This window comes from Struthio camelus, chromosome 3 (assembly GCF_040807025.1).
Source record: "Struthio camelus isolate bStrCam1 chromosome 3, bStrCam1.hap1, whole genome shotgun sequence".
Lineage (NCBI taxonomy): Eukaryota > Metazoa > Chordata > Aves > Struthioniformes > Struthionidae > Struthio > Struthio camelus.
In genome coordinates, this window is record NC_090944.1 from 3,689,718 (window position 1) to 3,760,361 (window position 70,644).

Below are 70,644 nucleotides of genomic sequence, written 5' to 3' on the forward strand. Positions count from 1 at the left end.
CCCCAACGCAATGCCCAGATCCCCTCAGCACCCCTACCACAAGCCCAGCACCCCCAACACAATGCCCCGATCCCCTCAGCAACCCCAAAACAAGGCCCAGATCCCCTCAGCACCCCCAAAACAAGGCCCAGCAGCTCCAACACAACGCCCAGCTCCCCTCTGCACTTCTACAAAAAGCCCAGCAGCCTGCATGACAAGCCCAGCACCTCGAAAACAAGCCCCAGATCCCCTCAGCAGCCCCACCACAACGCCCAGATCCCATGAGCAACCCCCAACACACAGCCCAGATCCTCTAGGCACCCCCACCACAAGTCCAGCACCCCAAACACAATGCCCAGATCCCGTTCAGTACCCTCATGACAAGAATAGCACCCCCAACACAACACTCAGCTCCACTGAGCAGCCCGAAAACAAGCCCAGCACCCCCAACACAACACCCAGATCTCCTCTACACCATGGAAAAAAAGGCCCAGCACCTCGAAAACATGCCCAGATCCCCTCAGCACCCCCACCACAAGGCCCTGATCCCCTCTGCACTCCCAAAACACATGCAGCACCTCAAAAACAAGCCCCTGATCCCCTCAGTACCCCCAATACAAGGCCCCGATCTCCTCAGCACCCCCACCACAACGCCCAGATCTCCTCTACACCACGGAAAAAAGGCCCAGCACCTCGAAAACATGGCCAGATCCCCTCAGCACCCCCACTACAAGCCCCGCACCTCCAAAACAATGCCCCAGATCACCTCAGCAGCCCCACCACAACGCCCAGATCCCCTCTGCACCCCCAATGCAATGCCCAGATCCCCTCAGCACCACTATGACAAGTCCAGCACCCCCAACACAAGGCCCAGATCCCCTAAGCACCCCCACAACAAAGCCCAGCACCCCAAACACAACGCCCAGATCCCCTCAGCACCCCCACCACAAGCCCAGCACCCCCAACACAACGCCCAGATCCCGTTCAGTACCCTCATGACAAGACTAGCACCCCCAACACAACACTCAGCTCCACTGAGCAGCCCGAAAACAAGCTTAGCACCCCCAACACAACACCCAGATCCCCCGACACAAGGCCCAGCACCTCCAACACAATGCCCAGCTCCCCTCTGCACCCCCAAAACAAGCCCAGCACCCGCAACACAAGCCCAACACCTCAAAAACAAGCCCATGATCCCCTCAGCACTCCCACAAGCTCAACACAACAAACACACAGCCCAGATCCACACAGCAACCCCACAACAAGCCCAGCACCCGCAATACAAGGCCCTGACCACTCAGTACACCCAGGACAAGCCCAAGACCTCCAAAACAATGCCCAGATCCCCTCAGCACCCCCACTAAAAAAAGACCCAGCACCCGAAATACAAGCCCAGATCCCCTCTGCACCCCCATGACAGCTCCAGATCGCTGCTGCAAGCAGAACACAAGGCCCACCATCCCCAACACAATGCCCAGATCTCCTCTGCGCCATGGAAAAAAGGCCCAGCACGTCGAAAACAAGGCCAGATCCCCTCAGCACCCCCACTACAAGCCCAGCACCTCGAAAACAACGTCCCGATCCCCTCAGCAACCCCACCACAAGCCCTGCACCCCCAACGCAATGCCCAGATCCCCTCAGCACCCCTACCACAAGCCCAGCACCCCCAACACAATGCCCCGATCCCCTCAGCAACCCCAAAACAAGGCCCAGATCCCCTCAGCACCCCCAAAACAAGGCCCAGCAGCTCCAACACAACGCCCAGCTCCCCTCTGCACTTCTACAAAAAGCCCAGCAGCCTGCATGACAAGCCCAGCACCTCGAAAACAAGCCCCAGATCCCCTCAGCAGCCCCACCACAACGCCCAGATCCCATGAGCAACCCCCAACACACAGCCCAGATCCCCTAGGCACTCCCACCACAAGGCCAGCACCTCCAAAACAATGCCCAGATCCCCTCAGCACCCCCACCACAAGTCCAGCACCCCAAACACAATGCCCAGATCCCGTTCAGTACCCTCATGACAAGAATAGCACCCCCAACACAACACTCAGCTCCACTGAGCAGCCCGAAAACAAGCCCAGCACCCCCAACACAACACCCAGATCTCCTCTACACCACGGAAAAAAAGGCCCAGCACCTCGAAAACATGGCCAGATCCCCTCAGCACCCCCACTACAAGCCCCGCACCTCCAAAACAATGCCCCAGATCACCTCAGCAGCCCCACCACAACGCCCAGATCCCCTCTGCACCCCCAATGCAATGCCCAGATCCCCTCAGCACCACTATGACAAGTCCAGCACCCCCAACACAAGGCCCAGATCCCCTAAGCACCCCCACAACAAAGCCCAGCACCCCAAACACAACGCCCAGATCCCCTCAGCACCCCCACCACAAGCCCAGCACCCCCAACACAACGCCCAGATCCCGTTCAGTACCCTCATGACAAGACTAGCACCCCCAACACAACACTCAGCTCCACTGAGCAGCCCGAAAACAAGCCTAGCACCCCCAACACAACACCCAGATCCCCCGACACAAGGCCCAGCACCTCCAACACAATGCCCAGCTCCCCTCTGCACCCCCACCACAAGCCCAGCACCCGCAACACAAGCCCAACACCTCAAAAACAAGCCCATGATCCCCTCAACACTCCCACAAGCTCAACACAACAAACACACAGCCCAGATCCACACAGCAACCCCACAACAAGCCCAGCACCCGCAATACAAGGCCCTGACCACTCAGTACACCCAGGACAAGCCCAAGACCTCCAAAACAATGCCCAGATCCCCTCAGCACCCCCACTAAAAAAAGACCCAGCACCCGAAATACAAGCCCAGATCCCCTCTGCACCCCCATGACAGCTCCAGATCGCTGCTGCAAGCAGAACACAAGGCCCACCACCCCCAACACAATGCCCAGATCTCCTCTGCGCCACGGAAAAAAGGCCCAGCACGTCGAAAACAAGGCCAGATCCCCTCAGCACCCCCACTACAAGCCCAGCACCTCGAAAACAACGTCCCGATCCCCTCAGCAACCCCACCACAAGCCCTGCACCCCCAACGCAATACCCAGATCCCCTCAGCACCCCTACCACAAGCCCAGCACCCCCAACACAATGCCCCGATCCCCTCAGCACCCCCAAAACAAGTCCCAGCAGCTCCAACACAACGCCCAGCTCCCCTCTGCACTTCTACAAAAAGCCCAGCAGCCTGCATGACAAGCCCCGCACCTCCAAAACAAGCCCCAGATCCCCTCAGCAGCCCCACCACAACGCCCAGATCCCATGAGCAACCCCCAACACACAGCCCAGATCCCCTAGGCACTCCCACCACAAGGCCAGCACCTCCAAAACAATGCCCAGATCCCCTCAGCACCCCCACCACAAGTCCAGCACCCCAAACACAATGCCCAGATCCCGTTCAGTACCCTCATGACAAGAATAGCACCCCCAACACAACACTCAGCTCCACTGAGCAGCCCGAAAACAAGCCCAGCACCCCCAACACAACACCCAGATCTCCTCTGCACCACGGAAAAAAAGGCCCAGCACCTCGAAAACATGCCCAGATCCCCTCAGCACCCCCACTACAAGCCCCGCACCTCCAAAACAATGCCCCAGATCACCTCAGCAGCCCCACCACAACGCCCAGATCCCCTCTGCACCCCCAATGCAATGCCCAGATCCCCTCAGCACCACTATGACAAGTCCAGCACCCCCAACACAAGGCCCAGATCCCCTAAGCACCCCCACAACAAAGCCCAGCACCCCAAACACAACGCCCAGATCCCCTCAGCACCCCCACCACAAGCCCAGCACCCCCAACACAACGCCCAGATCCCGTTCAGTACCCTCATGACAAGACTAGCACCCCCAACACAACACTCAGCTCCACTGAGCAGCCCGAAAACAAGCCTAGCACCCCCAACACAACACCCAGATCCCCCGACACAAGGCCCAGCACCTCCAACACAATGCCCAGCTCCCCTCTGCACCCCCAAAACAAGCCCAGCACCCGCAACACAAGCCCAACACCTCAAAAACAAGCCCATGATCCCCTCAGCACTCCCACAAGCTCAACACAACAAACACACAGCCCAGATCCACACAGCAACCCCACAACAAGCCCAGCACCCGCAATACAAGGCCCTGACCACTCAGTACACCCAGGACAAGCCCAAGACCTCCAAAACAATGCCCAGATCCCCTCAGCACCCCCACTAAAAAAAGACCCAGCACCCGAAATACAAGCCCAGATCCCCTCTGCACCCCCATGACAGCTCCAGATCGCTGCTGCAAGCAGAACACAAGGCCCACCATCCCCAACACAATGCCCAGATCTCCTCTGCGCCATGGAAAAAAGGCCCAGCACGTCGAAAACAAGGCCAGATCCCCTCAGCACCCCCACTACAAGCCCAGCACCTCGAAAACAACGTCCCGATCCCCTCAGCAACCCCACCACAAGCCCTGCACCCCCAACGCAATGCCCAGATCCCCTCAGCACCCCTACCACAAGCCCAGCACCCCCAACACAATGCCCCGATCCCCTCAGCAACCCCAAAACAAGGCCCAGATCCCCTCAGCACCCCCAAAACAAGGCCCAGCAGCTCCAACACAACGCCCAGCTCCCCTCTGCACTTCTACAAAAAGCCCAGCAGCCTGCATGACAAGCCCAGCACCTCGAAAACAAGCCCCAGATCCCCTCAGCAGCCCCACCACAACGCCCAGATCCCATGAGCAACCCCCAACACACAGCCCAGATCCCCTAGGCACTCCCACCACAAGGCCAGCACCTCCAAAACAATGCCCAGATCCCCTCAGCACCCCCACCACAAGTCCAGCACCCCAAACACAATGCCCAGATCCCGTTCAGTACCCTCATGACAAGAATAGCACCCCCAACACAACACTCAGCTCCACTGAGCAGCCCGAAAACAAGCCCAGCACCCCCAACACAACACCCAGATCTCCTCTACACCACGGAAAAAAAGGCCCAGCACCTCGAAAACATGGCCAGATCCCCTCAGCACCCCCACTACAAGCCCCGCACCTCCAAAACAATGCCCCAGATCACCTCAGCAGCCCCACCACAACGCCCAGATCCCCTCTGCACCCCCAATGCAATGCCCAGATCCCCTCAGCACCACTATGACAAGTCCAGCACCCCCAACACAAGGCCCAGATCCCCTAAGCACCCCCACAACAAAGCCCAGCACCCCAAACACAACGCCCAGATCCCCTCAGCACCCCCACCACAAGCCCAGCACCCCCAACACAACGCCCAGATCCCGTTCAGTACCCTCATGACAAGACTAGCACCCCCAACACAACACTCAGCTCCACTGAGCAGCCCGAAAACAAGCCTAGCACCCCCAACACAACACCCAGATCCCCCGACACAAGGCCCAGCACCTCCAACACAATGCCCAGCTCCCCTCTGCACCCCCACCACAAGCCCAGCACCCGCAACACAAGCCCAACACCTCAAAAACAAGCCCATGATCCCCTCAGCACTCCCACAAGCTCAACACAACAAACACACAGCCCAGATCCACACAGCAACCCCACAACAAGCCCAGCACCCGCAATACAAGGCCCTGACCACTCAGTACACCCAGGACAAGCCCAAGACCTCCAAAACAATGCCCAGATCCCCTCAGCACCCCCACTAAAAAAAGACCCAGCACCCAAAATACAAGCCCAGATCCCCTCTGCACCCCCATGACAGCTCCAGATCGCTGCTGCAAGCAGAACACAAGGCCCACCACCCCCAACACAATGCCCAGATCTCCTCTGCGCCACGGAAAAAAGGCCCAGCACGTCGAAAACAAGGCCAGATCCCCTCAGCACCCCCACTACAAGCCCAGCACCTCGAAAACAACGTCCCGATCCCCTCAGCAACCCCACCACAAGCCCTGCACCCCCAACGCAATACCCAGATCCCCTCAGCACCCCTACCACAAGCCCAGCACCCCCAACACAATGCCCCGATCCCCTCAGCACCCCCAAAACAAGTCCCAGCAGCTCCAACACAACGCCCAGCTCCCCTCTGCACTTCTACAAAAAGCCCAGCAGCCTGCATGACAAGCCCAGCACCTCGAAAACAAGCCCCAGATCCCCTCAGCAGCCCCACCACAACGCCCAGATCCCATGAGCAACCCCCAACACACAGCCCAGATCCCCTAGGCACTCCCACCACAAGGCCAGCACCTCCAAAACAATGCCCAGATCCCCTCAGCACCCCCACCACAAGTCCAGCACCCCAAACACAATGCCCAGATCCCGTTCAGTACCCTCATGACAAGAATAGCACCCCCAACACAACACTCAGCTCCACTGAGCAGCCCGAAAACAAGCCCAGCACCCCCAACACAACACCCAGATCTCCTCTACACCACGGAAAAAAAGGCCCAGCACCTCGAAAACATGGCCAGATCCCCTCAGCACCCCCACTACAAGCCCCGCACCTCCAAAACAATGCCCCAGATCACCTCAGCAGCCCCACCACAACGCCCAGATCCCCTCTGCACCCCCAACGCAATGCCCAGATCCCCTCAGCACCACTATGACAAGTCCAGCACCCCCAACACAAGGCCCAGATCCCCTAAGCACCCCCACAACAAAGCCCAGCACCCCCAACACAACGCCCAGATCCCGTTCAGTACCCTCATGACAAGACCAGCACCCCCAACACAACACTCAGCTCCACTGAGCAGCCCGAAAACAAGCCTAGCACCCCCAACACAACACCCAGATCCCCCGACACAAGGCCCAGCACCTCCAACACAATGCCCAGCTCCCCTCTGCACCCCCAAAACAAGGCTAGCACCCTGCATGACAAGCCCAGCACCTCGAAAACAAGCCCATGATCCCCTCAGCACCCCCACCACAAGCCCCAGACCCCCTCGGCACTCCCCCAAGCCCAACACAACAAACACACCACCCAGATCCCCTCCGCACCCCCAAAACAAGGCCCTGATCCCATCTGCACTCCCAAAACAAGGCCCAGCACTCCCACAACAAGCCCAGCACCCCCAGTGCAAGACCTAGCTCTCCTCAGCACCCCCACCACAAGCCCAGCACCCCCAACACAACGCCCAGATCCCCTCAGCACCCCCACCACAAGGCCCTGATCCCCTCTGCACTCCCAAAACACATCCAGCACCTCAAAAACAAGCCCCTGATCCCCTCAGTACCCCCAATACAAGGCCCCGATCTCCTCAGCACCCCCACCACAACGCCCAGATCCCCTCTGCACCCCCACCACAAGCCCAGCACCCCCAACACAACGCCCAGATCTCCTCTACACCACGGAAAAAAGGCCCAGCACCTCGAAAACATGGCCAGATCCCCTCAGCACCCCCACTACAAGCCCCGCACCTCCAAAACAATGCCCCAGATCACCTCAGCAGCCCCACCACAACGCCCAGATCCCCTCTGCACCCCCAATGCAATGCCCAGATCCCCTCAGCACCACTATGACAAGTCCAGCACCCCCAACACAAGGCCCAGATCCCCTAAGCACCCCCACAACAAAGCCCAGCACCCCAAACACAACGCCCAGATCCCCTCAGCACCCCCACCACAAGCCCAGCACCCCCAACACAACGCCCAGATCCCGTTCAGTACCCTCATGACAAGACTAGCACCCCCAACACAACACCCAGATCCCCCGACACAAGGCCCAGCACCTCCAACACAATGCCCAGCTCCCCTCTGCACCCCCAAAACAAGCCCAGCACCCGCAACACAAGCCCAACACCTCAAAAACAAGCCCATGATCCCCTCAACACTCCCACAAGCTCAACACAACAAACACACAGCCCAGATCCACACAGCAACCCCACAACAAGCCCAGCACCCGCAATACAAGGCCCTGACCACTCAGTACACCCAGGACAAGCCCAAGACCTCCAAAACAATGCCCAGATCCCCTCAGCACCCCCACTAAAAAAAGACCCAGCACCCGAAATACAAGCCCAGATCCCCTCTGCACCCCCATGACAGCTCCAGATCGCTGCTGCAAGCAGAACACAAGGCCCACCACCCCCAACACAATGCCCAGATCTCCTCTGCGCCACGGAAAAAAGGCCCAGCACGTCGAAAACAAGGCCAGATCCCCTCAGCACCCCCACTACAAGCCCAGCACCTCGAAAACAACGTCCCGATCCCCTCAGCAACCCCACCACAAGCCCTGCACCCCCAACGCAATGCCCAGATCCCCTCAGCACCCCTACCACAAGCCCAGCACCCCCAACACAATGCCCCGATCCCCTCAGCAACCCCAAAACAAGGCCCAGATCCCCTCAGCACCCCCAAAACAAGGCCCAGCAGCTCCAACACAACGCCCAGCTCCCCTCTGCACTTCTACAAAAAGCCCAGCAGCCTGCATGACAAGCCCAGCACCTCGAAAACAAGCCCCAGATCCCCTCAGCAGCCCCACCACAACGCCCAGATCCCATGAGCAACCCCCAACACACAGCCCAGATCCCCTAGGCACCCCCACCACAAGTCCAGCACCCCAAACACAATGCCCAGATCCCGTTCAGTACCCTCATGACAAGAATAGCACCCCCAACACAACACTCAGCTCCACTGAGCAGCCCGAAAACAAACCCAGCACCCCCAACACAACACCCAGATCTCCTCTACACCTTGAAAAAAAGGCCCAGCACCTCGAAAACATGCCCAGATCCCCTCAGCACCCCCACCACAAGGCCCTGATCCCCTCTGCACCCCCACCACAAGCCCAGCACCCCCAACACAACGCCCAGATCTCCTCTGCACCACGGAAAAAAAGGCCCAGCACCTCGAAAACATGGCCAGATCCCCTCAGCACCCCCACTACAAGCCCTGCACCTCCAAAACAATGCCCCAGATCACCTCAGCAGCCCCACCACAACGCCCAGATCCCCTCTGCACCCCCAACGCAAGGCCCAGATCCCCTCAGCACCACTATGACAAGTCCAGCACCCCCAACACAAGGCCCAGATCCCCTAAGCACCCCCACAACAAAGCCCAGCACCCCAAACACAACGCCCAGATCCCCTCAGCACCCCCACCACAAGCCCAGCACCCCCAACACAACGCCCAGATCCCGTTCAGTACCCTCATGACAAGACTAGCACCCCCAACACAACACTCAGCTCCACTGAGCAGCCCGAAAACAAGCCTAGCACCCCCAACACAACACCCAGATCTGCAAAAACAAGGCCCAGCACCTCCAACACAATGCCCAGCTCCCCTCTGCACCCCCAAAACAAGCCCAGCACCCGCAACACAAGCCCAACACCTCAAAAACAAGCCCATGATCCCCTCAACACTCCCACAAGCTCAACACAACAAACACACCACCCAGATCCACACAGCAACCCCACAACAAGCCCAGCACCCGCAATACAAGGCCCTGACCACTCAGTACACCCAGGACAAGCCCAAGACCTCCAAAACAATGCCCAGATCCCCTCAGCACCCCCACTAAAAAAAGACCCAGCACCCAAAATACAAGCCCAGATCCCCTCTGCACCCCCATGACAGCTCCAGATCGCTGCTGCAAGCAGAACACAAGGCCCACCACCCCCAACACAATGCCCAGATCTCCTCTGCGCCACGGAAAAAAGGCCCAGCACGTCGAAAACAAGGCCAGATCCCCTCAGCACCCCCACTACAAGCCCAGCACCTCGAAAACAACGTCCCGATCCCCTCAGCAACCCCACCACAAGCCCTGCACCCCCAACGCAATGCCCAGATCCCCTCAGCACCCCTACCACAAGCCCAGCACCCCCAACACAATGCCCCGATCCCCTCAGCAACCCCAAAACAAGGCCCAGATCCCCTCAGCACCCCCAAAACAAGGCCCAGCAGCTCCAACACAACGCCCAGCTCCCCTCTGCACTTCTACAAAAAGCCCAGCAGCCTGCATGACAAGCCCAGCACCTCGAAAACAAGCCCCAGATCCCCTCAGCAGCCCCACCACAACGCCCAGATCCCATGAGCAACCCCCAACACACAGCCCAGATCCCCTAGGCACTCCCACCACAAGGCCAGCACCTCCAAAACAATGCCCAGATCCCCTCAGCACCCCCACCACAAGTCCAGCACCCCAAACACAACGCCCAGATCCCGTTCAGTACCCTCATGACAAGACCAGCACCCCCAACACAACACTCAGCTCCACTGAGCAGCCCGAAAACAAGCCCAGCACCCCCAACACAACACCCAGATCTCCTCTACACCACGGAAAAAAATGCCCAGCACCTCGAAAACATGCCCAGATCCCCTCAGCACCCCCACTACAAGCCCCGCACCTCCAAAACAATGCCCCAGATCACCTCAGCAGCCCCACCACAACGCCCAGATCCCCTCTGCACCCCCAATGCAATGCCCAGATCCCCTCAGCACCACTATGACAAGTCCAGCACCCCCAACACAAGGCCCAGATCCCCTAAGCACCCCCACAACAAAGCCCAGCACCCCAAACACAACGCCCAGATCCCCTCAGCACCCCCACCACAAGCCCAGCACCCCCAACACAACGCCCAGATCCCGTTCAGTACCCTCATGACAAGACCAGCACCCCCAACACAACACTCAGCTCCACTGAGCAGCCCGAAAACAAGCCTAGCACCCCCAACACAACACCCAGATCCCCTGACACAAGGCCCAGCACCTCCAACACAATGCCCAGCTCCCCTCCGCACCCCCAAAACAAGGCTAGCACCCTGCATGACAAGCCCAGCACCTCGAAAACAAGCCCATGATCCCCTCAGCACCCCCACCCCAAGCCCAGCACTCCCAACACAAGCCCCAGACCCCCTTGGCACTCCCCCAAGCCCAACACAACAAACACACCACCCAGATCCCCTCCGCACCCCCAAAACAAGGCCCTGATCCCATCTGCACTCCCAAAACAAGGCCCAGCACTCCCACAACAAGCCCAGCACCCCCAGTGCAAGACCTAGCTCTCCTCAGCACCCCCACCACAAGCCCAGCACCCCCAACACAACGCCCAGATCCCCTCAGCACCCCCACCACAAGGCCCTGATCCCCTCTGCACTCCCAAAACACATCCAGCACCTCAAAAACAAGCCCCTGATCCCCTCAGTACCCCCAATACAAGGCCCCGATCTCCTCAGCACCCCCACCACAATGCCCAGATCCCCTCTGCACCCCCACCACAAGCCCAGCACCCCCAACACAACGCCCAGATCTCCTCTACACCACGGAAAAAAGGCCCAGCACCTCGAAAACATGGCCAGATCCCCTCAGCACCCCCACTACAAGCCCCGCACCTCCAAAACAATGCCCCAGATCACCTCAGCAGCCCCACCACAACGCCCAGATCCCCTCTGCACCCCCAATGCAATGCCCAGATCCCCTCAGCACCACTATGACAAGTCCAGCACCCCCAACACAAGGCCCAGATCCCCTAAGCACCCCAACAACAAAGCCCAGCACCCCAAACACAACGCCCAGATCCCCTCAGCACCCCCACCACAAGCCCAGCACCCCCAACACAACGCCCAGATCCCGTTCAGTACCCTCATGACAAGAATAGCACCCCCAACACAACACCCAGCTCCACTGAGCAGCCCGAAAACAAGCCTAGCACCCCCAACACAGCACCCAGATCCCCCGACACAAGGCCCAGCACCTCCAACACAATGCCCAGCTCCCCTCTGCACCCCACAAAAAAAGCCCAGCCCCCGCAACACAAGCCCATCACCTCAAAAACAAGCCCAGATCCCCTCAACACTCCCACAAGCTCAACACAACAAACACACAGCCCAGATCCCCTCAGCAGCCCCATAACAAACCCAACACCTCCAATACAAGCCCCAGATCCCCTCCTCACTCACACAACACGCCCAGCACCCCCAACACAAGCCCAGATCCCCTCAGCACCACTATGACAAGTCCAGCACCTCGAAAACAAGCCCCAGATCCCCTCTGCACCCCCACCACAAGCCCAGCATCTCCAATAGAAGCCCCAGATCCCCACCGCACTCGCACAGAATGCCCAGCACCCCCAACACAAGGCCCCGATCCCCTCAGCACTCCCACAAGCCCAAAACAACAAACACACAGCCCAGATCCCCTCTGCACACCCACCACAAGCCCAGCACCTCGAAAACAATGTCCAAATACCCTCAGCACCCCCACAACAAGCCCAGCACCCCCAACACCACACCCAGATCCCAGTCAGTACCCTTATGACAAGACCAGCACCCCCAACACAACACCCAGATCCCCTCTGCACCCCCAAAACAAGGCCAGCCCCCGCAACACAAGCCCAGCACCTCGAAAACAAGCCCAGATCCCCTTAGCAACCCCACAACAAGGCCCAGCAACTCCAACACAATGCCCAGCTCCGCTCTGCACCCCCACAGAAAGCCCAGCACCCACAACACAAGCCCAACACCTCCAGAACAAGCCCCAGATGCCCTCAGCACTCCCACAAGCCCAACACCACAAACACACGACCCAGCTCCCCTCCGCACCCCCAACACAAGGCCCAGCACCCCCAACACAAGGCCCAGATCCCCTCAGCACTCCCAAAGGAAGGCCCAACACTCTGAAAACAAGACCTAGCTTTCATCAGAGCCCCCACGCCAAGCCCAGCTCTCCCCAATACAAGGCCCAGATCCCCTCAGCACCCTGCATGACTAGCCCAGCACTCCCAACACAACGCCCAGATCCCCTCTGCACCCCCACAGCAAGCCCCAGATGCCCTCAGCACTCCCACAAGCTCAACACAACAAACACACAGCCCAGATCCCCTCAGCACCCCCAACACATGGCCCAGCACCCCCAAGACAAGGCCCAGATCCCCTCAGTACCCCTATGACAAGCCCAACACTTCCAACACAACGCCCAGATCCCCTCAGCAACCCTATGACAAGCCCCAGATCCCCTCAGCAATCCCACAAGCTCAACACAAAACAAACACGCAGCCCAAATCCACTCAGCACCCCAAGACAAGGCCCAGACCCCTCAGTATCCCTATGACAAACCCGACACCTCCAACACAAGGCCCAGATCCCCTCTGCGCTCCCACAAGCTCAACACAACAAACACACAGCCCACCCAGATCCCCTCAGCACCCCCACCACAAGCCCAGCACCTCCAAAACAACACCCAGATCCCCTCAGTACCCCCACAACAAGCCGAGCTCCCCCAACACAACGCACAGATCCCCTCAGCACCCCCACGACAAGCCCAGCACCTCCAAAACAACGCCCAGATCCCCTCAGCAATCCCACCACAAGCCCCGCACCCGTAACACAATGCCCAGTTCCAATCAGCAGCCCCAGCACAAGCCCAGCACCTGTAACACTACGCCCAGATCCCCTCAGCACCCCCACAACAAGCCCAGCACCCACAACAGAACGCCCAGATCCCTTCAGCACCCCCATAAGCCGAGCACCCACAACACAAGCCCAAGATCCCCTCCGCACCCCCATAAGCCCAGCCCCCCAATACAAGGCCCAGATCCCCTCTGCACCCGCACTACAAGCCCCGCACCACCTACACAATGCCCAGATCCCCTCAGCACCCCCACGACAAGCCCAGCACCTCCAAAACAATGTCCAGATCCCCTCCGCACCCTACCAAGCCCAGCAAACCCAAAACAAGACCCTGATCCCTTTCAGTACCCTGACAAACCCAGAAACCCCAACACAAGGGCCAGACCCCTCAGCACCCCCATAAGCCCAGCACCACCAACACAACGCCCAGATCCCCTCAGCACCCACAATACTAGGACCAGGTCCCCTCAGCACCTGCAAAACAAGGTCTAGATCCCCTCAGCACTCCCAGAACAAGCCCAGAACGCTCAACACAAGGCCCACATCCCCTCAGCACCCCCATGACAAGTTCAGCACTCCCAAAAAGAGATCCAGATCCCCTCAGCAACCTCTCACGTCAAGCCCAGTGCCCCCAACACAACGCCCAAATCTCCTCAGCAACCCCAAAACATGGCCCAGCACCCCCAACACAAGGCCCACATCCCTTCAAGATCCGCACAAGAAAGGTCGAGATCCCCTCAGCACCCCCACAACAATCCCAGCACTCCCAATACAAGGCTCAGCACCTCCAAAACAAGGCTCAGCTCCACTGAGCAGCCCGAAAACAAGCCTAGCACCCCAAACACAACGCCCTGATCCTCTCAGCTGACCCACAACAAGCCCAGCACCCTCAACACAAGGCCCACATCCCCTCAGTACTCTCAACACAAGGCCCAGATCTCCTCAGCACCCCCACAACAACCCCACCACTCCCAACACAAGCCTCAGTGACCCTCAGCACCCCCGCAACAAGCCCAGAACCCCCAACACAACGCCGAGATCCTCTCAGCACTCCCACCACAAGCCCAGCACCCCCAACACAAGGCCCAGATCCCCCAAAACAAGCCCAGCAGCCCCATAAGAAAGGTCCAGATCCCCTCTGCACCCCCACGACAAGCCTAGCACTCGCAACAAAAGGCTCAGCACCTCCTGCACAACGCCCAGATCCCCTAAGCACCACCATGACAACCCCAGCACCCCCAACACAAGGCTCAGCTCCACTGAGCAGCCCGAAAACAAACCTAGCACCCCCAACACAACAAGCAGATCCACTCAGCACTCCCAACACAAAGTTCAGTGACCCTCAGCACCCCCACAACAAGCCCAGAACCCCCAACACAAGGCCCAGATCCCCTGAGCAAACCTATGACAAGACCAGCTCCCCCAAAGGGCACGGAGGAGCTGCCCTCCCTCACTCTCTGTGTGGCTCTTGTTGCCGCAGCCTCCTTGCTTCCCCCCGGCAGACAGGGAGCTTTGGGCAGAGAGGCAGGAGGCAGGGTTAAGGGGAGGCCTTGGCTGCAGAGGTCTGCCCCTGTGGCAGGTGCTGGAATGGGGAGGGCACTAGTGTGTGCCTGTGGCCTGGGCAGATGCCCCAGGAGCAGGGGGAGGCGCAGGCCGGGGCAGAGCAGGATGCAGCCCAGAGGCAGAGAGGTGGGCATAGCTGTGCTGAGCTGTCGAGGCCAAGAAAGGATTGTGGTGGTGGTGGGGGGGTGCTGAAAAGAGGGCAACAGCAACATCTGCACTGCACAGGCAGAGCCGGATGGCTCTGTTTTGGTGAAAACGCACCTGTTCTTGTCATGGTGCAGTGATGAGCTGCAGAGCACAGCAAACAGACGCAGCAGTTTGCGCAGCAGTGTCTGGGCTCTGCCTGGGCCTTTTGTGGGCCTTGTTGGAAGTTGGGGAGGCTTTCTGGGGACCCCCGAGGAACTAGACAGTGCTTGCTGCTAGCAGGAAGGGAGAGCTAGGCAAGGACTACTGCAGGGGGCCTTGACTTAACTTCTCCTGGGAAGTCCTAGCTAGGTGGGGCTGCTGCTAAGGAGCTCTCTGGGCTGGCCTGGTCAGAGGGAGTTGGGGCTTTTGTTTCAGGTGGCTCCTGATTGGGTGGGTCAAGCACCCTTGTGAGTCACTGCTGGGCAGAGGCCTATATAAGAGCCAGGCCTGGAGCCCAGCTCCCAGAGTGGGGCCAGCAGAGGCAGCAGTTTGGGCAGCAGGCAAAGAAGGTGCCTCTCCCTTTTCTGCAGTGGTGTGTCCTTCCCTGGGGCATGGTCATGACATGCTGCAGAGCACATTCCCCAGTGGCTGTTGGAGGTGCTGCCTCAGCTGTGTGTGAGGCTTCAACCCAGACAGACCCTCAGACAGCAGATGCAGTCCTGCAGGTGTCAGGCTGCAGGCAGTGCCTGGGGCCTTTCTGTGAGGCCTGGGCTGACAGTCAGCTCTCCTGTGCAAGGTGTGCTGTGGTTGACCCTTTGTATTGCCAGATAAAGGAGCTGGGGGAGGAAGTGAGCAGGAAGTTAGCAGTCCCTCTTCTAACCTCAACCATTCTGTGATTCTGTGAAACCTCCTGTTGTCCCCTGTGTCACAGAGAACACCACTAAAAGTACAGGATACAATGAGTTCTTTCCCATGTCTTCTTCCGGAGCTGGGAAAGGAGGTTTTTTTCAGCCATGAAGCTTGGCAAGACGCATCCACCAAAGGATGATCATCGGAAGCAAGGTAGGTGCTGGGAGGAGGTTGTTCCCTGATCCAGTACTGCTGTTCCAGGAAAGCCCCTGCTCCCATCCACTTAACGGATGAGACCGACCCCGACCCCCCTCCCCCCCTGGCCCCGTAAGTGGCACACATCAACGCTGTTGGTAACTCAGGGATTAGACAGGGAGCATTTGGTGGACAGGGTGAAGGCTGGAGAGAGGGTCTCCATGGGGGAATCTGGGAAGCAGGGATAGATGGAGAGAGCCTTACACTGAAGGCTTTGCCAGATCTCACCCGCTTTGTGAGATCATGGTGAAACCTGGAAGTCAGGTGGGCAGTTTCTGGCTTATTTTAAGGATTACTTGCAAGTGTAAGAGCAAAAAGCGTGATTTAGCCCTTTCACTGCTTCTCTGTGATGCATGGAGACCCGCATGAATAGCGTTGCAGCAGCACAGTGAGAGGTAGGGCTCTGTTGCCTCAAGGTTGTCCGTTCCAAGATCTCGATACCTGCTACAGTGCTGAAATGGGACACCTTTCTGGAAAGGCAGAAGGTGGTTAGCGATCGGAAATTTGTTGTTGTTTCCATTCGGCTCAAATTATGATGTTTCAGTGACAAAGAAATTGAGGAATGCCTTTTTGTGGAGGAAGACCAAATGTTGCTTTAGATATTCTTCATGGGCAAATCTTTGTTGTTCAGCCAGCTTTTAAGACAAGAAAGGAGGGATTTGGCCTGAGACACTATAGAGGTAGAGGCCTTGGCAGACTGTAGAGGCATAATACTGAAACCTTGGTGATCTTCCTGCTCTCCCCAGTGAAAGGGTGTTCTTCTTGTGGTGGAGACTTCACCTAAGGTGATGAGGAAAGCCATCTGGGATGCAAAGGCATGAAAAGGCTGTACTTCCAGATTGTGGAGTACATTCACATGTAGATTTACCAGTGGTGGGGGAACAGTTGCAACAACTGTTCATGTGGTCATTGCCTCACAGCTGTGTGTATCCTTCCTCCCCCTTTGCCCTCCACAGGGCGTGGTCCTCCCAGCATCCCTCCTGAGTGGTGGTCTGCTTCTTTCTGCCATCCCAGGCAGATTGCCAGTTCTGCTCGGGTCAAACAAACCCACTGAATCACTGCAAGCAGAGCTGGGAAGGTGCTGGTCTGTCCCTCCACCCACACGTGGCAGGATGGAATCTGCTTAGGTCCCTCAGTGGAAATGAGGACACTCTTTTCACACACAACTTGCTGCAGTGCCTCTCTCCACCTAGGAAAGCTTTTCCTAACATCCAGCCTAGATCCCCCTCACTTCAGCTGAAGCCCAAGGTTATTTCTGTATTATCTCACAGAACCGGGCCAGACTATGGTGAAGCAACTGATCCAAGTCTTGGATTAGCCATGAGGTAGGAAACCTGTTTCCCAAAAGCGATGTCTGTGCTCTATGCGTGGTTTTGGTAGTATTTCCCCCTGTGCCAACGAAACAAACCAGTGACCCTAAAGCAGCTCCCCACCTCCCTTCATCCTCAGCAGTGCATCACCTTATGGCAGTTAGAGCTGCAGCACATGTTCACATGCTCTTTTACCTCGTGAAGTCTGCATTGCTCATTTGTCAGATTTCAGTTTTCCAAAGCTTATTGCCTTCATGAAACTGTGCTGGCACACAGCACAGGTGGAATAATGTGTCACGCTACGCAAACCTCTTTTAAAATCCATTTTAAACCAGGTTGTCTGTGACCTGACCAGGTGACCACTGTTCTTTGTATTACCAGGAGAGGTTGATAGGATGTATTGGTTACCTTTCTCGGAGTCTTTAATTATCCACCGAGTGGAAACAACAAGAGACATTCTTTTGTCTGTGTGCCTTTATGCAGAGGAACCTGCTGTTTTGGAAGCAGAAGACCTGGACCGAAAAGCCATGAGACTAGGAGGTGGACTGGACCCAGACACAGTCTCCTTGGCTTCCGTCACGGCTGTAACCACCAGTGTCTCCAACAAGAGGTGAAGGCCAGATGTGAGCTTGTGCAAGCCAGGAGGTGATGGCAAACTCTCAGACGTGCCTGCTCCCCAGAGCCATGTGTTCCCTGAGCTGAGATATGCTGGAAATCACGTTGCCCCATGCAACCGTTTTCAGAAACGCTTGAACAAAGAATGTTCAGTGGCATTTCACAGCCCCTGGAGTTTATATTCCTCTCATGCCAAGAGAGCTGCACTGTGAGGAGTAACGCTGGGAAATGCTCTGTCACAGTCTGCAGTGAGTTCATCTGTTGTTTGACGGAGGTCTTTTTTCCTGCCCTTTGGAAGGTCCAAGCCTGATATCAAAATGGAGCCGAGTGCTGGGAGGCCGATGGATTATCAGGTAGGTGACAACGCTGTGCCCCCAACTTCAGCTCGGGGGGTTCAGAGCCCAGAGAGAGACCATTTCACAGGGAGCGTTTAAGGGGAGGAAGAGGCGAGTTGAGAACTTTTCTTTCACACTTTCTTGGACCACAACTATCAGCAGAGTAGTTCCTTGAGGAGCTGAATCTCTTAGTTGAAGCCTTTGTCCCCGATGGCCTGTGGGACAGCTCTGGGACCAGGAGGAAGGACTGACAGTCACTTGAGCAGGCCTAGGCTTGCTGGAGTCCCACCGAGGCTGTGCCTCCTCCCCGTGCAGCAGGTTATGGACCTTGGCATGGCATTGTTGGGAGCGAGTCCAGCGCGGGTTTCAATGTACTGCGCTCACAAAAGCAACTGACAATTTGTTTGTTAAGTCTGAAGGCTGGCTCACGTGTGAACGACTGTTTCAGGTATTGTTCCTGTGGGAGGATGACTTTCAAAAAGCTGGTGTTTAAATGCTAGAGTGATAAGCTATATCTCAAGTAGTTAACTGGATTTGCTGTCCATTGTGACAAGCCCAGAAAGCCCAGCTTAATCAGGGTTTGAAGCAGGCAATCTCCAACACAGTTCTCTTAATTTCCAAAGGCTTTCAGTACCTGTTTTAGCGTTCCCAATTGACGAGGCCTGGCTGGCAGTACTCCTTGGATTTCCTCTGGTAGGTTGGTGCCTGGTTGCTGTTATCTTGTTCCTCTTCTCGCTTTCCCTGAGTCATGCTGATTCGGCAGCCGTTTACTTTTCTGTCCTTGCGTGTTAGTGCAGTAGCACATTCCTAGGGATGTCTGGGACCAATGCAAATAATGATTTGTTGTTAAAGGTTTATTGTAGACCACTTATGGCGTCCACTTCTAAATCCCACGAGAGACCAGTTGCCATCAGAAGATGCAGTAGAGCAGTATGTGGAAGAGGTTTAATTATACGCATAAAAAGCCTAAAGCAAGTTGCGAGGACGACGAGGACTGAGTGTCCCTGGTTCGGGAATAGTATAATCAGAATGTAAAGAGAAGGAGGAAGGTGCAAGACAAATTACGTGCAAGACAGAGCAAGAGGTTCAGTTAATTGGCCAGAGAGTATTCGCACCTACCTTGCTGCGCTTTAAACGAGGAAGGGATTTGAGCTGGGTTTGTTAAGCTGGTGTAGCTTTGTGTGAGGGGTAGGAGGTTGCATTTGCAGCTCAGCTCCTCTGCAGTAAGTCAGTTTGTGCAGCAATCAATGCCAGGCAGTCTTGTCCTCTTCTTTAGAGAGCTCAGCTGTCTTTTATCAGCTTCCTTTTATGAGCGGTTTACCCCTTGTATTTTTTAGCAGAAGCAAGTTAAGCCAGTTAGGGCATCAGTAGCAGAGTGTCTGTTCCCGCAGCTTAGCTAAATCCGTTCAACTTTGTGCCTTACGTGCTCTTGGAGCAGAAGAGCCATCTGAACGGACAGGGCTGCTCTGATACTCCTACCTCCCATGCCATGCTGCAGCTCTCTCAGGCTTGTAGGAGCAGCCCTGTCCCTTTTGTGTGATGAAGAGAGACTACCCAGCTGCCACCCCGGCACTGAAAGCACCTTGGAGAGGAGAGCCAGGTGGAGACACAGTTTAGGGCAGCCGAGGTGGAGGTCCATGAATCTCTCTCCCCAGGTCAGCATCACAGTCATTGAGGCACGGCAGCTGGTTGGGCTCAACATGGACCCCGTGGCCCGTGTGGAGGTTGGAGATGAAAAGAAATGCACGTCCATGAAGGACTCGACTAATTGCCCTTACTACAATGAGGTGAGCTGGATTTATCCTGAGGTGCTGCTCCAGGCTCGTTGCTCCTCAAGGCCTACACTGCAGTTTGACAGCAAATGACATTTATTTGACTTTGGTGGTTTTTCTTTTTCTTCTGTTACCTCTTGCTGGAGTAAGATGAAATCAGAAACCATGCAGAAGGAGGGATGAAACCTTGGCCCTCTGGTATTTTACAAAATGGTGACAAAGAACCAAAGCAAGACAAAACCCCTCACTTGATCAGTTTCAAATTAAATGAGCCTGTGCCCACTTTCTCAGTTTTTCCAAGAAGTTAATGCTTTATTTTAGTTTCTCAGATCACTGATGCTGTCAGTTGTTGGGCTGACGTGGGTCCCTCTGCAGCTGTGACGTGAACTGCAGGCTGTTCCTCTGCCCAGACATGTCTCTGTTGGTGGGATAGGGACCATAATGTTGTCCTTCAATTCAGAAGGAGCCCATGCCTGCTTCCCTGCTTTCATGCATGCTCCTTCTCTTTCAGTGCTTTGTCTTTGATTTCCATGTTCTCCCAGATGTCGTGTTCAATAAGATCATCAAGCTGTCCGTAAGTGAGCATGGTTGTGTTGCCCTTTTCAGTGGGCTTTGGTGGAAACCAACCCATTTTACTTACTTGTTGGGATGGATTTAGACCCTTGATGATGCGAGACCTCTGGCAGGAGCGGAGGTGTTCAGTCCCTCTCTCTGAGCCCTCATGTCCTACGAGCCTCACCTCCTTTGCAGACCCCCTCCAGTCCCTCTGTCAGTGTCCTTATTGCTGCAGCCACACACCCCTCCACTCGTGTTCCCTCTGTTGCTCTGTGGCTGCTCTCTGGTATTTCCTAGCTAGGCAAAACTAAGCCTGTCTCAGGATGTCTCTTTAGGCTTGGGGAGAAGCAAGAGCTTCCTGAGGCTGCCAGTGGATTCCCTGAAGCATGAGGGTGGGTACAGCTCTTGAGGAAATTCAGAGTTGTAAATAATGAGAGCAAAACAGGCTCCAGCTCTCCCCAGAGCCGCAAAGGAAGACTAGGAAGGAGATTCATAGATTCACAGATCAAAGCAGGCTGGCTAGGAGCATCCACATCTATCCCATGCATAGTCTGGCTGTGTAATTTCTCCCAGGAAGGGAATTAAAGCATAGATTTCAAGCATCTTTGAGACACTTCCTTGAGGAGAATGTCTCAGTGTTTGGTGCCATAGTGGCTGGAACACTGCATCTTGTTTCAGAGATGGTTTTTTTTTTTTACTTTTTTTTCCTATTGAATCCAAGTGTACACTTGCTTGCAAGACTGCTAAACAAGAGCTGCCAACCACACTGTGCTTCACACAGCACAGTGAGTGATTATATCTCCTGCCCAAACTAAGCAAGATGCATCAAATCCTTTAATGTTTGACACTGAACCGTTCTAGAAACAGCCCTACCCCTCCCAGCATGGCTGGGCACAGAAAAAGCTCTGACTTGTTGTTCTCCCTCGCTGTTCAGGTGATCCACTCAAAAAATCTCTTGCGCAGTGGGACTTTGGTAGGCTCCTTCAAGGTGGATGTTGGAACTGTTTACACCCAGCCTGGTATGTCACCACAATTTGCAAGGGGTCATATAGATGCCTACCTTCACCATCAAACAAATGTCTTGGCAAGGTAGCCAGGCAGTCACTAGTTTCCTTTGGCAACACTTAGTCAACTTAATTTTAGTATCCCAGGTGCAAGCATGTCATCTAGGCTCCTTCTGCAGTCCGAAAAGAGCCCTCAGCATCTCCAGAAGATGGTATATCCCATTCTAGGATAAGGCATAATGCACACAGGTAGAATTGTCCTCAGATGTGCCATTCTCTCTCCACTGACCTCCTAAGAAGCTTAGATTAGCTTGCTTAGGCAAGATGTTGACCTTTCCGAGAGCTGAAGGTCTAGCCCTGTGTGGCTGGCCTTTAGACCAAGACAGGAAGATGCCCAGTGTGCAAAGAAAGAGAGGTTAATTAGAGCTTCTGTGAGAATGTCATGTTGCTCACTGATTTTGTAACCTAAGGGTGATTCCAGTTGCAGCAGGATCTGCAGTGGCTTTATCCAGGGTGAATCCTGGCTCACAGTGGATGCTCAGGCTGCCTTGGGCAAACCAGAAGCATGAACCTGTTCTGCAGGGCATGCCTGTGATCCTGGCTCTTCCCCCCCTTTTCTGTGCCATGACTATTGTCTCTCCATGCCACGTCCATCCCACAGACGAATGGAAATCTGGCAGCTCTGCAAACAGCAGAGACCTCTGCCTGTTGTGAAGGCCAGGGGGGTCTATAAGAAATGCTCGCTGGCTTTCAGAATAGGGTGTTAGTGCTTTGGTTTCACTTGTGCTCGCTCATGGTGTCTGCCTGCATGCGCTGTCACACTGGAGCACCTGGCCAATGCATGCAGCCCCAACCCTCCCTGGGCAGAGGCAGGGGTTAACCCAGGCAGGGCATGCCTGGGGGCAGTTTGGGTGGGCCTTGGCTGGGAGGGGAAAGTTTCCCCCAGGCATGGCTGGCCCAGCTGTGGGCTTGGGTGGGGACTGGTCTGGTGCTAGGAATCACAGAATGGTTGTGGTTGGAAGGGACCTCTGGAGATCATCTAGTCCGACCCCCACTGCTCAACCAGGGTCACCTACAACGTTTTTCCCAGGACTGTGTCCAGATGCTTTTGAATATCTCCAAGGAAGGAGACTCTGCAGTCTGTCTGGGCAACCTGTTCCCGTGCTCTGTCACCCTCACAGTCAACAAGTTTTTCTTCCTATTCATATGGAACTTCCTGTGCTTCAGTTTGTGCCCGTTGCCTCTCGTCCTGTCGCTGGGCACCACGCAGAAGAGTCTGGCCTCCTCCTCTTGACGCCCTCCCTTCAGATACTTGTCCACATTGATGAGATTCCCCCTCAATTTTTTCTTCTGCAGGCTGAAGAGTCCCAGCTCCCTCAGCCTTTCCTCCTAGGGGAGATGCTCCAGTCCCTTCATCATCGTAGTGGCCCTTTGCTGGACTCACTCCAGGAGCTCCATGTCTCTCTTGTATTGGGGAGCCCAGACGTGGACACAGTACTCCAGATGCGGAAGGGTGCTAGGAGAGATGGAGTCTCTGTCCTTGAACGTGCAATTCATATATGCTACTCCCAGCGCCTTTCCTCTTGGCCTGACTTCATGTATATCCATTTCCCCATCCCAGCGCTCTGACATGCTGGGGGAGGTGGGGGGCAATGGCCATTCCTGGCTGGGAGTGGTCCTACCACAGAACATCCTTCTGCTTCCTGTTGCAGGAACTGCTTCCAGGTGCCATACTTTGAGAAGAAGGCCTGCAGGTACATCAAGAGCTGGTGGCCAGACCAGCGCCGGAGACTGTATAATGCCGCCATCATGGACAAGATTGCAGACAAGGTGGCCAGTAGGTGCTGGGGATGGAGCTGGCTCAGGGGATGGGGTAGGCCATTCCTGGCACATCCCGGCTCCCTGCATGTCTCTGCAGCTTGTTACAAAGCAGGGCCAGACCGTTGCAGAGAGCCTTTATCAAACTCATGCCAGGAAAGAGGAAGCTCCGCAATACTAAACACTCCACAGAATGAATGGCCAAACCCTGGGGGTTGAATGAATTTTGGTGTGGGTCAGACCCAGAGTGTCCCCCGGAAGGCTGAAGGAAGGTGGGAGACTTTACCTGCCTGGACTCCTGGAGTGAGCCCCTTTTGTGGCAGAGCCTCCTTTGTAGCCTGAACTGATTGCTGAGGAGCCTTTGTGATGCCTGCAGGTGGAGAGAGGTGAAATTCACATCAACTGAAGCCAGCCTCCCCCAGCCAAACATGTTCCAGAGCTGAGCTCTGTGGCAGGAAAGCCTGGGGAAGAAGCAGGTGTGTGCTATTGGCAGTGCCAGGGCTGCTCTTCATGGAGTGGCTGTGGTGCTAAACCTCAGCCTGCTGTGGGGCTCTGCTCCACTGCCCCCTTCACTGCTTTCCCCCCTCCATTGCCATTCCAGGAGGAAGGCCTCAGTGATGTACAGGAAATGATCAAGACGGAGAAGCCACAGCTGGAGCGCTGGCTCCGAGGGGTCCTGGAGGAGCTGAGCAGTGGGTGCCTGTGAGTAAAAGACTAGCAAAAGCTGCCCACCACAGACCTGTGCTCTCAGCCGGGATGTGGGCAAGATTGAGAGCATGAGCTCCCCTTGCGTTATGCTCCGAGATGACAGGCAATCATTTTCTTGGCTTAGCACACCACCATATTGATTGCCTTCTGCCTTGGAGCATGGACGAGGTGGTACTTGCCTCTGAATTCCAAAGACCCCCAGCCAGTGATGAAAGCCACACAGACTCAGTCTTGTGGCCTCCACAGGCTAGTGCCTGAGCGGCACCTTCTCCTCATGCACGTCATTGAGTGCTGGGTGTAAATAGGCCACTTGGCTGCGATTGCAGCGCACACTGAAAGAACAAGGGTGCTTCTGTGTAGGCAAGTGCCCTACTGCTAGCAGAGATCCAGCCTGGCAAGGCTGCTTGCAGAGAGCCAGCAGGCTCTCGCAGGATTCATGCTGACGAGCTTTTCCATCAGGCGCTTTGTGACCTTAGCTGACAAGGACTGGCACCACTCTTCCCGCACGAGGCTGGATCGAGAAAGACTCGAGTCCTGCATGAGGGAGCTAGTAAGTGTGATTCAGCTGGGGAGGAAGATTCGGGAATGGGGCTGGTCCCCATCAATGCAGTGGGGAACCTTGGTCCTTAGGGGTCTTGACTTCCAGTCTCTGCGGATTGGTGGTTTGAGGTTTATTGCTAAAGAGGGGGACCCAAGAGCACTTCCTGTCTTGCACAGGTCCCACATGACCCTTGGGTCCACACCACTACGTCCCCTCCATCACGCTCTGCTTTTCATTGGGAAGAAATCCCGGAGTGCAGAAAAGGAGTCGCTTTATTGTCAAAGAGTTCAGGAGAGGGGAAAGCAGGAATGTGGGGGACTCTGCCGAGTATAGATGCTGCAGGGCTAACCCTAGCCTGGGTATTTGGAGCTGGTAGGCTAACTTATTGGAAAGGAGCTGTACAAAGACCAAGTGGTTTATCCAGCTGACGCAATGAAGCTTCATTAGCCAGCTGCATACAACAGAGTGATGAATGTGACCTGTGGAAGCCTCTATGTCCCCTCTTCTGAACTGCCAGATGCTGATTTGTAGTGGAGTCAGGGAAAGGGGAGAGGCTATGCTTAAGACAAGGCTTGAAGCCACTGCAAAATGCCATAAGCACAACTGACACCTCTCTGTCCCATGGCAGGCCCTGCTGGGGCGGAAACCTCTGTGCTGTGGGACCCTTCCTATATCCTGCTGAGGTTAACAAAGGGGCGCCAGAAGTACCATTATCTGGATGCACGTGGCAGGACTAAGGCATTTGTGTCCTCACCACGCCTTCCTAAACGCAGGGAGACCTGTCTGCTGCTTTTGCCTTCTCTGTGCTCCATTGTGCTCTCATTCACGATGTGTCCTGGGCTCCCTTTTAATCACAGGAAAACATGGGTCAGCAAGCCACGACTCTGCGCTCGCAGGTGAAGAACAACACCATGAAAGACAAGGTGAAGCTGGTGCAAAACTTCCTCCAGAAACTCTGGTTGTTAGCTGATGAGGTGAGTTGGCCCTCCACATGGAGAGTGCCTGTTAGCTGGGTCAGCTTATGGACACAGCTCCTTGGATGGCTGCAGCAGCCAGGATGGATGGAGGCCTCTGCAAATCCTGTGTGCAGGAGAGTTCCCTGGTGACACAGGTCTTCTGCAAGGAGCCAGTCCAAGAAGAAAAATCCTTTGTTGGACTCTGCTCCTTTTCTAAAGGACCTGTATGCTCCTCCTGTGTCAAGACAGGTGTTTAGACCTCTCTTCAGACCACCCAATAGAAGTGCTCAGCCAAGGCAGCATGACCACTTCCCTCCACTGACTACAACCGTTATATCTAGTGTGCTAATTAACCAGTCTGTGGTGGGAACTGAGGCCTGGCTGTCCATCCTGGTGCACCGTGAGCCCAAGCCAAAATGCCCAGCCCTAACCCGTCCGCAGGTGAGGCCAGGCTTAGCCCTGGACAGGGCATCCCTGGAGCTGGTTGGAGGGACCCCTTGAGGTGGGGGAGTTTCCCAGCCTGGCCCAGGGCCTGAGGCAGGGCCCTGGCCTGAAATAGGTCACCAGTATACTTTTCACCATCTGGCAACTTTGCATAGTCAGTCTATAAACTGCCCCATGCCTCCCAGGTTTGCCTATACGCTCCTGGATTGGGAAGGATGAGCATTAATATAAGTTGAAGAGCCCTTCCCAGACAGTAACAGAACTGGGTCCTCTTGCAGTTGAGCTAGAGGATGGTTTTGCCTGCCTTGAGCCGTGACAAGGCCGTGCAATTCCCCAGGGGAGCAGCCCCCAGAAGGTGGCAAATGTCCACCCAATATTGAAGTGAGCAGCCTGCAGCCATCTCTGATTTTTGCTAAGTAGAGGAAATTGTTAAGTAGGTAGCTCTTTGGAGAGCTTTCAGATGAAGCCATCTAATTATTATCACTGTGGTGTACTCTTGCTTCAGTCCACCTCATGGGTGACAGTTAATAGCCGAATATGTTAGAGCTGCTCACAAAATTTCCAAAAAGATGCTATATCTGCAAAATCTTTTGTTCCTTCCTGCAGAAAATTGCAGTTCCTCTGAAATTCGTGCAATGTCTACCTGGGTCTGTGTGGCTGCAGCCATTTGGGGTTATTGGTCCCCGTGGAAGTTGTAGTTTTGGCACTTGCTGCTCTCATTTCCCAATATGGGCGAGGCTCCTAGGCTTGGTGAAATAGCCCATTATAAAGTAACTCTTTCCTCTGCTTTGGCTTGCCACAGCAGAAAATAAAGCAGGCTCTAAGGCATGATAGGAGACGTCCAGAGAGGGAGCTGCTTCCATTGTAGGGAATGGAAGTGCAGGGCACCTGCCCTACAGTCCTCGTGGGCACTGAACTAAGAGAAAGGGAAAATCTTCAGCCTTCCAATCTGGAGTTCTCCATGGCTAAGCTCCAGGGATGCATCCCAAGCTGTCTCACTTCCCCCTCTCTCTGTCACAGAGAAGCAGGTGTTTGAGCTGCGAGCCCACATGTACCAGGCCAGGAGTTTGTTTGCTGCTGACAGTAGTGGCCTTTTGGCTCCCTTTGCCTGAGTCGTCTTCCTCCCCCCGAGGTGAACACTATTTCCTGACCTGGAGGAGTGGGCAATCCCTGGGGTTGAATGTGGTACTTGTCCTATCATCTGTCCATCCTGCTGCCCTGCCATGGGGCTGGGTCTCCTGACTCCTGCAGAATCATGGATCAGGTTGACCGTGGGGTCCTGGGGTGCGAAAGCAGCCATAGCACTGGGGCCTGACTAGCTATCTCGAGCAACCTTGCACTCAAAGGAAGCCTGTTGGAAGTCTCTTCCCCAGCTGCAGGCAAGTCCAACAGCCCTTTCACTGCATGTCCCTGGGCACAAGCACACAGCCACCCCGTTTCTGTGTGACTGAGCTTTCAGCTGCCTGGTGAAGAGAAACTGGACCCTACAGGAAGCAGGAGGTGTTTCTGTGCCATCTCTTCCTGTGCTGAAGGCTGCCGAGCTTTAGCAAACCTCGTGGAAGCTGGGAATAATTTGTGCCTGCCTGCTGTTTTTTCCTGGGAGAGTCCATGGGAGATGCGCTATGGCTCGCTTGCTGCAGAGCAAGCGCCAGCCTACCGGTGCTGCCAGCACTGAAGTTGCAGCCTGTGGCATGGCTCAGACAGGCCAGGCCTGGGGTCATTCACGGAAATGGGGTCATCCCTGTGGTTGCCCCTTTGCAGGGTACTGTTTTGTCCTGATTTGACAGAAGGAAGCAGATGCTCAGGCAGAGAAAATTAGACCATCAGAGCAAGGGGTGAACTCTGGGAGCTGCAAGTATCTTGGGTCAAGATCTGCCAAGCGAGTTAGACCTGTAATTCCCCTTCCTTTGGATCAGGCTTCAGATCCTAATGTGGCTCTTTCCTGTCTCTTGCCCCATAAGCCATCAACCCTCTAATGGGTTTAGCCCCAGGTGCCTTCACAGTATGATCCAGTAAATATCTGTGATCCAAAGCACTGCTTGGCAATAGCATTAATACCCAATAGACTGCAGACTGCCACAGTGTCCGCATCTGCATCAGAGCTGCCTCAATTCTCTGAATAAGCAGTGGGGAGAAAAGGACCTTTACAAGACAAAATACATCTCATCTCTTTTAGCCATACACCTTAGGAAGAGACAAGCGGTGCCATAAAGAGATTTCTTTTCTCTCCCCTCCCTAGTCAGGGATCCTGGGGTGCCTACCATGAAGTAAGGGAGCCTTTATGTTGTGGACATGCAATGTGACCCAAGATAAATCCCCTCATATTTTCAAAGTAACCTCCCCGCTGCTCGCAGCGCTGCAAAAGTCCTGGTGCAGGAAAACTGAGATCAATATCCTCTCTGCTCCCGTTGTTCAGAGCCTTAGGCCCTGGCTGCTACTCCTAGCTGTAGTGGTAAATGCTGTTTCTGTTCCTCCAGGTTCTCAATGAAAGCCTTTGCCCAAGCTGGGACCAGCTGCTGGTCTTTGACAATGTGGAGCTATATGGAGAAGCTCACGAAATGCGGGACGACCCTCCCATAGTTGTCATTGAGATCTATGAGCAGGACCCAGTGGTAAGATGAATCTCAGCAGAGGAAAGCATTTCTGATTCAGGTACTGAGATCACTCCTGGCAAGGCAGCTGGTGCAGCAGATGTGAGAAGAAGTGTTTTTCCTGACCTGTGGAAGATGTTTCCTCCCTGTTTCCCAGGGCACAGAAGAAACTAGGAGCCTCTGCTGCTAATTGATCTCTTGCACTCCTTGGTGTCTTATGTTTGGAGACAGAAGCAAGAGTTCAGGTGAGGCTGGAGGCAAGGATATATTACTGTAGTCTCTCCCTGTAGAGCAGTGCTCAGTCCTGGCCTCATTGCTGCCCCAACCCTGGGCCACCTCCTTCACCTTCCTTAAAGATGTTGGTGCATTAGGAAAGGCCTCGTGGATGGAAAGGCACCAGTGGAAGGTGGCACTGAGCTTTGGTCACGTACGTGCAGCAGACTGATCCTGTTCTGCCCGCACTGGGGAGTGCTGTGGGGCTAACTGTGGAGACCTTTGGTTGGTCTCTCAAGGCAGACAAGAAGCCCGATGCTAAAAACGCGAGTGCTGTCTTTGCCTGGCCAGGGCAAAGCTGACTTGATGGGCCGCACCTTTGCCCAACCTGTGGTGAAGATGTCAGATGAACAGTACTGCCCTCCACGGTTCCCTCCGCAGCTGGAGTGCTACCAGATATACCGGGGCAACTCCACAGCAGGTGACCTGCTGGCTGCCTTTGAGCTACTGCAGGTAGCAGCTGGACAGAGCCATCCCAGACCAAGGGAGGGAAGAGAGCGGGAGGGGGTGTGGGGGAGAACCGCGTTTAATCCACGCTTCTGTTTCTGAGGTGCTGCAAAGAGTGGTTAGTTCATGCATCCTAGAAAAGCTAGCAGGGTGTAGTATAGCTACTCGCAGCTCAGTGTGAGGGCAGCTCCTGCAGAGTTATGCTGGTGTGCAATGAATGCCAGCTTCTTTCTGGCAGGGAACCCTACTAAAGCGTTGCAGCAGCACAAACTCTCTGCAACATCCCTGGGCTATGGAAGCTGTCATTGGGAGTCTTGGTTCTCTCAAGAGATGTCAATGGGAAGGTCCCAGGTAAAAGGGGTGTGAGCTCTCATAGAGGAAGATGGTGTATGCTAAGCATCTTTGACAAGGAGCTCAGGGTGGGGGCTAATCTCTCCCTGTAGGTATCCCTCTCTTTCCATTGACTAGACAGAGCAGGAGATGCCTGGAGTGGTTGAAGGTGGTGGAGTAGAGACCTGCTGGCTTTGCTCAGGCTTTGAGCTGGCCAAAGCCTGTCCATATCAGCCTGTCAGCTGTACTAGTGGGTGGGCTTGGAAGTTTGCTTTGCTGCTGAATGTGCCCTGTGTGGAAGCATAGCACCACCTCTTGTGCTCCTATGAACACCTTTTCCCAAAGTGCCTGTACTGTACAGTCAGTGGATTGCTGAATCGTCTAAGACTCTACAGACCCAGTGCAGGAGAGCAGGGTGTGCCGGTTCCCCCAGTTCAAAAAAGCAGACCTTAATCCGTGATGCATCTCTTCCAGATTGGAGCTGGGGGCAAGTCAGACCTGCCTCGTGTCGATGGACCCCCAGGCATTGACAGGGGTCCCATCCTGCCAGTGCCATTGGGGATTCGTCTGGTGCTGAGTAAATACAGAGTGGAGGCAAATGCGTTGACAGCAGAGGGGTTCGTCTTGGGGCGCCAGACTTGAATGCTGCGCAGCCAGATGGCTACACAGCAGAAGGTACTGTGTTGTCATGGCCTCGACCAGATCCCATTATGAGGGCTCCATCTGTTAGGCGAGGGTGATGTAAGGCAGAAGACTCTGTCAGTGGGTGTTTGAAGGCCAGGAGGGATCTTAGAGGTTCTGATGACAAGTTAAGCACCTACAGCCAGATGTTTGGATTGCAAGGACCTGCCTGTACTAGCTGCACAGGGAGTTAAGCTGCAGCAGCCCTTAAAAAAAAAGCAGGATGACTGGATTAGTACTTGCTTTCTTAACTGTGGGCACCATAGCAAGCCTAGGAGCTGCAGTAGAGGGCGTGTGGGCTGAAATTCAGAGGAGGGGTATACACCTACACCTGAAGTAGTCACACTGACCCTCCCTTAGTATCAGTGGGAGGGGAAAAAAAAACAATATAGGTCAAATGAGCTTCATACTACCAATCTTGGACCTCAAGCATAGGATGCCTGCTGCTTCTCTCTAGTGAGATATGGTGACACATCCATCAGGGCTCCTCACCCTAGGCTGACTTGGTAGACAATGGTGATGTGGGCAATAAAGACAGTGAGGTTTGGTGCATGACTCACCCGGCTGTTGTAGGTGTCTCTGCTAGGAGGAGATGCTGCTGATCGGATCCCCAGGGGTTCTAAAGAGATCCTACCTCCACGTTTTGCAGACTTTTGCATCTGGTCAAAGAAATACTATTCCTCTGGTGCGCAGTGTGAATATGGCCATGGGGGGACAGGAGGTGGAAAAAGCTTGTTTCAGGGGGACTTTTAATCATGGTGTTGGTCTCTTATCCCAAGAAAGGAAAGGGGAGGAGGCAGTCATTTCCCTGTTTCTGACAAAATGCTGCCAGTGCTGAATGAAGAGCCACTGCAGATGGGCTAGACTGATGTGGTCCTGCTCTATGGAGTCTGAGGGCAGAAGAGGGCTAGGAGAGGAGTGCTGAGGGCATCGGAAAGATGTTAGGCTGTTGCAGGTGAGTCATGGGGTGGTTTGTGTGGGGTCAGTGAGAGAGCATGCTGCATGCCAGAGCCGCATGGAGAAGGAAAAGAAGCTTGAGGGCTCCATTGCTGCCCAGGTGATTTTGTGTGCCGTGAGGGATCCTTGCTCCCAGGGGATGAGGAAAGCCAACTCCTTTGGCTCCAGCAAAGAGGTCTGGCAGCAGTTGGGGGCAGTTCTTCTCACCTGTATGCCTTTCCTCCTCCTGCTGCCCTAGATGTTGTTCTGGGGACTCAGAGACCTGAAGAGAGTGAACGTGGCTCAGGTGGAGCGGCCCCGCATGGACATTGAGTGTGCTGGAAAGGGGGTCCAGTCAGTTCTCATCCAGAACTACAAGAAAAGCGCCAACTTCAGCACTTCAGTCAAGCGGTTGGGAGTGGTGAGTGTTGCCTCTTTCCTCTGAGCCCTTGGCCAAAATCCAGGCTTGACTGGAGCTCAAATTGTGGCTGCTGGCCCCTTGCTTCCATTTGCCCACGATAGTAAAGGAAGTGATCTCCAGCCTAGTTGGGGATCCCCTTTCTGTGATGGCTCCCAGGCCCAGCTCTGCCAGAGTTACATGAGACCTCTTCCTCCAATATGATCTCTCTTTGAGTCCCTACTGGCAACCACCACAATAGACATGCTGTAGCCTACATGCAGCCCTTGATAACCAGGACCCCTTTGCTTCCAGGACCTCCCAGAGAATGAACTGCTTCACCCGCCCCTCCACATCCGAGTGGTGGAGTGCCGGGCTTTTGGGCGTTATACCCTAGTGGGGTCCCATGCTGTCAGCTCCGTCTGAAAGTTCATCTGTCGCCCACCAGAGAAGAAGGCCCACCATTGGAATATGACAGGTACCAGGCTTGGGCCAAGAGGGACAGGCTGGTGTGGGTCATTGGTGGGGCACCGCACACAAGTGAGCGATATAGAAAAGAAGGGAGATGGGTAGTGGGTTGTAAGGACTATGGGGCATTGTCTGCTTGGTTGTTAAATGAATTAGGATTCAAGGTTCCCATCAAGGGGTTGGGAAGCCGTGGGGGCATGAGGTCATCGTTGCCTTTTGATTGGTTTGATCCATGGGTCTCACTGTGATAACTGCCTACTCCTCCTGACACCTGTCAGACAAGAAAGCCTGGTTCACCACTAACACAGCTGTGTTTCCATGGCTCTACAATCTCCAACTGTTCCTTAGGACTGGGAGATGAATTTGCTCAGGACAGACAGCTCAGGCTCCCGTGGAAGAGATATAGTCAATACACTTAATGCAGCCTGGAGGGCTGGACTCATTGTTGTGTCATTGCAAGTAGCTTTTCTGTCCAGGGCACGGGCCTTGTTGTGCTCTAGACTAGACTGAATTACTTAGATCTCTGGCGATTATAACGAGAGCCTGGGATGGCTTGCTTAGGTGGAGATGCCTTCCCTGTGGACATTTGTAGCAAGGAGACCTGAAAAGTCATGGGGACAGCAGCAAGACCAGCAGTGTTCCTGGCACTGAGGTGGCCAGTGTTTGAATCCCAACCAGTGTACTAATTTCCGTGCTTTGGTCCTTCTCTGAACAAGAGGGTCACACGCCACTCCTGTCCGAATCCTGTAGGATCGCACTTGAGCTCTCAGTTTCCACTCTGCACTATCCTTTCTCTCTTGTTGTCTGTCTTTCTCTGTCCTCTGTCCAGTTGAACTGCTCAATGGCTCTCTGGCAATGGCCGACAGAGGTCCTCCCTCTTGCCCCACGGGGGAGCTTGTTGTCAAGGTGGAACCTGAGGTTCCCATCAAGAAGATGGAGACCATGGTGAAGCTGGAAGCTGTGAGTATCCGTGTGTCGGCACTACTTTAGCATGTCTGTCTTCACTGCATTGTCAATAACTGGGTGATCCCCTCGCAAGCAGAGGCGACCTTGTGCTGTTGGGCATGTAGTTGGACTGATGCCTGGAATTAAAGGCCTTGGGGTCATAGTTAGTTGCACTAATCAGTCACTTCCTGTCCTGTTCTGGCTGAACTCAGCTGGTGCTTGCTGCCCCAAGACAGCCTGTCCTGGGCTAAGAAAATGAGGTATTGGTACGTTTTCCTGTGAAGACAGTTAAATAGGAATGAGCCCCCATGAGCATAACCCTGCCCCTGTGTTGCTCTGTCTGAACCATCGTTCTGTGAATGGTGCAGACTCGAGATGCATGCACCTCAGATGCATGTGGCACAGGGCTGATCCAGGCACACAGAGTCATCCTGATGCAGCCAGAGCCCTCTAGACCTACTGGGTCTGCCCTGAAAAATCAGCAGTCTGCACATGGGACAAGCAACGTGTCCCCGAGGAGTCAGACTTTGCTCACGTGTTGAATAAGCCTGTCACCGTTTTCTTGCCCAGAATGGAAATTGGAGCACCCTCCTGTAGCTGTCTACTCCAGAGCGCTCTCTACCAAAAGAAATGCCTGTCTCTCTACAGGAAGCCCTTTGTAGGGAAGTGCTCATGTCCTCCTCTGCTCTGCAAGCAGCATGTGTGCATGCATGTGCCTATGGGCACGTTGCGGGCTCCAAATGTGCATGCATATCCATGGCCCCTAATGGACACATTTACAGAAAGACCACAGCACATACAAAGCCACTTCTGCACAGATGCACATGTGCATAAACACACACCCGTACAACCCACAAGTCCTTGGTGGATTTACAAATGCACCTCTACCTAGAGTTCCTAGCAGGTGCACAAAAAACTCTTGTCACTTGCATTTGCATTCACAAGGAGTCTGTTGGCCCAGCTGTGTTCAAGGGGACCCCCCAGAGCACGTGTGCATGTGTGAAAAGCCCTGGCATGCACATGCTTGTTGGCTTTGGGAAATGTACCACAAAAACTTGCAAACCTCCTTAGCTAGACAAAAAGAAGCTCCAAGGGAGCAAAGCAGTCTTTATCCATACTGAAGGCCCAGGTATCTTTCCAGGCCCGTGCTCTCATTGTTTGGGATTGGGGTTCTTCATTAGCAGAGCTCTCCCGAGAGGAGATGGGTTTGATGTGTCCCAGCAGACGTCTCCCTTGTATGCAGAGCTTCCCAGCCAGGACTGTTCCTTCAAGGCCTTTGCTTCCTGCAACCGTGGGGAGCTGTTTGTGACTTCTCGCAGCTCACTGTGCACCTGTGTGTCTGTGTGCATTTGTACTCTGCTGCCTTTTGGCGGTGCAGTTGCCCACTAGCCTGCTGTTCCCTCTCCCTGTTCCCTTTTAGCCCTGGCGGCAGAACTCGGATGCAGTGGTGAAGGTGGAGGTGGTAAGTGACGGATCTGCCTTGCATGTGTGCTTCTACCCCTCCACAGCCTATGCTACCCTTCTGTGTGGCTTTCAGTGAACGATCCTGTGCCTTGCTTGTCCTCTGGCTGCTGGGCGTGAGTGGAGCTGGGCTGGGCTGCACAGCACAGACACAGGAAAGCCCTGACCCAGCAAGCAAGGCAGTGGCCACCATGGCACCAGCCGCCCTCATGCATCCTCCACACTGCTCCCCGAGCAAGCAGGGACCTGGGCCCCTTCATGCCAAGGCAAAGACAGAGCTACGTTGTTTAGACCGTAGCTATAGCACTGGCTTGGTCCCTGCAAATTTGGGAATACTTTTTGGTGAGCACTTCAGGGCATAGTTGGGCTGGGAGGAGCAGGAGAGGCAGCACCCTGCGAGTGTGCATGATGATTATTCCCACCACAACTATGTGGTTGTGGTACCACCTCCCAAAGGCTTAATAGTGACGCACTGAGCGGGCTCAGGATACCTTGCTGGGACAGGGGGGCCTGGTACCATGTAAGCTTCAGGTGTTTCAGCCTGGGAAATGCATGAGTGAAAGGGATGATGGAAAAGGGATGAGGACATCTCTGGTTTAGGACTCTGACACTATCTCTCTGGAGCCTTGGGCAGCTAGCTCCCTTTGCTACTCGGAGCCTCAGTTTCTCCAGTTGTAAAAGGTGGCAGGTGCTAATGATACAGCCCAGCCAGGAGGGTTCTGCCTTCTCAAGGGATTTACCCATCTCCTTGGCCCTTTGAGAGACATCTTGCTTCCATCTGATCCCTCTTCTTCTCTGTCTTTGCTTCCTTTGTTCCTGCAGTCTGAGGAAGAGAAGGAGAAAAGGAAGAAGAAGAAGAAAGGAGGAGGAGGAGAGGAAGGAGAAGAGGAGGAGCCGGATGAGAGCATGCTGGACTGGTGGTCCAAGTATTTTGCTTCAGTGGAGACAATGGAGGAGGGTGGGTGCAGAGCAGTGGAGGGGTGCAGGAAGATGTTCCCTGCCTGCAAGGTCTCGGCTATTTCCAGCAGAACAGCACAGTCCCAACATCTGTTGGGACAGCACAGCAGTGGACTGCTTTTGAAATGCAAACAGTGCCCATTCCCAGCACTAAGGCTGGGACCACTGGCCTAAGGAAGGAGGGGAAGTATGTGTATTGAAGTCCCCATCCCCGGTGTGAAAAACGGGGTGGTAGAAAAGCAGCGATCAGCTGCTGTTTCTGCCTGTTGCCTCCCTGTTCATTGCTGAGCTGGTAAGGGGCACGTGGGCTTGCGCCAGCCAGGTGCTCGTTCTGTTTCCCTTGCTGGTACCAGCCCAGTCGTCTTCCCAGTGTCTCAGCTGCGAACTGCCCAAGTGCACAAGGATGCCATGCAAACATAGACACGTCCTCCTGCCCCATCCCCTGCGAGAGAGACTCCCTCGCACACAGTCCTGCTCATGGCTGAGCCCTGCCTTTGTGAGAATTCCTGCTCGCGTACCAGTGCTGAAAAATTGTACAGTGAGGGAGAGGGTGTTTCTTTTCTCTTGTGGGGCCTGATCCTCCGCTGTTACACAGAACCACCTAAAACTAAAGGCTCTTTGCACTGGCAACATCCCTGGCCTTGGGAACTGCTCCTTGGATACCCTAGAGCCATCCCCACTTGCCTGGGCTCTGTCCAGCTTCCTGGATGGACACACAATTTAAACAAGTGCAAGAGAGAGGTAAAAGTGCTTTAGCTGTCTAATAGGCTGTTCTTGCAGAGACCGGGGCAGCCTTGTGGCCAAAGGCTTGGGGCCATGCTGCTTTTCTCGCCAGCCTTGCCTGACTGTCAACCAGGCTTTCACCTGGCAGAGCTGAGCAGGGTTTCTTTTCCTTGGGTGTACTTATTTTGTGTCTCGTTTGTATTCAGAGCACAGTTATTTAGCAGCGTCACTGTTGAAGACTGTGTTGAACAACTTTGATTTCTCCAGTTTGGCTAGATCCTAGCTCCCTGCTCAAAGGAGAAAGGGAGAGCTGCGACCCCTAAGCTAGGCACTTTCAATGAGCACAGAGAGCTCAGTGCAACTGGCCACTCGTTGTTCATTTTGTTTCTCCCCCAGCAACTTTGGCAGCAGGAAGCAGCCGCAGCAGAAGCAGAGGAGGAGGAGGGAATGGAGACTGCTGAGGGTGAGCTGTTTGCAAGCAAGGGAGGAAACGGGGCAGGGAAGGGTAGGACCAGAGTTCCTTTTGGTGCTTGGGCACCCAATTCCGAGCATGCAATTGCTCTTCTGCTCAATCAGATACTCGTGCTGTGTTGCATATCTCCAGGCGGGATCAATTTTTGTGAATGCAGACCTGGTATGGATTGTGTTGGGCTGACATATCAGGCTGCAAATGCCAGGGGACTCCCAGTCCGAGTGTGGCATTGTGGCAGCCTCCAGCTCATCCCTGCTGGAAGGAAGGCTGTGTGGAAGTAATGAGATTAGTGACTAGGATCTGTGTTATTGACTGAAGGCATTTTTGTGCCTTCAGAAGTTAGTAGTCACATCCCCTTGCCCATGTGTTTATAGAGCTGCAAGGCTGTGTGCTCAAAGTCTATTGAGAACAGCAAAGAACAGATACGTTAATATCACATTTGCAGGGTTTTCCCTCGTCACCATGAGGGAGGCTTTATGGAGGCCTCCTTTTGCCCCAGTTTTGCCAGGGAAGAGTCAACTAGGCAAGATGTTTGGGATCCATCTAACCTGACTGCTTTTATCTTCAGTGTAAAGCTGAAGAGTGATCTGTTTAAAAAAAAAAAAGTGTAATCTGAAAGTGTAGTCTGTGATCTAAAGCTGAAAGTGCAGTCTGTGTTCTGGTTTTCTAGAATGGGCAGTAGAGAAAACTATGCCTTTCAGGGCCAGTTCTCTGACCTATTTTAGATACTGTCCTGAGATGAAGTGTGCCCTAAGAGCGTTTTTCTCTCAAGGAGTCTGGGGGACAGTAGCTCAGATGGGGCATTGCAGATGCCTCAAGCTGGGTGAGGCCAATTTCATACCAAGAGTACTATGGGCTGTGAACATGAGTGAGCTGGGACCTGCTGTCCAAGGGTGACCTTGTCCACCCTGCAGGCTCTTTGGCAGTCCCTGGTAAGCAGGGCTGGTGAGTATTTCCCTGAGGAGCCATGATTGGCCAGCTCAGTCATGAAGACTGAGAAGAAAAATAAAAAAATGTGAGAAAAGCTGCAGGAGAATAACATTCCGCAGTGGTATCTATCTGATTTTTATCTTGTTCTTTGTGTAGAAAAACAGCAATGTAATTTTTGTTACTATTATTTGTATTGCAGTCATTCTTACAGACTCCTACTGTTATTATTTATATTACAGTTGTTCTTACAGACTCGAACTAAGTTTAGTCATTGTACAATGAGGGAAGGAGGAGAGCAGTGCTAGGAACTGAAAGCTAGTCACGCGTTAATGTTGATTTTTGCACGCTTAATCCTGAAGCAGTTGCCACCTACAGGAAAACTCTTAATCTTCTGAGTTAGGAGGCCAAGTTTTCCTATCAAATGGTGAATGAATGGAATTTTGAAAAGAATGGCTCTATAGCAACAAGTAAAGAATCCAAAATTATAGCAGGGTGAAAGATGAAGGAAGGAGAGGGGGTTTAAGTACCGAAGCAGCTAACCTCATATGGGGCAAATGACCAGCTCTGGCCAGGAATTGCCTTTTTTTATATGAATCCACGGTGTGAATTCTTCTCGTGGAATTATGTTCTTGAGCCCACTTTCTCATCCACAGAAAAGTATAGCTTATCACTTAGGGAAAGGAAAAACTTCTTCACTGTGAGGGTGACAGCACTAGACCAGGTTGCCCAGAGAGGTAGTGGAGTCTCCTTTGCTGGAGATATTCAAAACCAGTCTGGATGTGATCCTGGGCAATATGCTCTAGAGGTCCCTGCTTGAGCAGGGAGGTTGGACTAGATGATCTCCAGAGGTCCCTCCCAACCTAAACGATTCTGTGATTCTGTGATATGGGAATGGGCAGAGGGAGAAGGTTTAGGAGCCTCTGCGTAGGGGCTCAGCAAAGGGCCACCCTATGGACTAAATGGGCAGTGGAGTAAAGAAGGGTAGCAGCAGATAGCACTGAGTTCCCAGCGCTGCCTGCTTCCCCTGCTCTCCATAGATCGTGAATTCAGAGGAGAGGGGGTGGTTGTCCTGTTCATGCAGACCCCATTAGGTGGGAAAAATAGAGAGTCTGGCTTCTGTTGGAAGACTAGCCTTTGTATCATGAGAAAGATGAGGCCAGGTGCTGCTGAGCTTGACGATGACTCTGAGCAGCTTCTGCCTGGGCTTGCTGTAGTAGCAGAGCTGTTGGGGGGGTGTCCTTGTATGCCTCCTCGTTCTGTCAGTCATTCTGAGCAGGGTTCATTTCCCCTTTGACACTGCCCTTCCTTCCTGCTTTCCTCTTCCACATTAAAGGTTTATCTGTTGTCATCTGTCTGTTCTCATCTGCCTTGCGCAGCAGCCATGAAAGCTGGCGGGATAGAGGCAGTGAGGGCTGGGGATTGCACATGAGTGGGAGAAGCGTGCAGTGTTGTGCAGCCTCCTTTGAGCATGCCTTTCTAGGTAGACTGTACTGTGTCCTTGGCTGGTGACTGCTCTGAAGAGAGAGATCTTAAGAGCCTGTTGTTGCAGCTAGTCATTGGCGTCACCCTTGAAGAGCAGCAGTCTGTGCTTTGGCACTGAGCTTCAAGCATTGTCACCTCAGCCACACCTAGGCAGGGGTTTTGCTCTGCAAGCTGCGCACATGTCAGGGGTCTGGGCACAGGAAGTATTCTCTTCCATGGGCGCACCTAGCAGGGCCCAGCCAGGTGCCCTTGATGTTTTTCACTCCCTTCTCTTTTCTCCAACGCCATTGCTGTCAGCTTCAAAGGACGTAGCGGAGACCAGAGTGAGATGGGGAAATGAGCCCTTCAGGGAAGACTGGGAAGGGTGTTGTACTAGCAGCCCAGCAGGACAAGTGGAAAGAAGACAAGAAGGTGCTATGGGCAGGATCAGATATTTTCAGTGCTGTTGAAACTAGGCAGAGCCTAGGCTCTCAGTCCATGTTTCATAGTCCTCCAAATGACTCCTGCTCGGGTCAACTGTGGGAGTTCCCTACGCGGAGATCTGTGGGCTCCTGGAAATGCTGTGAGCTGGGTAGCAATGGCCAGAGCTGAGGAAAGAGAGGAGAGAGGTTGAAGGGTTTCTGTGGGACTGAGATGGGAATTGCAGGCAGTAGCAGCTGTCAGCTTTCATGTTCCTCTTGTTTGAGTGCCTGTGATCATGTTCCCCCTTCCCTGTCTTCCTCCGCTCCACCTCACCCTCGTTTCCATCTCCTCCATCCCCATTGCTTCCCCTTGGACTCAGAAATCAAACCGGATGACTCTCCCATGAAAGGCTCCAAGGGTCAGGCGAAGAGCAAGAAGTCCAAGGCACCCAAAGATGATAAGAAGAAGCAGCAGCAGTGAGCCACTGAGCTTCCTGAGAAGCAGAACAAGCTGAAGATTGATGAACTGAAGGTATGTGTGTTGGCAGGGGGAGGAGGAGGCTCTGCCTGCTCAGCAGCAGGATGGAAGTCAGATCCTAGCCATGTGGAAAACACAGTAGGATGGATCAGCCCTGCTGGATGCATCTCACCTGTGTGAGGGGTATCTAGCACTAGGTGAGATGAGCCTTGGGACTGTCAAATTCTCTGCATAGACGGAGAGTTCAGAGTAACTAGCTTTGCAGGAAAGGACCTGGGATCTTGGGGACAGCAAAAGTCAGCAGTGAACCCTTCTAGCAGTGAAGGCCAAGTGCATGCTGGGCTGTATTAGCAAGAGTTGGCCAGCAAGTTGAGGGGAGGGATTCTTCCCCTCTTTCTGGCACTTGTCAGATCCCTTCTGGCTTCTCTGTCCTGACTGGTGCTCCCCAGCACAAGGAAGACACTGACCTACTGCAGTGAGTCCAGTGGTGGAAGCCACCAGGGTGGTCACAGGTCTGGAGGACGTGGCATACAAGAAGAGGAAGAGGCTGAGAGCTGGATTTGTTCAGCTTGGAGAGGAGAAGGTGAATGGGGGATTGAATTGCCATCTTCAGGTACCTGATGGTACGTGGCAGGGGGATATGGCAGAGGACAAAGGAGAGTGCAGAAGGAAATGGACGCAAGATGCAGCAAAGGAAATTCCTGTTGGACATAAAGCATCATTTGTTTCCTACAATGAACTTATGCATCATGAGTGTGCTGCAACTTTGCAGAGCTCTCAGTCCTTGGAGACATGGGAGCTTGACCCTGGGCAAGCTTCTCTAACTTTGAATGCCAGCGGTCCCTTCCCACCTCGGTTCCCATATGACTGTATGATTTGTCCATCCAGAGATGCCCCCATTTGATCAGGCAGCTCCCATGTTCAGCCAGTGGATGTCTAAAGCTCCTGAGGTGACTGGCATCCTGAGTGCCCAAACAGCTGCTGTATGTGGGGCTGAAACCCAACATGCCTCATGGCAGCAGGAATCACAGCCATCACTGTATGTAGTTCTTGGAGGGGTTTGTCCCACACAATGCAGCTGGAACCAGAAGTACTTGCAGGAATTACAGGGGAAAAAAAAAACCAAAGGTGGTGGGAGCTATGATTTGCTCTCTGTAACTGCACTGAAGGATCAGGCAATCGTGTAGCTTAATGAGTAGTATGAGAAAGGCATCAACTTGGTCTTGAGAGTGGAGGAAGAAGTTCTAAGTTGGTGAGAACACCCTCCCCACGGTGGAATCAGAGTCTACAGCTATAGTAGGAGATGGATCAGGGCCAGGCATTGCCCATCAGCAACCCAAACCAGGACCCTGCCCCCAGGCCTGGCGCCAGGGCTCCAGGCAATGTGCCCAGCCCCATCCCACTGCTGGGCAGGGGCAGGGAATAGCCTGGGGCAAGGCTATCCCATGGGCAGTTTGGATGAGCCCTGGGTGGGGGAGAGCTTCCTGTGGGCCATAGCTAGCCTGGCCAAGACTCAGTGCAGGAAAGGGCCCTGGTTCAGGTTAGTGGTCCATGGACTTTACTGTATTATCATCTGTGACTCTGGGCCTGAGAAGGAATTTGAACCCGGATTATACACGTAAGGGGAATAGCTACACAGCCCATTCAGGTGAGGTTCCCTCCTATACATGATCAGTTTGGGAAGGTGCTTATGTCATCAAGGTCTGACCCAATGACCTGGAGATCCCTTTGCATCCTAGAGAATTAGTCACTGGGAACGGTGATGTCCATGATCTCTTTGATTGTCCTTGGGTAACCACTGGATCTTTTCTTTTTTTTTTTTTAAACTGCTCCCCTCTAATTTTGTGTCATCACAGGTCTTCAACAAAGAGCTGGAAAGAGAGTTTGATAACTTTGAGGACTGGCTGCACACCTTCAACCTGCTCCGTGGAAAGACCGGGGACAATGATGACGACGCAAGAGAAGAGGAGCGGCTAGTGGGGAGGCTCAGAGTGAGTGTGGCTGCTGAGTTGGGTCAGGGCAGGGACAGCTTGGGAAAGCCTTGCCTATAGGGTTCTCTCCTGAAGGTGCATTAGCTGAAAGGAGGTTGGATGTAAGAGAGACCAATTTGCATTGACCCAACCACATCTCCTTGCAGGGGAGGGTAAGCCTCCAAGGATAGCCCCAGGAGTCAGGTGGCTTCACAGAGTGCCTTGCAGAGGGCAGTCCTTTGCAGCAACCAGATCTTTTGTGATTCCTACAGAAGGCCAAGGGCAAAGCAGATCCTCTTTATCACCCGCTGTGGATATAAGTCATGCCTGGAGTTATCTTTGCAGACTATTTTTCACCAATAGCACGGGGCTGCCTGCCATGTTGCACCAATGCATGCAAGTTAAACTCTTGCTGGAGGGAGTGATCAGACGGTCAGGGAGCATGGAAATGAAGTGTGTTTCACGTGGTAGTTCCTGGATTTCCCAGCCCCTGCCTTGACAGCACCTTTTATTTCCATTGCTCTTGGTTTTCTGCCAGTTGTATTCCTGGAATTCCCTGCCTGTGAGCACCTTGCTAGTCTGATTCCTCTGCAGGTGTCCTTCACGTTGTCCAGTTGCTCTGCTCAGGGTTGTATCCTCTGCAGGGGGTGCTTGTGAGGCAGAGGAAGCTTCCAGACCTCGCCTGTCTACTACAGCACAGGGCTAGAAACAAGGAGAGAAAGTGGGCTCTCAGGAAGGGTGGTTTGGGATGGGTCTGCTCGCTCCGAGCCTCGGGAGCAGCAGGACTACTGAGGCTGTGCACTCCCTTGTGCTAGGGCTCCATCTGTGTCTACAAAGTGCCGCTCCGTGATGATATGGGCAAGGAGGCAGGATACGACCCCGACTTGGGCATGTTCCAGGGGATCGCCAGCAATGACCCCATCAATGTGCTGGTCCGAGTCTCTGTTGTTCGGGTGAGTATAACCATGTTGTATGCCAAGGCGTGATGCTGTGTTCCCTTACAGTGCTCGCACCCAGAGCTGGTGCTGAAGCTGCAGAGAAGTTGACTTTTAGTTCTTGGTGCTGTTGGTGCCAGCATCCACCTGATAGCAGATGGCACCAAGGTCAAGGATGCAGCATGAGGACTAAAGCAGCTCACTGATGGGCCCTTGAAAGGGGCGTCTTCCTAGCTTTGTGCTCTCCCCATTGGGATACTAAGCCTGTGTGAGGTCCAGACACCTGGCCTACAGGATGGATGGAGGTGTCCGTTGTAGTGCTCAACTTCAGAGAAGAATTTGGATCAGCCCAGACTACGAGACTCTGGTTCTTTACATAATCCCCTTTAGATAATCAATGAGGCATATGCTGAGCAAACCAGGAGGAGGCAGGGATTAGTAGATCTGGCTGAAGGGCCTGTCACCTTGTGGGACACATGCCGAGTGATAATCAATGTGGTCCAGCTAATGCCTGTCTCTTTATATGGAGTGCACTCTGGAAAAAGTCCTTCTTGACCTCCATTCTTATGTCAAGATAAGATATCTTGAGAAATCTCAGCCCTGCTGGAAGCACCTGGGTGGCTCTTTGCCAACCCCTTGTCCCTGCTGTTTTATAAATGCGACCTACTTTCACCTACGTTTCCCACTAACCTGGTTTCCCATCCAGTGCTACATCTCATTGCCCTGAGAAGGGGATAGCAGGTGAGATTGCAATCCCAGAATCACAAAATCACTGAATGGTTGAAGTTGGAAGGGACCTCTGGAGATCATCTAGTCCAACTCCCCCCGCTCAACCAGGGTCACCTACAGCATGTTGCGTAGAATTGTGTCCAGATGGCTTTTGAATATCTTCAAGGAAGGAGACTCCACGGCCTCTCTGGGCAACCTGCTCCAGTGCTCAGTTACCCTCCCAGGAAAGAAGTATTTCCTCATGTTCAGACAGAACTTCCTATGTTTCAGGTTGTGCCCGTTGCCTCTTGTCCTGTTGCTGGGCACCATGGAGAAGAGTCTGGCCCCGTCTTCCTGTCACCCTCCCTTCACATGCTTAGACTCATTGATGAGACTCCCCTCTCAAGTCTTCTCTTCTGCAGGCTGAAGAGTAGCAGCGCTCTCAGCCTTTCGTCCTAGGAGAGATGCTCCAGGCCCTTCCTCATCTTAGTGGCCCTTTGCTGGACTCACTCCAGGAGCTCCATGTCTGTCTTGTACTGGGGAGCCCAGCACTAGACACACCACCCGAGGTGTGGTCTCAGCAGGGCTGAGGAGAGGGGGAGGCCCTCACCTCCTTCCACCTGCTAGCAACACTCTTCCTAAGGCTGCCCAGGGTACCATTGACCTTGTTGGCCACAAGGGCACATTGCTGGCTTATAGTCAACTTGTTGTCCACCAGGACTCCCAGGTCCTTCTCTGCAGAGCTGCTTTCCCCGAGCCTGTCCTGGTGCCCATGCACCAGGTTATTCCTCCCCAGGTGCAGGACCCTGCACTGGCCTTTGTTGAATGTCATGAGGCTCCTCTCTGCCCAACTCTGCAGCCTGTCCAGGTCCCTCGCAATGGCAGCACAGCTTTCTGGTGTGTCAGCTGCTCCTCCTAGTTTAGCATCCTCAGGCAAACTTGCTGAGGAGGCCCTCTGTCCTTTCATCCAGGTCATTGAGGAATAAGTTGAACAAGACTGGACCCAGTATTGACCCCTGGGGCACACTGCTCATTATAGACCTCCAACTAGACTCTGAACTGGAGAGATGGAGGATACTTACCCCTGCTTGCGGGGGCTACTTACAGAAGCCCGTGGCCCTAATAAATCCATGGAGAGAAAGAGAGGCGGAGGGATGTCTTCTGGACATCTCAGTCAGGTTTCTGCTGAGGGTCTCTAGCTAGAGGAACCTGCGTCTTTCCACTGATGAGAGAGAAGCCAAAGGAGACTGTGACTATGTCTTTCCGAAGGGGACACAGCCACTTGGGCTTGACCTGAGTCAGCCCAGACCAACACACCTAGCCCCACTACATGCCTAGGCAGGGGCATAGGTTAGCAGAAGGCAGGACTGATCCTGGTTTAAATTGAGTCCCTATATTTAGGTGACCTTATAAAAGGACTTGGGCACACGGCTGTGGCCAGGTAAGGCCAGCTGGTCTCAGGGATGGAGAATAGGGACTGTCCCTGACTGGGCTGACCTATCTTATCTTTTCCCTACAGGCCACAGAGCTGCCCCCAGCTGACATCAATGGGAAAGCTGATCCTTATATTGCCATCAAGCTGGGGAAGACAGACATCAAAGATGAGGAGAACTACATCTCCCAACAGTTGAATCCTGTCTTTGGCGAGTGAGTTGCCCCAGCCCTGTTAGCTGTCTTCACCCTGAAGAGTGAGCTAGGCTCACCAGCCCTTGGGCCTGCACCCTACCCATCCCATAGCCCCAGCTTGGGGTCGAAAGATGGGACTGATCGCCCTGAACTTTCCTTGGGTGCAGTGTAGCTGTCCCCATTGAAGTCATCTGTCCTTCTTTGTCAGCAGTCTCGTCAATGCTGTCAAGAGTGTTGAAGAGCTATCCGTATCTGGTCAAGATAGGTGCCTACTTTAGGAAGCGCTAGGCCTGGACCCAAGTAACAGCATCGCCGGCTCTCCAGTGACACACACATTTAGTTTCAGGGCTATTGGGACATCCACGTCAAGCGATCCTCATGATCGCTCTCCCTTCTAGGGCTGCTAGTTCAGAAGCAGTCCGCACAGAGAATTAGTGACAACACGTAAGCTGAATGTACTGCAGTGGCAGGTGCAATTAAATGCTGTCCAGAGACTGGAGCAGACCCACCTCACCCATGCATGTGTCTTGAGCGCCATCCAAACCCTTGGATGGCTACAGCCTGTTCTCCCTCTCCACCCTTTCTCCCGCCACAGGTCCTTTGACATTGAGGCCACCTTTCCCATGGAGTCCATGCTGAGGGTGGCGGTGTACGACTGGGACTTGGTGGGGACCGACGACCTCGTTGGAGAGACCAAGATTGACCTGGAGAACCACTACTACAGCAAGCACCGAGCTACTTGTGGGGTGTCACAGCCTTATGCCATGTATGAGCCAAGCTTTCCCTGTGCAACCTGGTGTCTGGACCCGTGTCAGTTTCATCTTCCGCACTAGGCCTAGATCTCCTGTAGGGATCTCCCTCTTTCATTGCCTGATGATGAGGGAATCTGTGCTGTGCCCTCAGTCTTAACGTGGGCTTTGGGACCAGCACAGTGGGGTAGCAGGAGAGCAGGTTGTAAGCAGGAGCACAGGGCGGTGAGGAAGGGACTGAGGGGCATTGGTAGGTCTGGATATAGAAATGAAGAGGTTGCTGAAATAGCAGCTGGGCCGGAGCAGCAGAACTGAGCATCAGTAGCAAAGTGGAGGGCGCTGGGGATTGCAGGTCTGGGTCAGCACAGAGTGAGGGGCCTGGGGTGGAAAGGTATCGGCAAAGCGTAGAGTTTGGGCACGGATGGCCCTACCTTGCTCTGAAGTTTCACATGTGGAGCCTCAGATCCTTCCCCGATGAATCCTGGCTCCTGAGGGGCAGTAACATTTGCGTTTCTGGCAGATGGAAACAAAGATTCCTTCTTCCTCCAAGTCTGACCTTGTGCTCTTGTTCACAGACATGGGTATAACATGTGGCGTGACCCCATGAAGCCTTCCCAAATGCTGTGCAAGCTGTGCAAAGAGGGCCAAGTGGATGGGCCGCCCTTTGGTCCAGGAGGAAGAGTGAAAGTGGCCACGAGGGTCTTCACTGGCGCCACGGAGATGGAGGATGAAAATGGTACGCACCCCATGGCGTGAAGGTGGGGAGGGGAGCAGGGGCATGGGGTGTCCCCTCATCATCCAGAACTGAATCCCATCACCCCCTGCAGCATTGCAATGTCTCTCCAGCCACCCCCTTGTGTGGGGCCTGCGTTATGTCACCAGCTAGACAGTGTCTTATAGACGACCCAGGTTGCTGTCAGAGTTACTGGTGAGCATCCACGGCATGGCATGACCAAAGCTGCCTTTGAAACCTTCCTGCTGGCAGTTTATGGCAAAGGACCAATGCAGATAGCCCATCCTGGCCCTTGCAGGGCTTAGGAAGCCACTGTCCATATAGCTGCATCCCCAAACAGTGGTTGTGTCCAAATCACTCGTATATATGCAACACAGTTGAATGCAGACCAGGAGGGGTGCAGAGGAGGGGGGCAGCAGTGTCGGTGGATATAGAGCTTGTTGAGCGTGGGAAAATACAGCCTGGTAGGGGATCTGGACCTTCTCTGTGAGTGCCTAGGAGTAGAAAGGGGAGAAAGAGGAGTGAGGGAGTGTTGGTGCAAGAACAAAGTGGGCCCAAGGAAACGGAGAGGAGCAACTACTAGGCAGTTCTGCTGCCTTGAAGTTGGTAGGAGCTGGAAGAAGTAGCCAGCAGGAGCAGTGTGTGTGGCCTTGGGGAAGAGGATGTCAGCAGAAGTTTGCAAAGCCAGACTGGAGGTCCTGCTGTCAGTAGGAGGTTGGGTCCTGCTTGGGATTGTTTGCTGTCCCTGGTGTCTCTTCTGCCCAGTTCTCCACACTCAGTCCTCCCTTTACCCACACGGGACAGAAGAAGCAGGCAGAGGAGCGCCTAGCACTGACCGTGCTGCACCACTGGGAAGACGTTCCACGCGCAGGCTGCAGGCTGGTCCCTGAGCACGTGGAGCCGCGTCCATTGCTGAACCCTGACAAGCCGGGCATTGAACAGGTCCCCGCAGCCCAAGATCCGGGGGAAGGGCAGGGCCTGCTTAGCCTCCAAGCAGGGAGGAGAGACCTCAGCTGGGCAGACAAGCTGCAACCCCCCTTGTCACGGGGAGCAGTGGGGAGGGAGGCAGCCTACGAAAAGTGGCACTTGGACATAGCAGTCCTTAACACTCGGCCTGTTGAGCCCAGCTGACTAAATCTTCAATGCCTCTTCATCTTCAGCTGGCACCTATTTCATACCCCAAAGTCTCTGGGTCCCCTGCTTCCCCCCTGCCTGACATGTTCCCCATGGATATGCTGGCACCAGGCCCTGCCACTGATATTTCCCCCAGGAAACCAAAGAAGTAAGGAATCTGCCAGCCAACAAACCCCAGGGAAAACCCGTGGCTGGGGCTGGAGCCCTGCTTCCCCACTCTTCTACTGGTTCTCCATGGCCCAGCTCAGCACAGCCATGTGCCTGGGACCCCCAACCAGACTGGCGTGGCCAGAGATCCCAAGACTGGAGGCATCAAATGCTGTCTTCCGCTTCCCCACAGGTTGTGGAGCTGCCCTTGCAGGGTGTTTCAGTTCCCATCTGTTCAGTTCCCTGCAGCTCCTCACCTCTCTGTGTCAGTCTAGACGAGGAGTTCAAATTGCTAGCTAGTGCCTGGTATTGGTCTGCCCCCTTCCCCATGCAGCCAGCCCGAACGCAGCCCCAGGGGCAGGGGTTAGCCTAGGTCAGGGCGTCCACAGGCCCTTGGCTGGAGGGGAGAGTTTCCCAGTCTGGCTGGGGCTCTGGGCAAGGAAGGGCCCTGGCACCAGGCGGATCACTGGGAGAGACTTGGTAAAGGCAGGTAGGACAGAGCAGGCAGCAGACAGTGAACTAGAGAGTTCTCCTTCCCATTCCTGTCCTCTCCGCCTCTGCCCTCCGATGCTCAGCCCCTCTAGGAGTCCTTTAGACAGAAGGAAGACATTGCGTTCCTCAGCATCCATGCTAGGCCAATTTTACCCAGCTAGACTGTGTCCTTGGGCCCCTTTTGCCCGTCCCCGGGGGCTGGGATGCAGAGGCAGTATTTGCATCCTCGTGGAATCTCTTGCACTCCTGTGCTCAGTCGACTGGTGTTTGGCTCCAAAGCACAATGAAAGTGGAGACAATTTCCTCTGATCTCCGAGGGCCGTAGCTTGGATGTGAAGAGCAGGGCAGGCAGCTGCAGGAAAGCTGAAGCCAGAGAAAGCTCTAGTTGCTGAAGCAGCCTGGAAAAAACAGAGGTTTATCTGCAATGCAGCCAGGGGCAGCCATGCTCAGTAGTGCCCCGTGTGCTGGAGTTGAGACATTCCTCCGGAGGGGCTGAAGGAAGGATTTCAAGTCTTGCTGCTTGCTCCCTTCTGCCCCTCTCCCCTTGGACAGGACCTGAGTGCGGGCTGTTCCTCTACTCGTCTGTGCCTCAGGTCTGCTTCCCGACATTCATAGCTCCTGGCAGGCACAGTGCTTCCGTCCCCCTTGGCTCTGGTCTTGGTGTCCCCAGTTGGCTCTTCAGCCCAACATGCCTCCACTTCCAGCATCTGGATCCAAATTCCAGGTAGCTTCCTGGTGGTGACCCTCTCTCTGCTTCTCTCTCATCCACCGCTTCCAAAACTCCCCTGTTTTAGAGACAAGAGAACCCGCACCTTCACATACCAATTCTTTACAAGACATTTCTCTCCTGAGCTGCCAGGATACAGCTAAATCTGGGGGGGTGGGGGGGGGCGTGGGTGGAGAAGGTTATTTGATCTCAGACCCCACTGACCCTCCCCATATTCAGCATGGGGCAGATGGTACCTGTGGACCATCTCTGAGTGAGCCCTGGCCCACGATTTACCTTAACGTGCTTGTGAGTCCCTTTTCTCCTGTCCTCATATAGCAGGGCTCTGAGACTGGCCCTCAGCATGGGCTCCGCCAAATTTGGTCCCCAGATTTCCCTTTCCCGTCCCTGCGGAGCTGCCTGAACTGTCCTGCTTCAGCAAGAGTCGATTTGGATTTCTCAGATCCTTTCATTCATTTTGAATTGACACGCACGGGTTAAGATGCAACTAGATCACAGCGCAATGTGCAGCAGGCAAGAAAACAAGCTTTCTCCAAAGGCTTAAACCCTATGTCATGGCAAAGAGGCATGAGGAGGAAGGTCAGATTAGTGTAGCAGAATCTAAGGCTGATGGCTGACATCACACCATGCAGTGACTTCCCACAGCTCTGCTAAACTGCTCACTGCTTCCCAAAAGCTACCCTGAGCTTTTGGGGCAGGTCTCCTTGTCTTGCACCTCATGCTGCTCTTAGAGAACGTGTTCCATTTTCTATGTCTGGTCCTGTTTGCAGAGTGCAGTGGAGGGTTGTTTAGGGCAGTGCATGCAGTGCCTGCCTCGGCATTCCCAGTGCCATGCTGCACAGAGGGCAGGTGCCCTTGGAGCGATGAACTTTTAACATGCTGGCAGGACCCATGCTCTCTCATGCCGTTGCTGCATACTGGCAGGCGTGTGAAATTTGTGTCTGTGTACATGTGCGTGAGGGGGACAAGGTCTTGTCACTGTCTGTTTCAAGGCCGGTAAGTAGGTGGTTTATGCATGGGTGGCTTTTCTGCGATGACTCTGAATCTGAAACGTGAGAGGCCTTCCCTTTGTGCTTGGGGTGGGATTGCTTGCCCTGTGTGTTTTGCAGGGCAGAGTGGGAGTGTCAGCATGCTCAGAGGCCAGGGGAACAACCCTGTACTAAGTGTCTAAGCACGGACCCATGTCCCTGCTGGCTGCAGCCCCTCAGGACCAAGAGACTCACACAAATCAGAGTTCCCTGAGGAACAGAGGTGTCCTGTCATGTCGAAGAAGCTGAGGAACATTCATAATGCTCCTTCCAGCAAGCTCTGCTCCAGACTTCCCAGCAGTGCTGCCTGCTCCTTTCCATCTCTTGAACATCCCCCTGCCCAGAGAAGGACCCCGATAACCAGCTTGCGTGTTGCTCCCTCAATCAGCCTGTTCCCTCTAGGGCCCTCATGCCCATGTTGTCTCTTGGCGAGGCTGACATGGTGATTTGAGCAACCCTAGCCCATTGCTCGTTACTCTTGAGTCCTTCCAGTGTGTCCATGCCTTGCTGGCCTGGAGACATGCCAGCTGTATGCGCAGGATGGCCCTTTGCCCTCTCCTCCCTCCTGCTAATATGTGCCACCCCTCTCATCCCTCTGGGCCCTGCAGGTGGCTGAAGGGCCAGCAGGAGGACAAGCAAGACACACATGTCCCTTACCCCTCACTCACTGGCGAGGGCAACTTCAGCTGGCGCTCCACCTTTCCCTTTGACTACCTGATGGCAGAGAGGAAGATGGTCAACTCCAAGAAGGAGTCTATGTTCTCCTGGGATGAGACTGAAGACAAGCTCCCTGCTCGCCTCACCCTGCAGGTCTGGGATGCCGACCACTTCTCGGCCGACGATTTCCTCGGTAAGAGGGGAGGGCCAGCTGAGCTGGGGTGACAGGGAAGCTGGAGGGATAGGGGGAGGTTACATGGCTGATGGAGCAGGAAGGCATGTGGGATGAGGCAAGGTTTATGTAGGAACGGATCCTGGAAGGACAGCCCTGGTCTTTAAGCCAATTGTGTCCTACAAACGCCTTTGGATGCTGCAGGTAAGAGCAGTTAGGCTAAGAGGCCTTGTCTTCATGCTGCTGTTCAAAGGCTGCTCCTGTAGCAAAGGCATTAGCTTTTTCCGTTAGGTGCCTGTCTGGGAGCTCTATGCCCAAGCTAGTTTTGGAGTGCAGGGTGGCTGGAAGCCGTGGGCAGATGATTGAGAGGGTGAGAGGAGGTGGGGACGTGACCCAAAAAGCAGGCTATAGTGGAGAGATCGGAGGATGCATGGCCATAGATGTGTGGGAGGATGCCAGGACACACAGCTCAGAAATGCTCGCCAGGGCAGGAAATGTTGGCCCAGCCCGCCTCCAGCCAAAGACTCACAGTTGAGGGGTGCCACCATGTATCCTTCCCCCTCTCCTACCAGGGGCAATCGAGCTGGACCTGAAGCGCTTTCCCCGGGGAGCTAAGACTGCAAAGCAGTGCAGCGTGGAGATGGGGACAAATGAGGCAGAGCTGGCCATGGTTTCCCTCTTCAAGCAGAAGCGAGTGAAAGGCTGGTGGCTGTTTGTGGCCAGGGATGAAAACGATGAGCTGGAGATGACGGCAAGGATGGGGAGAAGCGGGGGGATTTTCTGTCCTGGGGACTGCATCCTCTGTGTACACGGAGGCCCCTTTGCAGAGCTCCTTCATGCCTGCCTCTGCTACCTGGGGCCCCCTCTGCTCATCATGTCGCTGGCTGGCACCGTCTCTGGGGCCTGCAGTGGAGAGCTTTGCCCATGTCTCAGCAGGCCTCTCTCTGCTCCCTGCAGGGAAAAGTTGAAGCTGAACTACAGCTCCTGAGAGCAGAGGAGGCAGAGAAATCGCCTGCTGGGCTGGCTCGCAATGAGCCTGACCCACTGGAGAAACCCAAGTAAGTAGGAGACGCCTCTCCCCCAGCAGATGCCTGGATTTGTGGGAGATGCTGCGTCGGGTGGTTCCCGGGGAGGTAGCCAGGCAGGGGAAGGTTAGAAAGGGGTCACTTATCTGGGGATGTAGGAATGAGGGCTGCGGGCAGGGTAAAAGGGGCAGAGTCACCTCTCCTGGTTCATTCCAGTGCCCTCTATTTACTTCCCTGCCTTTCCTTAGTCTCTTCCTTCTCTCCCTCCCTTCCTAGCTCCATCCCCCTTTCCCAGCCTCCCACCTCTTCTTCCTCCCCTCTGGTACCCGTTGCCAGGACATCAGCTTCATCAGGACCCCCTCCCCCACCCCCCCCACTCAAGTCCCTGCACTCCTTCTGGCCCAAATTCTGCTGGCTCCTCTTGGAAACCCTCCTGATCCTCAAGGTCAGGCTCTTTCACTGCGTGAAGGGTTATCCAAGGAAGGAGATCGTGGGCTCTCTGACAGTGCCCCTCTCCATTGCCAGCTGGGCTTGTAAAAGGAAAGTCAAGGCTGTGCCAGGGTGCGAGCAGACTGCGGTGAGCCGGGGAGGATCATGCACTTGGGCAGCCACAGGAAAGCCACATCTGGGTGGGGATGGTTGCTGTGGCCCCAACCCCGAGAGAGCCTGCTGCACCCTGGAGTGGCTGGATGGGACACAATGCTGCCGCCGCATTGGCTCACATGTTGGTTGTATTGCTTGTTGTGCCTGCCCTCCCTTTCTGTGGCCATGGCATTCATGACAGATGCTTGCTTCCCCAACAGCCGCCCAGACACATCCTTCATGTGGTTCCTCAACCCCCTCAAGTCCATCAAATACCTCACCTGCAGCCGCTACAAGTGGCTCATCATCAAAATAGTGTTGGCCCTGCTGCTCCTCATCCTGCTGGCCCTCTTCCTTTACAGCATGCCAGGCTACATGGTCAAGAAGCTCCTGGGAGCGTGGAGCAAAGGGGCCACCCCCACACGCCTAGCCCAGCGCCACCGCCTGCCCCAGCCCCATGCCCTTCTCCTCGCCTCTGCCTTGCAGCAACCTTGAGGGACATCTCCTCCCTGCTGCTGTGCCTCCTATTTTGCGTTTCTGCTTTGTGGATCCCTTTCTTGGCTTTACTCTCAGAGAAGTGGGGTTGGAGAAGGCCTCTGGTCCCCAGGCTGTCCTGTGTCCCTCACCTGGGCTGGCAGAGATGCGTGGCTGGCTACTCTGGGTCACCCGTGCTGTGGGTCCCAGATGCCTTGACCCACTGGGGGCAGAGGTCGGTGCCCCCTCTGGGCAGCTCAGCTCCTCTGCCCCAGCAGAAAGCAGAGGGAGCACTAGGGTTGTGTTGCTGGAGCTGTGGGAATGCTGCCTAAATGCTTGTTCACAGGACACGTTAAAAGCAGTCATGAACCAGTGACGTGGGGCAGAGCAGCCAGGGCTTGCTGGGAGCACGCCAGCCCCTCGGGCTTGGGGACAAGGCACAGAGCAGCCCCAAAGCCTGGCCTCCATGCCAGCACTGCCGCTGCCCCCCTCCTAGCCCTGAAGGTCACTGCCCCTGACTGCAGGGGCTGATGCCACCACAGGGCACGCCAGCCACCCTGCCCCAACAGCAGTTGAGACTTGGCAGAGCCCTTGGGCTCTGCAAGGGGCAGACTGGGCTGCCCCATCCCCAGGAAGGCAGATTTCCAGCAGCTCAAGCATCTTTCTAAGGCCACTGAAAGCAGCAGTGGTGGTGGGACTTGCCTGAAGGCTCCCATGGAGCCACGTTCTCTGGTGCAGTGTGAGCTCAGCGTGGTCTGCTGGTTTACCTATTTATTTTGTACTGACCACTACTTCTTGGGGCTGGGGCTTTTCTTGCTGTGTATATTGGGGGAGGGAGGGAAGGTCTCTTTCTTCAGCCCACTGCAATATTAAGCTGTTGAAGATCCACCTTTCTCAGCTTCAAGTGTGCAAGGCCCTTACTCACTACCTGGGGAGCTCTTGGGGTTGTTTTTAGGATGATGTTGTTTTGGTTTGTCAATAAAAGTTGGTTTAAGCTCTTCCAGAAGAGCTGCTGTCTGCCACTGCCCTCTGTTACCCAGCCACACGTGCCCTGGGGGTTCACTTCCAGCCCCGAGCACAGATTGGACCCCCCAGGGCGGAGACCCGTTGCCCACTAGGCTGTGGACATATATACCAAATGCCACCATAGACTCGAGAATAGTTTATGTGGTCAGGGACCTGTGCAGATCTTCGAGTGCAACCGTGCTGCTTGAAGCTTGGCCAGCTGGAGCAGCTTGCTCATGGTCATGTCCAGTCAAGTTTGTATTCTCTACAAGAATGGAGACGCCACGGACTCTCTGGGGAACTCATTGCAGTGTTTAACCACCCTCACAGTAAAGAAGTATTTTCTGATCTTTAAGTGCAATTTCCTGTATTTCAGTTTGTGCCACTTGCCCCTTGTCCTGTCATTCAGCATCACTGAGAGGAGTCTTGCTCTCTCTTCTTTACTCCCCCTCCCCAATCACATACTAAGATGATCCCCCAGAGGCTTCTCCTCTCCAGGCTAAACAGCCCCAGCTCTCTCAGGCTCTCCTTGTCTGACAGATGCTCCAGTGCCTTAATCATCTTCGTTGCCCTTTGCTGGATTCACTACAGGAGCTCCGTGTGTCTCTTGTAGTGGGGAGTGCAGAACTGGACACAGTACTCCAGGTGTGTCCTCAGCAGTGCTGTGTGGAGGGGAAGGACCACCTCCGTCGACCTGCTGGTAAAGCTCTTCCTAATGCAGCTCATGATGCTGTTGGCCTTTGCAGCTTTGGAGTCGATTGGCCCCAGCCTGTATTGGTGCATGGAGTTGTTCCTGCCTGGCTGCAGAACTTGGCATTTCCTTCTGCCCCACCCTGGGCTTGGAGTTTGTGCAAAGCTGAGGGTGCTGCTCCAGTGGTGGCTGCAAGGCCTGGATCACCCTCCAGCAAAGCAGATGAGGGATGCTGCTCCTCGGTGCCCTCCAGTGCTTGGCCTTGCAGCCAGGGTTTGGGTGAGAGCAGCGTCAGGTTGGGCCTGGGGGTGCCCTGGCAGACCAGGTGTGTGGAAGTGATGTCACCATGGCATCACAATGCCGGGGTCTTTCTGGAGGTGGGGCTGGGGGAAGTGCCGCTGTCACTTTGCCTGCGAGCGAGCGAGCGAGCGAGTGTGCGAGCGAGTGCGCGAGCAGGTGGAGAGCGTGGCGTTGAGCTGGGGCGAAGGAGCAAGGCAGCGGGGTAAGAGCTGGCTCCTTCCGTCTCTTTGCAGTCTCTCCTCCCCTCGGGGCGCTCTCCCTGGCTTTGTCGCCTCCCCCAGCGCCCACAACCAGCTGCACGCTCCCTCGGTGGGCACAAGTGCCACAATCAGGCAAACGTCCCCGCCGCGAAGCCCAGCCACGCTCGGGCACCATTCTGCGCCCTTGCTGCTCACGACCCAGTGTCCCCGCGTCACACGTGGGAAAGCAGCGGCGGGAGCGGGCAGCCAGGCAAGGCCGACGGAGTGAGGGCACCGTGCCCTGCTTTTTGCAGAGTTGCTCTCGGCGGCCTTTGGCTCTTCTCCTGGTGGCAGATTGACGCTGTCGATCTTGGGGTGCGGAGGAGCGTGCACAGGGTGAGCCGCAGAGCAGAGCAGAGCGGTCAGGGTCAGGGGAGGTTGGTGGAGGGGCGGTGGGGAGCAGGGCTTTGGGGGCTGCTGGTCTGCCTTGGTCGGGGAGGGGGAGGGTGGCTGCAAGGGGCGGCGTGCTCAGAGGTGGGTGCTGTGTTTTGGGTGGCACTCTTGGAGCAGGACATGGAGGCGGAGCGCTGAGCAGGCTGCACGCTCGCGGCGCGCTTCCGGTGGCGGCATGGAGCCTCGGAGGCTGAGCGTCGTGGGCGAGTTTGTGGTGCTGAGCCTTTTTGTGGTGTGCCTGGCCCACATGCCCTCGGTCGTCAACGTCTTCACGATCCTGTGCATAGCGGTGGTGTTGGTGCCGGCGGGGAAAAGGCCCTGGCCCAAGGTAGGAGTCAGCCTGGGCATGGCCCCGAGCTGGCGCGGGCAGCGAGAGGGCTGAGGCCGCGGCAGCACCTGCAGCAAGGGCAGCCTGACGGTGCTGCGCGCAAGCCTGCCTCCAGCCTCAGCTCTGCGTGCCCCGCGCAGCCCTTCCGCGAGCAGGGGGCCTCTTGGCGCAGCGTGGATGCTCGCCACTAAGGCAGCGCTCTCTTGGGCTGTGCAGGGGCCTCGCGGCAGTGCTGGCAGCCTGGGCAACGGCAGCGTGGACGAGCCCGGAGGTGAGCAGCCCCGGCCCAGAGCACAGGCGCGCTCGGCAGCGCCTCCCGGCCAAGACAGCCCAGCGCCGCCAGCGCCCACCGCCCTCGGCCCCAGCTGGGGCTCTGCCGACGGGCTGCCCTCGCTCACTGCCTCTCTGCCTCCTCTTCCAGCAGCCTCCTTCCTGCCCACGGTGGACACGCAGGACTGTGCAGCTGGCCGGCAGGCAGGGTAAGCGGAGGCCTGGCCTGCAGGGGGGCTGCCCCACAGCCCTGGCCAGGCCCACCGCAGGCAAGAGCCTGATGCAGCCCAGAGCCACGGACCTGCGCCTGGCCTGGGCCCCCCAAAGAGCAGGGCATGGCATGGCTAGGGCTGGGGTCGACGCGCGGGATGCCCAGGACATGCCGCATGCCTGCTGCTCACCAACTGGGAAGCCCCTTTGCTCCTTGCCCACTGCTGCAGCCCTGGCCCCAGCGCCCCCTCCGCCCGCACCCTGGCACCCTTTGGCGTCTGCCGCCGCCACCAGGGCTTCCCCCTGGGGCACCCAAGGCAGCCTCCTCACCTCCTTTCTCCCTCCCAGGCTCACAAGCGAGGACATCTTGCCCCCTCGCCACCTCCTGCCGACCTCGGAGCCGGACACGGATGGATGGAAGTTGGATGGCCCTCTCCCACTGCCACCACCCTCCATCCTGCTGGACGCTCCCCCAACACCTGCAGGAGTGCTGGGTGAGCTGCTTGTGCCCACAGCCCTCCCGCCATCCCCACCACGCAGGCGGGTCCGCTTTGGGCGCAACCAGACCGTGTTGCTGAGCGAGGAAGGTCACGAGCTGCTGGACTGCCTCCCCAAAGCCCCACACCTCGACTGGCCAGCCCACATCCCGCGCCAGTCCATCCTGCACTGTGCCTGGGCACCCGTCCCGCTGGCAGGGGAAGGCACAGTGCGGCCACTTTCACCCCTCGAGCAGTCCGAGGAGGAAGAGGACGAGGAGCCAGCGTGTGCCACCTCCCTGCAGCGCTGGCCCACCATGCAGCTCTGGAGCCCACCACCGGAGGCGCCCTCCCCTCCCGCTGCAGCCGCCGGCTGCACAGCGGCCCTGGCCTGCCTGCTCTGCCCAGCCTGCCCAGCCTGCCCTGCAGGCGCCTTCAGAGGGCTGCGCAAGGGCCTCCGCAGATGCGCCTCCTTCCTGCGAAGGCCACGGCGAGTGCTCAGGAGGCGCCAGGCAAGGGCCAGCTGATTGGGGCCAGCAGCAGGCTCCGCGCCTGGGCAGAGGTGCCAGTAACCAGCGCCCGCGGAGCTAGACGCCTTCGCCACCTCCGGGCCAGCGTCAATAAACCTCTGAGCAAGACTCTGTGGGAGGCGAGAGTGAAACACCATGTGAAGTGAAAAGAAGGCGGCGCAGGAATGCTCCCTGAGTCTTAGGAAGCCAGCCGTTCCCCGAACTCAGGCTTTCCTGCTCCTGACAGGGCTGAGTAGAGCAGCAACATGCAAAAACATGTCTCCAGAAGAGAAGTTTAAATGCTTAGCTCAGATGAACCGTCACATAGGAAACTGGCTGTCAGAAGAAGTCCGTGAGATCCTTAGAAAGTGCGGTGGATGTGATCCTGGGGGCGCTCTGGAGCAAGATCTGAATTCCCCTGTGAATGGAGACTATGTAGCCTCCAACAGTGATCTGCAGAAAGAAGTTGTAAAACGGGGGAGAATTGATATTGGTCAGGGGGCTGAGCAGAAAGATTCATCCAAGCCATCACCCTCAGCAGAACAGTGGGAGGATCCTAAAAGGAATGAGCGTTCCAGAGGCCAAGAGGTCTTCCACTTGATCAAACACCCGGGACTAGAAAATTGCTACGCAAGGAAAAGGGGGAGGGCAGATCTTCAGGTTATCGACAAGACTGCCCTGTGTGACAGCCAGCCCAGGATTGGCAGTGAATACCCCTTCCATTTTCGGCACAAGCTGCTGATGCTGGACTACTGTGGAAGGTATCTGGTTTGCAAGGAGCATGGCAAAGCAAAAGAAGGCGTTCTGAGCACTCCAAATGCAACAAGCCTTGGCGCTGAGTGCTCAGATAGTGCCTCAGATATTGACAGTGAGTTTTTCAATGCTGAGCGTGAAGAAGGGGATGCCTCTGTTACAGCAGGTCTGACACACATACATGCCATGGACCTCCAGGTGGCGATGTTTCATGGTGCCCACGATTTCACGAGCCAGTACATTTCAACAAACCTCGCTTTGTGCCACTTGGCGCTCCCCCTCCTGCTACCAAATCCATGCACCGCACCAAGAGAGTTCCCTCAGCCAAGTTAAAAAGAGCTGGAAAGCCACGGAACAATTGGGAAAGCAGACCACAATTCAGAGGAGCAGACCACAATTCAGAGGCACAAAAACAAACCGATTGATCAGGCAGACACACTCATGGTGTCCTTCATACGGATCGGGAGTTCTCCTTCCTCTTCCAAGGCTCAGCTCCTGAATGCTCTGCCGACTAAACACAAACACGACACTTTCTTCCACCGACATTGCAAAGGCAGCACCAAAGGCTGTCTTCTAACGACAGGTGTTGTGCAGATCTCTTGGTCCTGTGCCAGTGGCAGTGCTGATGACACTTTTGACGGCTGTGTTGCTTTTTGTAACCTGCATGGAGATGCTAGAGGTCATGAACAACAATTGCCGTTTTTACAGCAGATCTCTTCTGTGAAGGAGGCTCTCAGTTAGCTGAGTCTGACCAGAGTGACAAGAAAGGCACGAACATTGTACGTGACCCGTGGCAGTCTCAAAAGCCTTTGATTTGTCTTTTCACTGAAGAAGAGAATGTTGCATGTGGCCGATCTAGCCAGAATGTAAAAAGAGGTATCCAGAACAGAAACAAAGCAGAATTAGTAGAGGAGCTGATAAAAACAATCAGAGACCTACTAGCAAGGTGAAACAACCTCTTAAGGCTTGATGCTTGTCAGGACACAGCTCGCCAACGTGGATTTATTGTGGCTAAAGAGGCAGAAGAGTGTGTGAGAGCCAAAGCAAAGGCAAGAACCTTGGTGGGATTCTTGACAAAGGAGAAATTGTGTTTGAGATCAAATCACAGCTACTGCCTCTTCAAGGACAACTACGGTACCCATGGTGTAAAAAGGAGAAAGAGCTCCCCCGCTTGCAGGAAAAGAGGAACAAGAACATAGAACATCATGGGAGCCAAACTGAGCCAGAGAAGTGGGCAGGACGAAGAAAGCAACTCGACAGAGCGTTCCCCCTCAAGCAGCTGATGAAATCAGTCCTCGCTTTTCTCCAGGCACAGGCAAGAGACACCAAGAAATACTTGCTGCAGTGGAGGAAGGTCTTTAGGGATGACCTGTCCTCTGAGCACTTGGAGGAACTTCAGAAAGAGTATCATCAGTGATGGTATCAAATCCTGGAAATAAAGAAAAGCAAGGAAAAAACCAGTCTGAAAACAGCATTGATGAATAAGTTAGAAGCCCTCTCCAATGCAGTCAATGATTCATCCATTGGTCTCAAGCGTCTTTTGAGATTCGTGAAGCTCTAGAATCCTTGAACTCAAAAGATGAATGTTTTTGCAAACTACCTGAAGTGGCAGTCGATCTGATGGTTTCAGGGTATGCCCTTGAAGTGGTGGATGGTGATGCTTCGTCTGTACGGTGACGATGGCTTGGGGCAATCTTTGACAAGTTAATTGAGAAGCTAGGGGAGAGAAGAGCGTTTGTTCTCTCAGTGCTTGGCATCCAGAGCCCGGGGAAGTCAAGCCTGCTGAATGCCATGTTTGGTCTGCAGTGGAACGTCAGTGCGGGGAGAGGCACGCGGGGAGCGTTTATGCAGCTGCTTCAGGTGGACGAGAAACCCCAAGAGGCCGTGGACTTTGATTACAGGCTGATTGTTGACACAGCAGGACTTTGTGCCATGGAGGTGGCCAATAAGCAGTCACTTAATGATGACAATGAGCTAGCCACCTTTGGCATTGGCATTGGCAACATGACTCTGATCAATATCTTGGGAGAAAATCCTGGAGACATGCAAGATGTCCTTCAGCTAGCCGGGCAGGCTTTTCTCCGCATGAAGCAAGTCAATCTTTCACCAAGCTGCTGCTTTGTGCACCACAATGTTGGAGAAATAACTGCCCAGGAACAAAACATGCAAGCACAAAGACGCCTGCAGGAAAAGCTGGAGGAAATGGCAGGGACAGCCACCCAGCCGCCCAGCAGGCATTCTGCCATGTCACCTGCTTCAGCAATGTCATCCGCTTTGATGTGAACACCCACAGTCACTACTTTGCTCACCTCTGGGTGGCAAGGAAACCCACGCAGGGCCCCACCCAACCCCACACACAGCCAGCACGTGCAGCAGTTAAAGAGCACAATTCTCCAAGCTGCCAAGAAGGGATCGCAGGGCACTATTCCAAGGCTCTCGAGCTTGAAAGTTCGTATGAGTGTCTTGTGGAAGGCTCTGCTGAATGAAAAGTTTGTTTTCCCTTTCCAAAACACTCGGGAAGTTGCCGCAGACAACAGCTTAGGAACAACCGACAGCCAGTGGACCTGGCAGCTGGGGAGCCACATCCTAGACTTGCAAATGAAACGGAACAATCGGATTAGAAAGGGAGACGTTCCGCATGTGACTCGAAGAAGCCTTATGGAGGAAGTGCAAGATAAATATGAGCCCCTCTGGAAAGGCTTGGAACCGTATTTCAGGGAAGATGACGCCAGTGGGCTTTTGATTCAGCGGAAAGCAAGCATTGAAAATCAACCGCAAGATCTGAGAGAAGCACTTGTGGAAGAGACACAGAGAAAGTCTGCCGAGTTCATTGAACGGGAGAAGAATCCGAGCAAAGGGCATCAGAAGAAGCCAGAATGTGAACACGAGCTTGTCAAGAGAAGGCAACTGGTGGCTTTGTCGCTAAAGAAGGAAGAGCTGCATGAAGAAAAGCTGAGGCAACATTTGGCTAGCCTCTGGAAACAATGGCTCTACAAAGTATCTTCCAGTGCACCTCCTCCTGCAGAACGAAACATAAACCTCCCTAGTGAGACCACTCTGCTGGAACATTTCAAGCAAGAGCCAAACAGAGAGGAAGAAATAAAATGCTTCTTGCCAAAGGATGCATTTCCCATGGCATCCCTTGCAGGCAGTGCAAGAGATCATTGCTGCTGGAAGCTGCATTTCATTTCATCCCTTTGTATTTCAGATGCTAGTCGTACTTCCCAAAACATGTCTACAATAAACTCGCGGGCTAGCCTTCTGGTCAGGGTGTCTGCTGGTGCTGGTCTTGTGGCGGGGGTGCCGAGGGGATCTGGGCATTGTGTTGGGGGTGCTGGTCTTGTCGTGGGGGGTGCAGAGGGGAGTTGGTCCTTGTGTTGGGGGTGCTGGTCTTTGTTTTGAGGTGCAGAGGGGATCTGGACCTTGTGTTGGGGGTGCAGAGGGGATCTGGGTGTTGTTGTGGGGGTGCTTAGAGGAGGTGGGCCTTGTGTTGGGGGTGCTGGTCTTGTCATGGGGGTGCAGAGGGGATCAGGGCCTTGTTTTTGGGGTGCTGGTCTTTGTTCTGGGGTGCAGAGGGGATCTGGGCATTGTGTTGGGGGTGCTGAGGGGATTTGGGTGTTGTTGTGGGGGTGCTTAGAGGAGGTGGGCCTTGTGTTGGGGGTGCTGGGTTTGTTGTGGGGGTGGAGAGGGGATCAGGGCCTTGTTTTTGGGGTGCTGGGCCTTGTTTTGGGAGTGCTGGGCTTGTCATGGGGGTGCTGAGGGGATCAGGGCATTGTGTTGGCGGTGCTGGGCATTGTGTAGGGTTTGCTGGGCTTGTTATGGGGGTGCTTAGGGGATCTGGGTGTTGTTGTGGGGGTGCTTAGAGGACGTGGGCCTTGTGTTGGGGGTGCTGGGCTTGTCGTGGGGGTCCTGAGTGGTCATGGTGTTGTGTTGGGGGTGGTGGGCGTTGTTTTGGGAGAACTAGGCTTGTTTTCGGGGTGCTTAGGGGATCTGGGCCTTGTTTTTGGGGTACTGAGGGGATCTGGGCGTTGTTTTGGTGGTGCTGGGCCTTGTCATGGGGGTGTTGAGGGAATCTAGGCCTTTTTTTGGGGGTGCGGAGAGGGTTCCGGAGCACTCGACCAGGTTGCCCAGAGAGGTTGTGGAGTCTCCTTCCCTGGAGATATTCAAAAGCCGCCTGGCCCAATCCTGGGCAATATGCTCCAGAGGACCCTGGCTGAGCAGGGGCGTTGGACTCCAGGATCTCCGGAGGTCCCTTCCAACCTCCACCATTCTCTGAGCCTGTGATTCTGTGAAATGTTAAGGCTAAAATTTTAACACTCACATCCCAGAAGTTTTCTTTTCCTTTCTTCTCAGAATTGGTTCCCGTCGATGGTCGAGCCCATCACACACCTTCCACAATCGCCTGTAACGTGCTCATGTAGTGCTCCAATGCTATAGGTCATATGGTTGCTACAGGGGTTGGTTCACCTAGTTGATTTAAACCAGTTGAGGGAATGGTTAGAACGTACAGCTAGCAATCTGGTTTTGGAGCTAAGGAAAGGTTTTGCACATTGAGTGACTACTCCCCAAATTACAGCTTGGTTGCCACTGCCCACGCACACAGGGAGCCCCATTCCCCTTGGGATCATTCCAGTTAATATGAAAGAGAGAATCAACCGTATCGGGAATAATACCAATGGTGCGTCTATATGATTGGGGCCTGGGCATACAAGTCTCAAACTCCCATCTCTCCATCATATGTCTAGCAAGCCATGAATCTTCCACAAGACTTGAACTGGAGGAATGTGTGGGATCAAAACTGTCATGTCACCTGGGGGAGTGAACCAGACACCGTGCGTAGGGCCTACGAAATAGATGGCTCAGCGTTACAGTGGGGACAACAAACAATTGTACTCGGGACCTGAGAGGACCACTCCCTGAGAGAGACCTGCCCAATCAAAGCTATTTCCAAGCAGGTGGTCCTGAAGGGAGCACTGCCCTTCAGGAAAAAGCCTTTGCGCAGCTGCGCTATTACCAGAACGGAGCAGCTTCACGACCGCATCACACAGCTCATCAGCCTCCCCATCGACACAAAGGAACAGGAGCCAATGCATGACAACCAAAGTTGCATTCATGACAGACTGCATGAAATAGGAAAACAGGTGGACTCGGCAGCCAGGAACTCCACATATGTCTTCACTCATGGATACAGAATACATTCAGCAGTGTCTCTAGGCAAAGTGGCAGCAGAAAGGTTGGCAAAGATGCAGAAGGCTTTCACAAGAGCAAACGACCCCACTTTCTACCTGCAGGGCCAGAGAGAAGACTTCTTCACAAGTTTCCACATGTCCTGCCAAGCAGTGCCCTCTATCACAGCAGTTGCTGATTTTTTCATGTGACGAGCTTTCAGGAGCTCTTTGACAGGCAGTGTCTGTGAAGACTGCTCTTGATATAGCCTGGGAAAGGAGCTCTAACTCTCCAGCTTTCAATGGCCATCGATCTCAACTAGAAACGGCTATTCTCCTGTCTCTTGCGGAGGAAGAGAATTGTGAGAAGTTCAGGCAGCACATTCATTTCCCCCAACATGTTTTAGAAGGTTTCGTTGAGAAGTGTGTTAACAACTATTGCTTAGACAAGAACAATTCAAGGCTGAAGAACTTGTTCCATGTTTCCCTGAATTCATTCCAGACTCTTGTTGCTGCTGCTAGCTTTGCGCCTACAACTCCAGTTGTCCAAGAGAACTGTGGCAATGTCTCCCTATGGCTAGAGGAATTTGGGAGCAGACTTGGAGCTAATTCTGAACTTCCCAGAAGTCATCTGAAAAGCATTGAGCATCAAGAAAGGAGCGAGAGCTCCTGAAGAAGGCAATGAGTAAAGCTCTGGCCCCTGTGCTAGCAAACCTGAAACAGGCATTTTCCATGCCTCATCTGAAAGCTTGGAACTGGAAACCTCATACAATCGGAGTTGAAGGGCTGCACGGCTGCTGGAAGCAATGCCCGTTCTGCAGCGCTCTTTGCACAGACACAATACGTGCTCCTGATGGGGACCACAGTGTTCACTTCCATCGCCCTCAAGTCCTCAATGGGACCCAGTGGGTTACAAGAAATCAGTTGGTCCCTGCCCTTTGCTCCAGTCTTGTAGCAAGTCACTGTTGCCTTGTGCTTGAGGATAACAAGGAAGCTGCCTATACAAAGTCTAGAGAAGCAGGAGCAGCTTCTGCCAATTGGGGCCTCACGCCAGAAAGCTCCCCGCAGGCATGCTGCAAATGGCTTGTGTGCCGTTTCCGCTCACAATTGCAACAAGATTGCTGTGCACAATTGGAGGGCACAGCAGCAACCCGTCCAGAAGGGGAAAAGTGCCCAAAGGAAGAACGAGCCACGGGCTCGGCATGGGCTTGTCAGGGACGACTCTGGGCTTTGGTTGGGCTTTGTGCTGGTGGGAGCTGTGTTGGGGCTGGCCTTGGTGGGCTGCGCCTTGTTGGGGTTTGGGTGAGAGCAGCGTCAGGTGGGGCCTGGGGGTGCCCTGGCAGACCAGGTGTGTGGAAGTGATGTCGCCATGGCATCACAATGCCGGGGTCTTTCTGGAGGTGGGGCTGGGGGAAGTGCCGCTGTCACTTTGCCTGCGAGCGAGCGAGCGAGCGAGTGTGCGAGCGAGTGCGCGAGCAGGTGGAGAGCGTGGCGTTGAGCTGGGGCGAAGGAGCAAGGCAGCGGGGTAAGAGCTGGCTCCTTCCGTCTCTTTGCAGTCTCTCCTCCCCTCGGGGCACTCTCCCTGGCTTTGTCGCCTCCCCCAGCGCCCACAACCAGCTGCACGCTCCCTCGGTGGGCACAAGTGCCACAATCAGGCAAACGTCCCCGCCGCGAAGCCCAGCCACGCTCGGGCACCATTCTGCGCCCTTGCTGCTCACGACCCGGTGTCCCCGCGTCACACGTGGGAAAGCAGCGGCGGGAGCGGGCAGCCAGGCAAGGCCGACGGAGTGAGGGCACCGTGCCCTGCTTTTTGCAGAGTTGCTCTCGGCGGCCTTTGGCTCTTCTCCTGGTGTCAGATTGACGCTGTCGATCTTGGGGTGCGGAGGAGCGTGCACAGGGTGAGCCGCAGAGCAGAGCGGAGCGGTCAGGGTCGGGGGAGGTTGGTGGAGGGGCGTTGGAGGGGCGGTGGGGAGCAGGGCTTTGGGGGCTGCTGGTCTGCCTTGGTCGGGGAGGGGGAGGGTGGCTGCAAGGGGCGGCGTGCTCAGAGGTGGGTGCTGTGTTTTGGGTGGCACTCTTGGAGCAGGACGTGGAGGCGGAGCGCTGAGCAGGCTGCACGCTCGCAGCGCGCTTCCGGTGGCGGCATGGAGCCTCGGAGGCTGAGCGTCGTGGGCGAGTTTGTGGTGCTGAGCCTCTTTGTGGTGTGCCTGGCCCACATGCCCTCGGTCGTCAACGTCCTCACAATCCTGTGCATAGCGGTGGTGTTGGTGCTGGCGGGGAAAAGGCCCTGGCCCAAGGTAGGAGTCAGCCTGGGCATGGCCCCGAGCTGGCGCGGGCAGCGAGAGGGCTGAGGCCGCGGCAGCACCTGCAGCAAGGGCAGCCTGACGGTGCTGCGCGCAAGCCTGCCTGCAGCCTCAGCTCTGCGTGCCCCGCGCAGCCCTTCCGCGAGCAGGGGGCCTCTTGGCGCAGCTTGGATGCTCGCCACTAAGGCAGCGCTCTCTTGGGCTGTGCAGGGGCCTCGCGGCAGTGCTGGCAGCCTGGGCAACGGCAGCGTGGACGAGCCCGGAGGTGAGCAGCCCCGGCCCAGGGCGTAGGCGCGCTCGGCAGCGCCTCCCGGCCAAGACACCCAGCGCCGCCAGCGCCCACCGCCCTCGGCCCCAGCTGGGGCTCCGCCGACGGGCTGCCCTCGCTCACTGCCTCTCTGCCTCCTCTTCCAGCAGCCTCCTTCCTGCCCACGGTGCAGACGCAGGACTGTGCAGCCAGCCGGCAGGCAGGGTAAGCGGAGGCCTGGCCTGCAGGGGGGCTGCCCCACAGCCCTGGCCAGGCCCACCGCAGGCAAGAGCCCGATGCAGCCCAGAGCCACAGACCTGCGCCTGGCCTGGGCCCCCCAAAGAGCAGGGCATGGCATGGCTAGGGCTGGGGTCGACGCACGGGATGCCCAGGACATGCCGCATGCCTGCTGCTCACCAACTGGGAAGCCCCTTTGCTCCTTGCCCACTGCTGCAGCCCTGGCCCCAGCGCCCCCTCCGCCCGCACCCTGGCACCCTTTGGCGTCTGCTGCCGCCACCAGGGCTTCCCCCTGGGGCACCCAAGGCAGCCTCCTCACCTCCTTTCTCCCTCCCAGGCTCACAAGCGAGGACATCTTGTCCCCTCGCCACCTCCTGCCGACCTCCGAGCCAGACACGGATGGATGGAAGTTGGATGGCCCTCTCCCACTGCCACCACCCTCCATCCTGCTGGACGCTCCCCCAACACCTGCAGCAGTGCTGGGTGAGCTGCTTGTGCCCACAGCCCTCCCGCCATCCCCACCATGCAGGCGGGTCCGCTTTGGGCGCAACCAGACCGTGTTGCTGAGCGAGGAAGGTCACGAGCTGCTGGACTGCCTCCCCAAAGCCCCACACCTCGACTGGCCAGCCCACATCCCGCGCCGGTCCATCCTGCACTGTGCCTGGGCACCCATCCCGCTGGCAGGGGAAGGCACAGTGCGGCCAGTTTCACCCGCCGGGCAGTCCGAGGAGGAAGAGGACGAGGAGCCAGCGTGTGCCACCTCCCTGCAGCGCTGGCCCACCATGCAGCTCTGGAGCCCACCACCGGAGGCGCCCTCCCCTCCCGCTGCAGCCGCCGGCTGCACAGCGGCCCTGGCCTGCCTGCTGTGCCCAGCCTGCCCAGCCTGCCCTGCAGGCGCCTTCAGAGGGCTGCGCAAGGGCCTCCGCAGATGCGCCTCCTTCCTGCGAGGGCCACGGCGAGTGCTCAGGAGGCGCCAGGCAAGGGCCAGCTGATTGGGGCCAGCAGCAGGCTCCGCGCCTGCGCAGACGTGCCAGTAACCAGCGCCCGCGGAGCTAGACGCCTTCGCCACCTCCGGGCCAGCGTCAATAAACCTCTGAGCAAGACTCTGTGGGAGGCGAGAGTGAAACACCATGTGAAGTGCTATGAAGAAGGCGCAGGAATGCTCCCTGAGTCTTAGGAAGCCAGCCGTTCCCCGAACTCAGGCTTTCCTGCTCCTGACAGGGCTGAGTAGAGCAGCAACATGCAAAAACATGTCTCCAGAACAGAAGTTTAAATGCTTAGCTCAGATGAACCGTCACATAGGAAACTGGCTGTCAGAAGAAGTCCGTGAGATCCTTAGAAAGTGCGGTGGATGTGATCCTGGGGGCGCTCTGGAGCAAGATCTGAATTCCCCTGTGAATGGAGACTATGTAGCCTCCAACAGTGATCTGCAGAAAGAAGTTGTAAAATGGGGGAGAATTGATATCGGTCAGGGGGCTGAGCAGAAAGATTCATCCAAGCCATCACCCTCAGCAGAACAGTGGGAGGATCCTAAAAGGAATGAGCGTTCCAGAGGCCAAGAGGTCCTCCACTTGATCAAACACCCGGGACTAGAAAATTGCTACGCAAGGAAAAGGGGGAGGGCAGATCTTCAGGTTATCGACAAGACTGCCCTGTGTGACAGCCAGCCCAGGATTGGCAGTGAATACCCCTTCCATTTTCGGCACAAGCTGCTGATGCTGGACTACTGTGGAAGGTATCTGGTTTGCCAGGAGCATGGCAAAGCAAAAGAAGGCGTTCTGAGCACTCCGAATGCAACAAGCCTTGGCGCTGAGTGCTCAGATAGTGCCTCAGATATTGACAGTGAGTTTTTCAATGCTGAGCATGAAGAAGGGGATGCCTCTGTTACAGCAGGTCTGACACACACACATGCCATGGACCTCCAGGTGGCGATGTTTCATGGTGCCCACGATTTCACGAGCCAGTACATTTCAACAAACCTCGCTTTGTGCCACTTGGCGCTCCCCCTCCTGCTACCAAATCCATGCACCGCACCAAGAGAGTTCCCTCAGCCAAGTTAAAAAGAGCTGGAAAGGGACGGAACAATTGGGAAAGCAGACCACAATTCAGAGGAGCAGACCACAATTCAGAGGCACAAAAACAAACCGATTGATCAGGCAGACACACTCATCGTGTCCTTCATACGGATCGGGAGTTCTCCTTCCTCTTCCAAGGCTCAGCTCCTGAATGCTCTGCCGACTAAACACAAACACGACACTTTCTTCCACCGACATTGCAAAGGCAGCACCAAAGGCTGTCTTCTAACGACAGGTGTTGTGCAGATCTCTTGGTCCTGTGCCAGTGGCAGTGCTGATGACACTTTTGACGGCTGTGTTGCTTTTTGTAACCTGCATGGAGATGCTAGAGGTCATGAACAACAATTGCCGTTTTTACAGCAGATCTCTTCTGTGAAGGAGGCTCTCAGTTAGCTGAGTCTGACCAGAGTGACAAGAAAGGCACGAACATTGTACGTGACCCGTGGCAGTCTCAAAAGCCTTTGATTTGTCTTTTCACTGAAGAAGAGAATGTTGCATGTGGCCGATCTAGCCAGAATGTAAAAAGAGGTATCCAGAACAGAAACACAGCAGAATTAGTAGAGGAGCTGATAAAAACAATCAGAGATCTGCTAGCAAGGTGAAACAACCTTTTAAGGCTTGATGCTTGTCAGGACACAGCTCGCCAACGTGGATTTATTGTGGCTAAAGAGGCAGAAGAGTGTGTGAGAGCCAAAGCAAAGGCAAGAACCTTGGTGGGATTCTTGACAAAGGAGAAATTGTGTTTGAGATCAAATCACAGCTACTGCCTCTTCAAGGACAACTATGGTACCCATGGTGTAAAAAGGAGAAAGAGCTCCCCCGCTTGCAGGAAAAGAGGAACAAGAACATAGAACATCATGGGAGCCAAACTGAGCCAGAGAAGTGGGCAGGACGAAGAAAGCAACTCGACAGAGCGTTCCCCCTCAAGCAGCTGCTGAAATCAGTCCTCGCTTTTCTCCAGGCACAGGCAAGAGACACCAAGAAATACTTGCTGCAGTGGAGGAAGGTCTTTAGGGATGACCTGTCCTCTGAGCACTTGGAGGAACTTCAGAAAGAGTATCATCAGTGAAGGTATCAAATCCTGGAAATAAAGAAAAGCAAGGAAAAAACCAGTCTGAAAACAGCATTGATGAATAAGTTAGAAGCCCTCTCCAATGCAGTCAATGATTCATCCATTGATCTCAAGCGTCTTTTGAGAGAAGTAGGGCAGATTCGTGAAGCTCTAGAATCCTTGAACTCAAAAGATGAATGTTTTTGCAAACTACCTGAAGTGGCAGTCGATCTGATGGTTTCAGGGTATGCCCTTGAAGTGGTGGATGGTGATGCTTCGTCTGTACGGTGACGATGGCTTGGGGCAATCTTTGACAAGTTAATTGAGAAGCTAGGGGAGAGAAGAGCGTTTGTTCTCTCAGTGCTTGGCATCCAGAGCCCGGGGAAGTCAAGCCTGCTGAACGCCATGTTTGGTCTGCAGTGGAACGTCAGTGCGGGGAGAGGCACGTGGGGAGCGTTTATGCAGCTGCTTCAGGTGGACGAGAAACCCCAAGAGGCCGTGGACTTTGATTACAGGCTGATTGTTGACACAGCAGGACTTTGTGCCATGGAGGTGGCCAATAAGCAGTCACTTAATGATGACAATGAGCTAGCCACCTTTGGCATTGGCATTGGCAACATGACTCTGATCAATATCTTGGGAGAAAATCCTGGAGACATGCAAGATGTCCTTCAGCTAGCCGGGCAGGCTTTTCTCCGCATGAAGCAAGTCAATCTTTCGCCAAGCTGCTGCTTTGTGCACCACAATGTTGGAGAAATAACTGCCCAGGAACAAAACATGCAAGCACAAAGACGCCTGCAGGAAAAGCTGGAGGAAATGGCAGGGACAGCCGCCCAGCTGCCCAGCAGGCGTTCTGCCATGTCACCCACAGTCACTACTTTGCTCACCTCTGGGTGGCAAGGAAACCCACGCAGGGCCCCACCCAACCCCACACACAGCCAGCACGTGCAGCAGTTAAAGAGCACAATTCTCCAAGCTGCCAAGAAGGGATCGCAGGGCACTATTCCAAGGCTCTCGAGCTTGAAAGTTCGTATGAGTGTCTTGTGGAAGGCTCTGCTGAATGAAAAGTTTGTTTTCCCTTTCCAAAACACTCGGGAAGTTGCCGCAGACAACAGCTTAGGA

General features: G+C 54.9%; 1 protein-coding gene across 1 annotated transcript; it reads left to right on the plus strand.

The window, feature by feature from the left end:
- The first annotated feature begins 24,100 nt into the window (after positions 1-24,100).
- LOC138066508 (otoferlin-like) lies at positions 24,101-53,294 on the plus strand. Its single transcript, XM_068936377.1, is given in 26 exon segments — positions 24,101-24,195; positions 24,661-24,751; positions 25,600-25,716; positions 27,930-28,034; positions 28,620-28,754; positions 29,298-29,459; positions 30,258-30,377; positions 31,660-31,821; positions 32,113-32,275; positions 33,095-33,225; positions 34,643-34,672; positions 35,494-35,643; positions 36,748-36,814; positions 40,047-40,168; positions 41,971-42,105; positions 42,900-43,037; positions 45,247-45,374; positions 45,949-46,119; positions 46,678-46,837; positions 47,634-47,777; positions 47,996-48,117; positions 49,279-49,332; positions 50,972-51,213; positions 51,765-51,943; positions 52,150-52,250; positions 53,021-53,294. Coding segments are annotated over 26 exon segments (3,477 nt in total). The 5' UTR covers positions 24,101-24,121.
- Positions 53,295-70,644: the final 17,350 nt, after the last annotated feature.